The 71,505-nt window shown below is 46.4% G+C and overlaps 1 protein-coding gene across 10 annotated transcripts; it reads right to left on the reverse strand.

Annotated features, from left to right (window-relative positions):
- Nucleotides 1-757: 757 nt before the first annotated feature.
- Nucleotides 758-32,742, reverse strand: SERPINA12 (serpin family A member 12). 10 transcript variants are annotated; one of them, XM_004055636.5, is made up of 6 exons: nt 32,299-32,742; nt 30,725-31,059; nt 12,241-12,891; nt 10,278-10,548; nt 3,851-3,998; nt 758-1,257 (listed from the first exon to the last, which is right to left on the reverse strand). In XM_004055636.5, the coding sequence occupies exons 3-6, from the start codon at nt 12,872-12,874 to the stop codon at nt 1,066-1,068; spliced, it is 1,245 nt and encodes a 414-aa protein (XP_004055684.1). In that variant the 5' UTR covers nt 12,875-12,891; nt 30,725-31,059; nt 32,299-32,742; the 3' UTR covers nt 758-1,065. The 10 variants fall into 10 exon arrangements, with proteins under 10 accessions (XP_004055684.1, XP_055217358.1, XP_055217356.1 ...); XM_055361383.2 differs by lacking the exons at nt 30,725-31,059; nt 32,299-32,742 and adding an exon at nt 23,799-23,945; XM_055361381.2 differs by lacking the exons at nt 30,725-31,059; nt 32,299-32,742 and adding an exon at nt 23,794-23,945.
- Nucleotides 32,743-71,505: the final 38,763 nt, after the last annotated feature.

Consider the following 71,505-nt stretch of genomic DNA (forward strand, 5'->3'; position numbering starts at 1 on the left):
CCATGAGCTGCAAACTGCTAAACACGCCCGGGAAATGATAAGTAGTGCCAGTCGAGGCTCCTCAGTGCCAAGCCAGCCAGTATCCTCTCCTCTCCAAACACCCAAAGCCCTGGGAATTCCCTGGAGGAGAGGAAGGAACCAGATGCCTGAAATGAGCTTGCCCCAGGCCGGGAACCTGTGCGCGGCCCTGCGAGCACCTGGTGCCCTCTAGTGGCCAGAGGCGGCCCTGCAGGGCCACATTTTCTGGGGAGGGCGCAGAGACCCCACTCACTCTTCAATTGAACTTGGTAACAGGTTTAAACTGCAGGATCTGCCTTTGACAACAAGATAGGGAGGGGACAGGGGAGGGAGGGTGCCAGGATGTTCTTTTTGTGCCAGAAATGGACAAAGCTGGAGGCTACTACTAGACTTCGTCCTTCTAATGCTGCCCGAGGGGCTGGACTGGCCCCGTCCGTGTTTCCCCATCCACCTGGATTCCTGGCTGAGCCCACAGCTCCCACGTGGACACTCTGGGGCGGATCATTGGCCAAGGACTCACAGAGTTGGGACCAACTTTGTTAACTGAACTAGCTTCCTTGGAGCCCCAAAGGGAGGGGCAGGACCTTCACTTCAGAAATAAGAAGACAGACTCAGAGAGAGTTTGTGGCTTTCCCAAAGATACCTCATTCCAGGATTTGAACCCCAGTCTCTCACTGCAGACCCCAGGTACTTGCTGTGGCCCATACCTTCCCCAAATTATCCACCAACAGCCAGTCAACCTGGGGCAGGGCTGTGGGGGAGAAACATTTGTTTATTAAATCACAGAGTCCCTCTGCCCGCTGGAGGGGAGAGGAGAATGCCACCAAGTGGGTGGGGGTGGGGCATTGCATCCCAGCATTTGAATGGGCAGGGAGGAAATGGGGCACAGGACTTCTAGAACTTGCAGTTTTGCTCATTCGGGCTGTCTAAGGAGATGGTGACGGGGAGAGACTAAACTGAAATGTGCCTGTGACTTCCATCTCAGGAAGATGGAACATGTTCAACCCCAAGCCATGTTCGGGGTCTGTGGCAAGCAGGAATTCTCCTTTATTTTCCAATAGGGTTAACAATCTTTCCCAGGAAGAGCACGGAAGGTATTTTCTCGCTGTAAATCAGCAGCAGATAGGGTTTGTCTATCTTGACGACGAGCGGTGTCTCCATGGGCAGAGTCTGTGCTCCGGTGCCAGCGGCCCCTTCCGTACCCCTCTCATCCATCTTCAGCTCAGCCTTGTGCACAGCCTACGGAAGCCAAGGGCAAAGTCAGGGCCTGCCAAGCTCCTCGGCGACCATAGTGGGCCAGAGGCCCAGAGAGGATCAGAGAGGAAGACAACTTGGCCCAAGCCGTCCAGCACAGCAGTAACTTGGTTTACTCCAGGGTTCCTGGCTCTTTTGCCATTAATGCTGGAGAATATTCGACAAGCAGATGCCGTGTGAAGGAAAAGATGGTGCAGGGGGAGCATCAGTTACGGGAGTCGGTGGGGGAGAGATGGAGTGGGGTTTGCTTCTCTTTCTCATGGGTTACAGGGAAGCATCAACCATAGCCGTGGCAGAAAAGGTCTACTGGGCTGTAGCTGGGTGAAAGTGAGGTGGTGGTACCCCCACCCTGAAGCCTCCAGCACCTCCTTTCATCCACCTGGTGGACGGTTAAGGGGGAGAAGGATTCTGGATTCGCTCTTTGAGATGACTTGCATCCCAAATCCACTCCAAAGGCATCAACGTCTGTACACAGGTGATCAGTACTGGGAAACTAACGGGCATGTGTGAAATCCTGGCACATTTCTTGCTAGCCTACAAAATTCTCACAATTTTACTTGCAGAAAACAGGACAGTATCCTGTGTTACAATCACAGCTATCAGCAAACGTAACTACAGAAAGAAATGAGCCATTAAACTCAACAAGACCTTCAGAGCTGGTGTTAAATGTTTGTGGGTAGTCTGTGGCAGGAAAGCTCAAAAGTGAGAAAATTCTAGTAACTGTGTTTCTTATGTCAACGTGAAAAATACAGTGGAATCTGTGCCATCTGATTCAGAGCAGCGGGCTCAGCTTGGCAAGCTGGATCCTTCCCAGACTGGCTTGAACCTCCCACTTTGTCTCCACTAAGCACCCAATCCCCACCACCCACTACTCCATGATATCCAAAACCCCCCGGCCTTGGCCACACTGCTGCACCCATCCCCGCACCCATCTCTGCTTGTTGAAATCCTTCCCCTCCTTCAATGCCTTTTTAACCCCAAAGTAGGGTTGCCAGGTGAAATACAGGACATCCACTGAAATTTGAATTCAAGATAAACAATGAATATGTTTTAGTGTAAGTGTGTCCCGTGAAATATTCTGAACATACTGGCACTACAAATATTATTCATCGTTTATCTAAAATTCAAATTTAATTGGGTATCCTGTATGAAATCTGCTAAATCCGGTGACTCTACCTATATGGTGCTCTCTTCTTGCCCCAGACAGTCAGGTGCTCACCTTTGCCAGAGGCCACAGGCCCCTTTGCTTGGTCATCTCTTCCTATGCAGCACATGCTTACGCCAACTCATACGAAACGTGTGGCCTTGGGCGCGGTGGCTCACGCCTGTAATCCCAGCACTTTGGGAGGCCAAGGTGGGTGGATGACCTGAGGTCAGGAGTTTGAGACCAGCCTGGCCAACATGGTGAAACCCTGTCTCTACTAAAAATACAAAAAAATTAGCCGGGCATGGTGGCGGGCACCTGTAATACCAGCTACTCGGGAGGCTGAGGGAGGAGAATTGCTTGAACCTGGGAGGTGGAGGTTGCAGTGAGCCGAGATGCGCCACTGTACTCCAGCCTGGGTGACAGTGCAAGACTCCTTCAAAAACAAAATAAAAGAAAGAAAGGAAGGAAGGAAGAGAGAGAGAGAGAAAGGAAGAAAGAAAGAAAGAAAGAAAAAAGAAAGAGAGAGACAGAGAGAAAGAAAGAAAAAGTAAGAAAGAAAGAAAGGAAGGAAGAGAGAGAGAGAGAAAGGAAGAAAGAAAGAAAGAAAAAAGAGAGACAGAAAGAAAGAAAGAAAAAGTAAGAAAGGGGCCGGGCGCGGTGGCTCACGCCTGTAATCCCAGCACTTTGGGAGGCCGAGGTGGGCGGATCACGAGGTCAGGAGATCGAGACCACGGTGAAACCCCATCTCTACTAAAAAAATACAAAAAATTAGCCGGGCGCAGTGGCGGGCGCCTGTAGTCCCAGCTAATCGGGAGGCTGAGGCAGGAGAATGGCGTGAACCCGGGAGGCGGAGCTTGCAGTGAGCCGAGATTGCACCACTGCACTCCAGCCTGGGCGACAGAGCGAGACTCCATCTCAAAAAAAAAAAAAAAAAAAAAAAAAAAAAAAAAAAAAGAAAAAGTAAGAAAGAAAGAGAAAGAGAGAAAGAGAGAGAGAAAGAGAGAAAGAAAGAGAGAAAGAGAGAAAGAAAGAAAGAGAAAGAAAGAAAAGAAAGAAAGAAAGAAAGAAAGAAAGAAAGAAAGAGAGAAAGAAAGAAAAGAAAGAAAGATGGATGTGGCCTTTGAGAGAGGGTCTGGGTTAGACCTAGACCAGTTCTAGGCCTGATAACTGTACCAGGCCTTGATCAACGTTTGCTAAATTGAATTGATTTCCAAAATAGCAGCAGTTTTAAAGACTGGAAGCATGAGGCTGGGGGAGGTTATGTGGTTTGCCCAGGATCACGGGGTTGGTAAGGGGCACAGCTGCATTCATGGCCGCCCTGACTGGTGGGTGGAGTCCCAGCTCTGACAGCCACTGTGACCCTGGCTCTGGCCCCGGCTGGGGGAAGACCCCTGTGCTGCAGGGAGTGGAGTCCAGGCTAGGCAGGCTTACCTCGCCCACTTTCAGGCTGCGATGAGGGGCGATCTTGGTGAGATCACCATGTTCCTCAAAGATTTTGGAGACACCTATGTAGGAGAGAGTCTTCTTCAGGTCGAAGGTGCCCGTCATGTGGAGTCTGGGTACAGACACGTCTACAACCCTGGCGAATTGACACGACAAGGGTGAGTGGTCAAGTCCTGTTGTGTTGCAGGGCAAGCCTCAGGATACATGACCAATGAAACATGTGTCCTCCCAGCCCCAAAGCTCTCCAATCTCTCTCCATCCACAGAATGAGGAGGGGCTCCTTAACCCTGGGACCCTGGTTTCAAAACACCATAAGCTCTCTGAACCGTGTCCCTGCCTCCCAGCACACCTGCCCCAGAGCCCTCTACAGGGAGTGTTCTCAAGTCTCAAGTTCCCCCATCTCAGAGCCCCTTCAGCCACAGTCACTGATGATGTCCCTACTGTAGTCGCTGCCATGCCTGAGCCCTGAGCCCATCCTGACCCCAGAAGACCTGACACTGGAGGGAACAAGGCACCCAGAATCTGGAGCTAGACAGAACTGAGTTCAAATCCACTCTGCCTCTCATGAGCTCTGTGACCTTCCCTCTCTAAGTCACTTGTGTGAGAAGGAAGATGATCATCGTCTCTCCTGCGGGACACTAGGGGTGCTAAGGCAAATGCAGACAAGGCGCTCAGCAGACAGTTGGTGCTTAGCAGGTGTCCATCCTCCTGCCCTCCAACTAGCAGCTTCACATCCTCTGTGGCTGAACCGCGATCAGCCTCCTGCCCGGAGCCTGGGGCCCAGGGTCTCCTGAGGTACCTGCAGACCCTGGATTCCTGTTCACCTGGCCTTGCACCCTGTTTTCCCACCTACCCAAGGATCTCGTTCCTGCCTATGTGTCCTCTCTCTCCTGCATCATCCTTAAACAGTGCCCTTTTGATCCTCCTCTGGAGGAGGCCTCAAGCTAGAGTGACCCTATCCTCAAAAACTAACGCCAAGAGATCTCTCTTGGCCCCGAATAGCCTCTCCAGCTTCCAGCTCATTTCTTTTCTTCCTTTTATAGCAGCTATCTCCACTCCCTCCCACAATTGCCTCAGTCCACTCCAGTCAGCTCTTTGACCTCAACTTTTTATGGAAGCAACTCTTTCCAGAGTCACCATTGACAACCAGCCCCACGTCCCAGAGCCAGCTCTCAGTGAGCCGCACCTGACGGTAATCCCTTTCTCCAAGGTGAAGCATTCCAAGTCCACCCCTTGAGGCTTCTCCTCCTTCCCCACCACTCCTGCCCCTGTCTGCCTCCACCCCTCCCATCTCTACCGGCTACACTGCTGCTTCGAGGCTCAGACCTTGGTCCCCTTCTCTTTTCCACCTTCACTCCATCCCCATACATGTCATTCAGTCTCACAGCTTTGAATATCATCAACAGGCCCAATGACTCCCAAATTTACCTTTCCACTCATTCATTCACTCAACAAACATTTATTAAATCCCTACTGTATACCAGGTGCTGTTCTAGGTGCTGGAGATGCATCTATGAACAGAGCAGGCAAAGATCCCTGCCCCTGACTGTGTGTTCTAGCAGGGAAGATAGGTGATAGAATCAACATAACAAAAAGTACCACTTAAGCCTACATACATGTACTAGCGGTATGCAGAAGGCAGTAAGTGCTATGGAAAAAAAATAAATAGATCGACTTGCAGGAATCGAGGATTGGTCCAAAGTTTGAGCAAACCTTGAGGCAGGCAAGAGAGTTAGACAAATTGGGTTTTTTTTTCCTGAATAAAATGGGGAGTCACTGTCGGGTTTTGAACAGAGGAGTGACATAGTCTTGCTTAGGATTTAAAAGGATCATTCTGTTGCCTCTGTTAAGAATATACTCTTGGTGGTGGTGGTGTGTGCAGTGGGGATGGGCAAAAATTGATGCTGGGAGACCATTTGGAAGCTAGTGTGGTAGTCACATGTTGGGAGCCACAGAGACGGCGGAAAGATACCAAATTCCAGATGTGGTTTGCTGTAGGCTAAAGGAGTTTCCTGACAGACTGAATGAGGCATTTGAGGGTGGTCAGGGTGACTCCAAGGTTTTTGGCTTGAGCAACTAAAAAGATGGAGTCACCACTGACTGAAATGGGCAGGCTTGGGGAGGTTCTCTGGGGACAGATCAGGAAGCCATTCTGGATGTGTTGACACTAAGCTCCAATTACACATCCAGGGGACATTCTGGGTAAACAGAAAGATCCATGACTCTGGAATTTGGGGGAGAACAGGGGCTGGGGATGGAAGCGTGGCAGTCGTGGTAATAGAGATGGTGTTTAAAGCTCTGAGCCTGTGCGCTCACTCAGGGGTAAGTACAGACAGAAAAGAAGGCTGGGAACTGAGCCCTGAGACACTCACCTCTGAGACCTGGAGGAGGAGAGGGGTCTCCAGCAAAGGAGACTGAGGAGGGGAGAGGTGGGAGGTGACGTGAGAGTGGAGAGCTGGAAGCCAAATGAAGAGCGCCTTAAGGAGGTGGGGACAGAAACCAGCCGAAGAGCGAGGCCTGAGACTGACTGCACTCTCCAACACAGACACCCTTGGGACCCTGGGAAGGGAGCTCTCTGTGAGAAGTGGGTGCAGAAGCTGGACTGGAGTGGATTTAGGGGAGGATGAGAGGAACCAGGGTCTGTGAACAGAGGCAACTGCTTCATGGTATTCACCTGCAAAGGGGAGTGACGAAATGGATGAATAACTGGGAGAAAGCAGAGGTCAAGAGAAGCTTTTATGTCGGGAAAAATAATAGCATTGAGATTTCCTGCAGGCCAGCACAAGCCATACAGGCCTGCCTGCACAGAAGGCAGACACCTGCTTTGTCTTCTTGCATAGAAGCCACTTCTATGAGCTATAAGTTTTCCCTGGCCCCCTGCGAGTTTTCATGATGGGAAAGATAAGGGCATCTTTGTATCTGATGGAAATGATTCAGAAGAGAGAAAAACGTATGCTGATGTAGGAAAGTGAGGAGAGGATTTCTAGGGTGATGTTCCTGAGTAGCGAGGGGCCGTAGGTCCAGTGCGTAAGTGAGGAGATCGGCTTTAGTTTGTGCCAACGTGGGAAGGCACTAAGTGCAGCTGTGCTGACAGGTGAGTGCATATACCAATATGTACGGAAATGTGTGGGGGGCACCCAGGCTGGGAGTGGACCCTCGACACTTCTGAACAGGACAATGGCTATTTCCAAGCCACCAGCAGTTTTCTGCTCCTAAAGGTGGACCCTGGGAAACAGAGCTTTTCCTCTGGGGAAATCAGAGCAGCACCTGGCCTCAAATTATGCAAATCCAAAGCAGGTGTCTGCCTCCTGCACAGAGGCCAGGTGGAAGTCATCCGAAACCTAAATTCTGACATGTTCTACACACATGTAAGTTGGTGTGTGTCTGTTGACTTGGTTACTTCTTTTAGGGAAAAGGTGATTTTTCTGCTCAGTGTCTTCTAGGCCCTCCAGTCTGGAGAGGACTGCAGAAAGAATGCATAGGGATAGCCCGTCCACCTCTGCTCTCCCATAGTGGGCCACTGAGCTGTCTGGACTAGGCTTCCCACCTGTAGATCAAAGCGACTTGACCACTTATCTCCCAGAAATAGTGAGCTCAGAAGGTAGGAATATTTGTTCCTATCATGTTCTAACGAAATGTAATTCCCTGGGGACCGTGAGCAAGCCCCCTGTCCTGCAAGAGGATTTGGAGTTTCTTCTCGGGAAGGTGGACAATACCCTGTCTGTCATTCCAAGGCCAGAAGTGACTGGGTAGGCAAGACATCCCTGGGGTGAGAGGAACCTTCCTTTCCATGGCCCTCCTGGTGGGGAGGCCTGGCCTCAAGTCAAGGAGATGCGGAGAGCAGTCCCAGAGGGATGGGGGAGGCAGACCAGGCACTAGATAAATGGAAGGAGGTGCCCTGGAAGAGATGCTGAGAGCAGCCTACACTTAGACTTCACAAGATGCCACTGAGAGCAGCCTACACTTTACACTTGGACTCCACAAGACACCACTGAGAGCAGCCTACACTCTACACTTGGACTTCACAAGACGCCACTGAGAGCAGCTTACACTTGGACTTCACAAGACGCCGCTTCTATGCGCTGTAAGTTATCCTGGGTCCCTGTGAGGAGCTTTGGTTCTGTTATTCCCAAACCTCCAGGAAGTCTGGCACTAGCCTACAGAAAATCTCAAAGGTTCTATTTCACTCTTGTGTAAAGGGCAAAAGGAGATGAAGCCTGAAGCCAGAGAGATGGTGGCAGTGCCCAGGGAACATCTGTGTGGTTGGTGGTGACCTGATGGTGGTCACAGCACCAGGGGCTGCAGAGGGCCTCAGTGAGGGGAATGTGAAGCCCCCAGTGTAGCACCTGAGCTGTAGCCCCACGGAGAAATTGTCAGACATCGCTTGGAGATAGGGGTGGAGTGCACTCAGGACGGTGAGTTCCAGCAAATCAACTGCAGAGTCTCAAGCCACTGTAATTTGAGTCCTACGGGAAATGTCATATTCTGGAGTCCATGTCTCACAAAGCCAGACTTCTGGATGAAGTGGAGTGGAAGACCTGGCATCCCTCCCATTTCTTACCTTCTCTTCACGTTGTACACCCCCCAGTTCCCTAGGGAGATCTCCCAAGACATCTCTGTGAACTCTAAAAATCTGTAGAGTGCAGGCTGAAACATGTCAGTCCCTTTGGGGATGTCCCCATGTTGAGACAACATGGGGGAACCCGTGGGTGGTAACTGAACTGAACTGATGTGACTCCTTTCACACGGAACATGGCTTGGAGGCATTGCAGAATGCATCTCTGATATGTAGAGTGAGCTGCAGGCTTGAGAAAGGAAAATTCTGGTTCTGAATGCTTTCAATAAAGTCCCATTTATGGAAGGGGGGAGCTAAGTGACAGGGCATTCCAAGGGCGCTGCCATCCCTCGAGATCTGCACAGCCTCACCCGCCCCTCGCACTGGGGACATCTTCTGCAGTGGAAGAGCAGCCACCCTAGGGCTTCAACCTGAGGGTAAGAGGGTCAGATTTGAAGGACACCTGTCATTCAATAAGCCAGAAGTTCAAAAGTTCTGCTGAGAACCTTGGAGCTCTGCCTCTTTAGACAATGGGAAGGAGAGAGGAATTTGCACTTGGGTGTGTTTTCTGTGGGGCAATGCTGTGCTAAGGCAAGTTTAATTCTCTCAAGAGTACTGTGGTGTTGGCAATATTATGGCCACACACCATAGATGAGAAGACCAGGTCTCAGCTAAAGGTTGTAACCTGGACCCCTCCTTTTGTTTCAGTGGCCAGACCCTGCCAACCCTTGCAGCTCCCTGGTTCCCAGTGGGAAGGGCAGGTGAGGCTATGCAGATCTCAAGGGATGGCAACGCTCTTGGGATGCTCTGCTACTTGGCTCCCCCATCCCAGTACCGTGACTTAATTGGAAGCATTCGGAATCAGAATTTCCCTTTCTTAAGTCTGCAGCTCACTCCAGATATAAGACATGCATTCTGGAACGCCTCCAAGACAGTGTTCTGCATGAAAAGAGTTGCATCAGTTCAGTTACCACACATGGGTTACTAAGCTCAGTCCTAGCATCATCTGTACCTCTCTTGGTACCGTCCTTGGTGCCTGACAGGACATTAGGTGTGGCAGAGGTTCTTAGTAAATACCTTTATGGAGATGCATGGGGAATGATGACAGGGACAAGGTGGAAGAGGGAAAGAGAACAGAGAAGAGGACATCTGACACCTGTACAAGTGGAAACTGCCCACTCTGCTACATCCCCTTCACTGCTCTGGCTACTAGAGGCCACTAGCCCAGCCACTTTCAAGGCACTATGTATGTCCACGCTGACACTAAGTCCCCAAGACTTAAACCCAACACCAACTCTTACCTCTTCCCCCAAAATCAGTAAGCAAGTGCCTGGGAGGAATTCTGTAGGCTTAGCATTAATCTAATATCAGTTTATGTTTTAAGAAGAAAAATACTCTCTTTTATTCTTCAACTATTATTTGTATAACTTACTTTGGATACTTCATGGGTTTTGTCGTGACACCACAGTTGACAACATCATTCTACTCACAACTCACCGCTCTCTTTTACAGCCCGTGTTTGTCCTTGCAGTTTCCTTTGCTCCTCCCCCTTTCATACAGACTGCCACTCAGCCTTGAAGACTTGGCTCAAATGCTGTCTCCTCTATGAAGTCCTCCCTGACCACCGCCCTCCAGTAAGACTCCATCTACTGCGCCCTCACAGTCTTGATGAATCTCCCTCAAAGAGCCAAGCACTTCACTCTATTCCTATGATTTGTTCCCCAGTCTAATTCTCACCATGATATAAGTTTATTATAGAGCCCAGAAGAGGACTTGGCCATGAGGTAAGAGCTCAGACAGAAGAAATAAGAGGGAAGACAAGAGAAGGAAAAAGCTGCAAGGGCTAGGCACCCACTTTACCTGCGTGACAGTAATGTTTTCCATCTGGAGAAAGTGTCCACCTGCAACCCCTTCTCCAAGTGCTTCAGCTTGCCCTCATCAGGAAGGATGAAGATGGCTGTGATATTTTTCTGGTAGGGTATTTCCAGGATGGTGCAAGAGAGCTTATCGTCATAGCCAACTTGGTATATGCCACTACGGAACATCATGGGCACCTTGACTGAACTGTTTTTCTCCAGAAAGAAATCTTCCTCTTTAGTTACATTTGGATCAAACTCATGTTTCCACCTGGCTTAGATTGAAGAAAGACAAACAGACATGTTATTCCAAGGGAAAAAAGGTGACTAAATCCAACTAACCAGTAGTCTCTGTCCACACAGATTCAGGTTGAAAGGGGATATTCTGGGATATCAGGGAAGTCCTTGCCCTCGTGCCATGTCCTGGAGATTTCTGATGAGATGGGCTCAGGTGCAATTATTAGTTCCCAAAGAAGCCAGGACTAGACTGCCAAATTAAGAGGGGAAAAGCAGACTACCATAAGCTCAGGTTCCCCTAAGCCTGAGAAAGCCCACTGATTATGTCCTAACAGACGGGACTGCATTACAATTAATGAGGGCTAATTGAGTCTGATGTGAGTAGAAATGCTTTGTTCTAATCTGAGTCAGTCCTGAAGGAGCTGCTCTCATGTGGAACTAAGAAAACTGGTGGAACAGGCTGCCATTGGGAGCTTGCCAAAGAGCAGTGAACACTGAAGACTGGGTGCCTGGACTCTGAAGATACCTTGACCTATTGGGCATAAACTCAGACCTGGGTCTTTCAAACTTGCTACCTCAGAGTCCTAATTATAGGGCCAACTCCCTGAGTTCAAATCCTGGCCTCACTGTTCTATCTACCTGTCCAAAAGGTTATCAAGGGTTAACCTTGGGTAAGTGTCTCAATCTCCCTGGACTTCAGTGTTCTTATTTGTAGAATGAGGATATTGACAGCTACCTCATAGGGATGCCTTGACATGTAGTGGGATAAGGCAGCACAGCTCAGTGCCTGTGTATAGTGAGTGTTGAGTAAGTGCTAGTCGTCATCAGCATCATTATTTTCACTGTTATTCCTATTGTTATCTAAGGGACATAGGGATTTCAGGAAATTCCAGATTCCCCTCTTTCCTTCTCTGGTTTGGGCAGATCGAGGTTTTAGACTGCCATTGGTCACCTTTTTTCTTCTTTAGCCATCCATCTGCCTGTGGATTTTGAGAACCCTCAATTTTTTATATTTAGTACCATGTTCCTGACACTCCAGCAGTGACTTTGTCTGGACTGATGGGTGTTGGCCTCTGATTCTCACCTATTTTGGCCAACCTGTCTGTGTACATGTGTTCTGTGTGGTGTTGGGGGATAAAGTTGAAATTTGGAAACATTCTTCCATCTTTTTTTTCTGTCTCTCTCCATCAGATCTGGGAAATATATAAAGTCTGATAAGGAGAATTTATACAATACATACATAAGGAGACCCACCAAGTGATCATCATCACCATAATCAACACAATCACCATCTCAGGTGTCTGCTTAGAGTGCTGGAAAGCACACAGTGCTAGGGCCAGGAGAAACGTGTTCCAGTCCTGACTGTCAATGATGGGCTCTGTAACTTGGAGTAAGTCAGTTAATCTCTCTCTGATTTTTTTTTCTCATCTAAGAGATGGGAACAAAATGTCATTCCAACCTCTATAACCAATGTTGTGTTAGGATAATCACCAATAATGAAAATGATAGACTTCATAAAGCTCATTTCACATACATTTTCACTTTAAATCTCAATAACTGTATGAGTTATGTATCATGGTACCCATTTTACAGATAGGAAAAGTGAGGTTCTGAGAGATAAATCACATATGAATTCAAGGTCACAGAGCAAACAAGTGGCCAACCCAGGTTTTTAACCCAAGTCTAGTGGTCATCCTATTCTTTCCACACCAACATGCCAAAAGCCTTACCTCGAAAGAAAATATAATTTGCAAGAAGCATCACAGTGCCAGGGTCTATATTCTCGATCAGGTTGTTAATTTTCCCATGGGTTTTTTGACTGATAAAGTCATTGATCTGCTTCTGAGCCATTTCCAAATTCTGAAAGTTGGTAAGGATGGTTTCGGCACTGTAAAATTTCTTGGCATCTTCCAAAAACTTACGCTGTGGCTGCAGCCTCTGGTCAATGAACAGCGTGTTCCCAATGCTCAGTTTGAGGTCCTGGGTCTTCTGGGTCAGCTCGTGGACGATGTAATGGAAGCCCTCATGAAGATCTTTTTCCGGCATCTTTCTGAAGTTGAACCCCTGCTTGATCTCATCCAGGGTGCTGTCCTGGGCACCCAGGCACAGCATGGAGAAAGCTGTAGAGATGCTCAAGGGGGATAGGAAGATGTTCCTGCCAGGGTTGTAAAAGGCCAGCTTCTTGAGCAGCTTAAAGCCAAAGTCCATGTTCTGCCTTGCAAGCTCCTTGGCTGCCATCCTTTGCTTCCACCCTTGGACCTCGCTCAAAGCTTTATAATTCCTTGGTGAGAAGCTCGGCTTTAGAAGACCTTTCACCGTGAGGAGAACAGCCAGAAAAATGGCCAGGCCTAGTGTGGGGTTCATTTTCCTTGAAGAATATCCTGTTGAGTAGTAGACCTGAGGTCAGCAGAAAAAAAGAACATGATAACCCCATTGCCTACATGTTACCCAGAGGAAGACCAGATGAAAGAAGAAATACAGTGACTAGTATGTGTTGTACATAGCAGTTTATGAGTGCTTTGACCCCGTTATAGCATTTAAACTTTATAATCACCTTGGGGACTAGAAATGACTTCTACACTTTGTAAATAGGAGGACTGAATGTAGAAGACATCTCTTGTTTTTGTACCCTCTTTATGGAAACAGTGTCTCAATTCCTTTGAGGAACAGCTCTCCTTCCCTCCATTGGACCACAGTGAGGATACCCCGTAGTGTAGGCATATGGCCCAGATCTACCATCATAATACTTCATTCCTTTGCCACACTGGCTGGTTAAAGATGAGAGTGTGGGCCAAAATCAGACCTCTCAGTGTCTTTCTAAGGGAATGCAAAACCCCCTAAACTTTGGGGCAGCTAGCTTTGTGAAGTAGCCCTGAAGCTGAATGTGGCCATGGTTTCCACATGTGGAAGGAGAGGAGAGCGATAGAGGGAGGTGGAAAGACAGAAATGGACTGACACATCTGATGACATCTTTGGAGACCCTGGACTAAGCTTTAACTCAGTTTGCTACCCACTTCCATGTTTCCAAGTTATGAAAGCCAATACATTTCCCTTTTAGAGTTGGCTGGTTTGAGGTAAATTTTTCCCCTTCAGCCAAAAGAATTATGACTAATTTGCAGAGATCAAGCTCTTCGTTTAAGCTCATATGTTCTCTAGGTGGAGGATACTCATTCCAGGAGGACTTAGGTCTCTAGGAAACCTTCTTCCCTACACCCTTCCCAGGGAGGGAAGAGGATGGCACCATGGGAGAGGAACAGCCAGGTCTGCCTGGCTCTGGACTGCTGCTCCTTTCATCCACCTCTCAGCTTTGACATCTTCCAGCAGCCACTGTGAGCTTCTGGGAGACAAGACTTCTAGCTACGGTTTTCCCTTAATCTCCAGCCCTAATTCTGCAGAGAGATGCCAAAAGCATGTTGGCCTAAAAGGCTTATTGATTTCTCTGGTTGGACATACTACTGTCAGTGATGGTTACACCCATTTATATGTAAAACGAAGGCAGATTTCTTTGCTTGGTCATCCGTTATATCATTTAGTCTGCTTTCTTCCTGTAATTTATATCTTACATGTCTGTAATCTGTGGGTAATAGTCAGCCTGTCCACAGTAAAGGTTTTTCATGGTTGTCTTAGATTGGGTTCCCTAGAAGCAGAACCTGAGATGGGGATTTAGGTGCATGTTATGTATTGAGGCAGTTGTCTTCCCTGTAGGGAGGTGAAGGAAGTGGGATGGAAAAGGGAAGGAGCCAAGGTGGCATCTAGCCTTGGCCTGGTCCACAGTGGGAGGGCTCTCCAGGCTGGCCTTTTGGATAGAATCAGTCAGTTGGTGGCTGTGATCTGTCCTCTGGATGCAGGTCATGGTGCATAACTGGGTCAGTTAGGTCTTATCAACCAAGGACAATTTTCTGGAGAAGGGAGGGCAGCTGTGAGCTGTCAGCAGCCAACGCTCACAGCAGCACCAGCGAAAGGGAACTGGGTCAGCCACCAACAGGGTCTGCACAGCTGAATTCCCATGCCTGGCTCTTTCTGGTTGACTGAATAAGCAGATGAATGAACACCAGGCAGGGCCTGTACCTAGGAGTGTCCCCAGTTCCCAGGTTCTTCATGTCCAAATCCTTCTACGCCAAGCACTGTGGATAGAGCCTTGATCACAACAAAGGTCTTCAAGGAATTTGTAGTATAGTATTGGAAAATTCTAGTGAATACTGCTCTTTGCTCCCTCAGCATCCATTCTCCCAGCTTCCCAATAGATCCTCCTCTTCTTTCTTCTCCTCTTCCCCTCCTCCCCTTCTTCTCCTCTTATCCTCTTCTCCTCATCTTCTCTTTCTTTTTCTTCTTTTCAATAATATACTCTTCTCTCAGGCAGCCCATGTGCCTCAGGGACACAAGCCCCTCCCAGCTCCAAGGGAGGGCCTGATTGGTGCAGGGGCATCTCAACTCTCCTGCTACTGGTTGGTTCAGGAGCCAGACCTAATCCAGTCAGTGCAGGCGGGAATTTCTGCCCTGATCCTTGTTTAGGGAGGGGCATGTGGCTTAAGGGGTGCAATGAGGGAAGATTTCAAGACTGTTTGTTGGAATATTGGGGTGCTGGCCTGTCTCTTTCCTGGGATGTCCTGGGCAGGAAGGCACGGCAGACAGGGACTAACAGCAACTTTGCCCCATGAGGGAAGTGACTCTAAGACAAAGCCATAGCACAAAGAGGATGCATCCAAGGGCGCTTAAGAGAAACTGGGGCTGGGTCCATGGAAAAAGCTGACCCCAGAGCCCACCTTGCCTCTGGACCCCCAGTGACGTTGAGTTACATGGTCACTTCCTTGAAGCCAAAAACATCCTCACAAATACAGGCAGATACATATTTTTAAAAACACTAGGACTACTAAGTAGGCAGGAGTTTTGTGCTCTGCTCTCATGCCTTCGTAGCTGTGTGACATTCCAGAAAGCACTTCCCTCTCTGAACCTAGGTGCTCTCTAAGCACCTTCTACCCCCAAAAACCACTTCTTGGTAAAACTTAATAACAGCTGGTGATGAACAAGGTCTCTATGGGCTGTCTGAAAACAGATTGTAGAAGAGAAATTAGTAAAATTCCCAAGGATGCTTCAGATAAACAAAAGAAAATAGGAAGGAGTCCATTTCAGGGTTTAGGGGGCTGCACTGTTTACAAAGCCTGCCTGGACTAAAAATAGAAGCTTCTGCTATTCAGAGTGGGCGCAAGTTCCCAGTGCCTAGGAGTGGAGAAGTTAAGACATGTCCCTTGAGCTGAGAAAACATTCTCAGCAGCGGTGAAACCAGCAGCCTGGCAGGAGCCTTGGAGGAGGCCGGGCAGGGCAGGGCTGGAGCAGGGAAGGAACCTGCAGAAAGCACCATCCTGGGAACACTTTGTGGCACGCACAGCTTTACAGTGATGTTCAGTCACTGATCCCTAAACATTGTCAAGTTTCAGAAACATGAACGGATTATGGAATTCCAGGTCTGGATAGCGGTCCTCCCCAACTTGTGTGTTTGTTAGGTGTTTTGAGGCAAGTCTCCTCACCCTTCAGGCTTTCAGTATCTTCATCTATTAAATGAGGGGGAGGTGGTGATAATTTGGTTTCTTCCCCCATGAGATGCTGCTGATCAGGTGGCACTGCCACCACCTCCCTCCCCGCCCCAAGGGACACAGCCCACACCCTGGCCTGGCGGGGTCTCAGCACCCTCCCACCTCAGCACTCCTGTGTCACAGCAGTCTCCACCGGGCCTCCTGCCCTGGCTCCCTGAGTGCGAACATCTGGCCTTTCTCCCCCAAACAGCCAACACCAGCCCCATTCCGGGCCTTTCCATCTGTCATCACGGGCTTTAAACTGACCCAAATTTGTCAGTTGGGTTAGATGCCTGAGTAGGCTAATTTTTTAATTCCCTCAATTAAAATAGCTGAGCAACTGGTTATTTCCCAATCAATTGATAGGTTGCTCTCCTGAGTTGAGCAATTGTTTGTTGGCTTTTAGTTTGGAATGTGTGTGTGTGTGTGTGTGTGTGTGTGTGTATCTGTGTGTGTTTGGCTGTGACTCAAAATAAATAAAGAGATAAAACTAAAACAAAACCAAGAAAAAAAAAGAACAAGATAGAAACTGAACCCCATGGGGTACACATGGGATACATGAAGCTATAGTCAGTATTTCAATTCTCTGATCATCCTGCTCCCATGTTCCCTATTAATTTGGAAAAATAATTTCCTCCTCTTATGACTAGATAAAATAGTGCCTCACTGACCCGGAAGTCATTCATCCTAAAGACAGATCCAAACCAGATGGGAAGCATCCACACAGGTAGCACAGGCGGCTTAAGTCTACACGAGAGGGGGTTTCCCTGTGGGAGGGCACTGCTTCCACCTCCCACACCATCCCGATCAGCCAACTGAAGCAACAGTGAGCTGTGACAGCAGACTCAACAATAATAATATTTCTAATTTTACAAAGTGCTTCCCCCGTTATCACCACAGTTTGAAGAAATGATACCTAAACAGGGATAACACACACAAGCTACAGAAGGTCTACTCAGTGCACAGTGGTTTGGAACCACAGTTTTCTTTAGAGAGAACTCCCCCTGCCCTCGGGCAGGTCACTCCTCTCCTGATAGTTGACCACCCTACCTCTCTTCCCTGGGATGAAACTGACTGGCTAGAAAGAGTTGATGTAACATCCTTCCTCAAGCCAATGAGACCAAAAAGTTTAGAATGCTTTGGACAAGTTCCCATGTCTTGAGAACCAACAGAGCGAGCTTCAGGCAACCAGTGTGTTGCCTGCTCATCGGGGAGATGCTTCCTACACTTGGCTGCATGCACCAGACACCCCTTCCTGCCCCAGAAACCCCTTCCTTCCCCAGGAACCCCAGGCCCTCTGAGATGCCACCTTTCCTCAGAACCTTTTCTGAGTGCCTCTTGGAATGTGCAGCACTTGGGTAAACCCGGTGCCCTTCTTTGGGCTGAGAAATCTGAGGAATCCTTGCTAAAGATGTGCCTTGGCCTCCCAACAGAAGATCCTCACCAGAGCCCTGCACTTGAAGAGCCACTCCAGGCCTGCTCTGTGGCTCACCTGTTTTAAAGGACTCATATTGCTTTAAGAAGAAATCACTCTATATACATCAGAAATTAAATTATTATTTTTAAAAGCACATTTAGAACTAAGTGGTGGTAAGACATATCTTCTCTCCCCTGTTAGAAGTAAGAGAAGCCCCATAAACAAACTCTGATGACCACAGCAATATACTTTCTCCTCCTTTGTGGAAAACAAAGAGTGGAGAACATGTCCCCATTCCACTTGTTAATTTGCCCTGTAGATTTCTGCCTTCATTCCTTAAGAAATATGTTTGAGTCCTCGCTCTGTGTCAGGCACTGGGGCACTAGAGCAATGCCCAGGAAATGGTCCATATTGATGTTGCAGACTGACTCTCAGCCCAACAGGCCCCACAGCCTTCTCCAAACCCTCAAGAACCTTCCAGCTGTTTGCCTGACCTGGTCCTCCTCCCCTTCCGTGACTGCATTCTAGGAGGAGGGGTATGTGGGTTGGAAAGGCTGAGAGATCATTGACTTCAGGACTATCTGTGCCATAAAGAGGGAAATGAGGCCCAGAGTGGACAAAGGAAGAGATCGTGGTTGCAGTGTACATCAGTGGTGAAGGCAATTCTGCAGAAATGCATTGAACAGGATGCTTCGCCTCACTTTCTCCATGAACCAGTGAGTTGATGGATCCAGCCTCTATCCTCAGAGAGAGATAAAGATTCACAAACAGCTCACACACAAGGATGACTGTGGCCAGCATCATGCAGCAGGGGTGGACCCAAATTGGAGGCACCACTTATGTCCCAAGACCTCTCCCATCCCCACATTCATGAAGCTTCTCTCTCTAGAAAAGCACTGGGCAGTAGACATCCATAACACTCTGCCAAACATGTTCAACAAATTCCTCAAGAGGGGTTTACCTGGATTTTGGAGATCCTCTAGAATTTTCCTTTCATACACCCACCTGTGGACAGTGCTATATCCTCCCTCGATCTGAAGCAAGCTTCATGTGGAATAGACAAGAAGCACCGGATCTTTTGGAAGGGAAGGTCTCATACTCACAGTACATTCAGAAGTCCACTGAGCCAGCCAAATGCATCTGCCTTTCTTGCTTTATTATTTATACTTCCATGGCCTCTTGGAAGAGTAAGGCCAATAAAATGAGCTGGCGGTGGGCAGGTGATGGAGGCTTTGGAAGCAATGGCCACACCACCTCCCTGGGAGCTCTCCCTGTGGAGGCAGCGGCATGATATTGTACCGGCCACACCCACTGGGCTGTGGCTTCCCTAATGAAGTCCACTAGACACCTTTTGCAACGACTCTATTTCCCAGTTGCTCTCTGGGTATGGAAGCCAGAATAGTCTACAAGTAGATGAGCCTGGAGTCCTAATACTGAATATTCAACCCAAGTATCATGATTGCTGCCCATGGGAACAGGTTGATAACTGGGTTTCTTCGGGTCATTCCCATGTATCCCTCACCATTTTCTTTTGCTATTTTTTCATGTGTTCCAAATTACCTTAGCTCACATGGAGTCCTTCGGGGAAAAAGTTCGAGGACAGACAAATAGACAACTAAATGCGTAGATTCCGTTAGGAAGAACAGGAATTAAAAATTCACCTCAAAGTTCATGATCATGGAAATTACAAATTGTTTTCCTATTGCATATTTGTTGTGCTGGAGTGATGAGACTATGGTTGGGTTCTCTTGTGCTGGGGTGATGAGACTATGGCTGAGCTCTGTTGTCTCTGCCTCCCCCTTACTTTTCTATATTTTCCAAATTGTCTTTAAAAAACAGATATTACTTTAGGATGAATTTTTCAAAGGCTTAAAATAAAATAAAATAAAATTCCTATCTTCAGTTTTACCACTTGGAGAGAGAAGCATTGATGATGTCTGGGAACATTCCAAACCCACTGATCCTGGGATGGAAGAGCAATAAGCTCAACATGCCTATCTTCAATTCTGCTTAGTCTAATGAGCTCCAGTGAGCAGAAAAAACATTCACATATTTCTTCCCCATTGAGTGGTGTTTCACAGTAGGTCGTATCTGACTGAAACACCTCGGAGGCCTCGGAAGAGCCATGGGTGTTGTTTTTCCTTCCTTTGGGTTGCTGCTTTTAGCAAAGACATGACTCTCATTCCCAGAGCTATTCAGAGCTGGTGACCCAGACAAACCTTCTTGGAAAGAGGAGACACTAGTTCATTCCCAGGCCTGGTTCAGCCACAGACTCCATTCACTCAGGGCCTAGATGAACAAGGACATGGGGATATGGGTTCCAGAGCTGCCCAGATTAGAAACCACCCCTGAAGAAGCCCCTGAGCCACCACCTTCCCTCGCCCAGGGAGCAAGGCCTGCCTGCTGGGATGCATGGGTCAGAGACACCATGTGAACGGCGAGATGAGAGACTTCACACTGGCCGGCTCTGGTCACCAAGGGGTTGCAGAGGAGACAGAAGGACAGGCTGAGACTAAGGAGTACAGGTGGTCCTATTGTGACTGTAGAGGCTATAGCAGTGGAAGATCAGAGCCAGTGAGGTGGACACTGACCCAGAATCCAGGTCTGTACGTCTAGTTTGGGAGGGAAAACCTGCCCTCTAATGACAGGGTGAGGCCTGTGTGAGTCCAAGGGCCGTGCCTCCCTGCCTGCCCCAGACACTCTCTGCTCCAGGGTAAATTCCCACGGGAGACATGCAGGAAGAGGCCAGGGTAGGGATGCCCACTGAGCGACACCAGCAGCACTGGGGATGCCTGAGTTCAGACAGTGCCAGAGGCCAGTAGGCCATGGGCAGAGGGTAGCCACAGGTGGGCTGCCGGCCAGCCAGGCGCTACACCTTGTTTGGGAGTTGCCCGTCCTGCCTGGGGAAAAGAGCCCCGGAGGAGGTGCATGTCTGCGGAGAGCAGTGAAGGATATAGGCATGGGAGGGAGCAGCCCCCTTCATGTGCCCATTAAGGGACCTCAGCCTAGACTTGAGGCTGCCCCGACTGCCTGTAGTTAAGATTCAGGTCCCATGGATTTGTGCCTGGTGTTCATCGGTGGCTAGGAGGATGAAGGGGATTGTCCAGCCTGGGAAGATTATTGTTATAAGTTAATGGGCCTAAGGCACTGGCCGGAGGCTGAGGGGTAGCCTGAATATTTTTTACATTATTGCCTTGTGTAGGGGTGAGAGGGGAGCTAGGAATTTCTGGTCCTCATCCTCACTCTTTGGATCTCCCAGATGGAAGAAACATGTTAGTGACCATGCCACACCCTAACTCCAAGAGCTCTGGTCTGATGGGAACACAGAACACAGAGATGCAAGTCACACTAGGTAAGGGCCAAGGTAGAGGTAACTCTGGGAGGTGAGAACACACAAGAGGCACCTGATCCTAGCTGGGGTGCTCTGGACTGCGTCATAGATGGGGCACTCTTAAGCTGGGTTTTGAAGGATAAGTAGGTGTTCTCTAGGAGAAAACTGAGAGCAAGAGAAGTATATCAAGGATTTTGCATCCTGGAGAAAGTGAGTGAACAATCTAATGCCTCCAGAAATTGTGTATGTGACTTTGGGCTTCTGGTTCTTTAATTGCAAAATGGGAATAACCTATTTCTAAAGCAGTTGTTTCCATCCTGGGAGTGCATTAGAATCATCTAGGAGCTTTAAAAATACCTATTTTCAGAACATTCCTCTAGAGATTTTGAGTTAGTTGATGCAGGATAAATCCTGGGTGAGGGTGCCTTTAAGAACTTCTCTCCAGGGGATTTAATGAGTACTCAAGGTTGAGAATCCCACTCCAAAGCAGGTGATTCCCACCTGATGATTCCCAGGTCTTTTAAAGCATTCAGCCACTAGGTATCAAGATGGCTGTAAAGCCACAGTATTAAGGTATTGGAACAGAGACAGACAAGCTGACCAATGGAACAGACTAGAGAATCCAACAGAGCCACACAGGAAGTCACCCGATATGTGACAAGGGCATCGCTACAGTTCAAAGGAAAGGATGATCCTTTCAATGAATGGTGAAAACAACAAAACAACAACAACAACAAAACACCAGTGGATGTCCATACAGGAAAAATATAAACAGTGACCATTTTACTCAACATACAAAAATTAATTTGAGAAGTCACAGACCTAAATGTGAAAGGTATTAGATTGGAGTATATGAAACTATTGGTCTTTAATATTTTTTAACCTCAAAACCCATAAGAATCAAAATGATAAAGCTTCTAGAAGAAAATATATTAATAGTAGACAATCTTCGTGACCATGAGATAGGCAGAAAGTATTAACTATTTTAAAAAATGATAAATGGAACTTCATTAACATTAAGAGCCTTGTTCCTCTAAAATTATCTAGGACAGTACAAAGGCAAGTCACAAGCTGGGAGTGGTATGTGTAATGTCTGTGTCTGATAAAAGGCTCATGCCTGTTTTTAAGCACTTCTACAAATCGACTGAAAAAAGACAACAACTTAAAAACTAAGCAAAGACATGAACAAATACTTCACAAAAGAAGATATCCAAATGGCCAGTAAGCATCTGAAAAGGTGGTCGACATCATTAATCATCAGAAATATGCAAAACAAAACTACAAGAAGAACTCACTACACACCCACTAGAATAGCTCAGATTAAAAGGACCAGCCACACGAGGACGTGGAGCAAGTGGAACTCTCTTATACTGTGGGTGGGTGTGCAAACCGACACCAACGTGTTGGTTGGAAAATTGCTTGGCAGGATCTATAAAAGGTAAACATATGCTTACCCTTTGACCCATTCATTGTACCTCAGGGTATATGCCCAACAGGAAATGAGTGCTTGTGGGTTTACAAAGACATGTACTGCAATGTCCATAGCAGCTTTATGTGATAGATCTAAAGTGGAAACAACCCAGATGTCCATTTATAGTAGAGAAGGGAGAGAGAGAAAGAGATTCCTGGCCACCATCCCAGATCATACTTTGCATTTCCCTGGGTGACCCCACTCTTCTTTGGTTTCCACAGGATCCCCAGTTGATGCTCATGACAGACAGCTATGGGAGCCAATGACCAAGAGTGTGAAACACTGCAAAGCCCAAATCCCACTAGAACAAGTTATACTGTACCTCCGAGCAATAAGGCAAAGACTGAGTAAATGCAATGTATTTTCAGTCATTGAATTCAACTCCAATTGGGGAGCTTAATCAATAAATGATTTAAAATTAATAATAATTGATTTTGAAAGAATATTTTTAAGCAATCTCCAGTAAGATCCTAGGTTACCCTAAAAAGCTTCTAGTACAAAATGTTGAAAATCTTTCCACACAAAAATCTAAACAAGTAAGAAATAAAAGGAGAGAAATAGACTTTTTTTTTTAAAATAGGAAGCATTCTGTAAATAGTAAAAAATTCAAGATGGCATTTCAGAACATTCGAGAAAAGGTGAACAATTCCATAAATGCTATTAGGAAACAAACAGATCATTTCAAAAATAAAATTACAAGTGTTGGAAGAAAACCTTTTCATAATGTTAGAGTGAAAAAGAACTTCCTAAGCATGATACACAAGCCAGAAACCATGTAAGAAAAGATGGCATATATGGATATACCATCTTTATGCAACGTGTTAAAACTCTACAGAATATGTAAAATTTGGAACCACAAATCGGAACATGTGTACAAGATAGACAGCTAATATTCTTAACAATTAAGAGTTCTTATATATATCAATAAGTAACCACATGTGTTTCTCAATCAGCAAAAAGGTAAAAAGTTTGGGTAAATATGCATTGAAACATTGTGGGTGGGGGCCAGCTTTGATTTTCCTCATCTTATTTTCTTCTTTGTCTTTGTCTCTGCAGAACAGGGTACTTCCATGCACGTATTAGTAGATACGGTTATTCATAGACATTATGTATTTTTCATACCAACTTTGCAAGTTTGGGTGCTGCTAGACCCATTTTTACACATGAGAAATATGAGTTTCCTATAGCTGCACAGTTAGCAGATTCAGGACTCAAAAATCAGGTCTTCTGGTTCTGAATCCCTTGTTCCATGGACAGCTTTCTGGTAGACCATAAATGAAAGCATGGCCACAGCATCTTGGCAGCCAGCACAGACCCATGGAACTCTTGGCCAGACTAGTGATCCAGCCCTAGGGCTAGGCATGAGAAGGACGCAGAATGTCTGTCTATTTGAGTGATCACCTTGGCCCTTGGTTCTCTTCTCTAAGACAGAGAAACAGACAACACACACACACACACACACACACACACACACACACTGCCCCTTGGACTAACCTCACCTCCCCAGTTTCTCCTTTCCCTTCAGGTCAGTCTTCCTTGGCCTTCCCCAGGTGTTGCTGATCCCAGCCCCTAGTCCTTTTTCAGTCCTGGTCCTGCAGCCTCCAGGTTCCAAGTATGTTCCTCTAGGCTCCCCAGCCCCACAAGCCTTATCTACAAACTGGGTGGACTTCTGCCCAACGACCTACTAAGCCTGCCTCTGCCACCTCCACCCCTTTCCCAGGATCAGCCTGGCCAACTGGCCCTGCCAAGTGTCTCACTCAGAGAGCAACGCGTCTGGGAGTTCCCTTCCTCACCCCTTGGGAAAGCTCAGGCCTACTTTTTCTCTCCCATCCCAAATAGCAAGGGGCACTGTGCTAGGTACACCCAAGGTGCTCTGTAGATTCACTGATGAGGGCCTGGCTTGCTAGGACCTGAGTGTTTGGCACCCAGTAAACCTCATAAAAGTGAGTGCACCAGAAACCAGAGTGACACACGCCATCCCCTCCCAGCTCCACAGCCCTGATCCCTGTGATCATCTTTGAGCAGAATCTTCCACCCCAGATTCCTTCCCTGGGGCAGGACAGGAATGGGTGTGGGCACCCTCGCACTGCTATAGAATACCAGCCGCCTGGCACAGATGTTCACATGGCCCTCTCTCACCTCCCAGGTGCAGCCTGGGAGCAGGCAGCCCATCCATCCAACCCCACCCCACTCCCGAGCTCTGGGATGTCTCAGGGCCTGGGCCTGTGGTCTGGGTACCAGACATAGGTGACTCATAATGCACCTGGTGGCTGGAGAAGCCATCCTTTCCTCTGGTTCTCAGTGTACTCACCTGTGCAATGGGCAATAGGAGACTGCATTGGATCTGTGGTTGCCTGAGAGAGCCAAACTAATTGGAAGTCATGCTGTCAATCAATTTCACTTAAAATAATATAGACCCAAGTCCTTGCTAAATGTCATTCAAGCCAGATCTAGATGCTGGTAGAAGAGCAGAACAACAGAGGATATAAAAAAAAAAAAGAGCATTTGCTCAACATTACTAACCATCAGGGAAATGTAAATGAAAACCACAATGAGATACCACCTTACTCTTACAAGATGGCCATAATTAAAAAGTTAAAAAAAAAAAAAAGATGTCGGCATGAATGTGGTGAAAAGGGAACACTTTTACACTGCTGGTGGGAGTGTGAATTACTACAACCCCTGTGGTAAACAGTATGGAGATTCCTTAAAGAACTAAAAGGAGAGCTACCTTTTGATCCAGCAATCCCACTACTGGGTATTTACCCAGAGGAAAAGAAATCATTGTATGAAAAAGACATATGCACGCACATGTTGCATAATTCCAAAGATATGGAACCAACCTAACTGCCCATCAAACAATGAATCAATAAAGAAAATGTGGTATATACACACCATGGAATACCACTCAGCCATAAAAAGGAATGAAATAATGTCCTTTACAGCAATTTGGATGGAGGTGGAGGCCATTATTCTAACTAAAGTAACTCGGGAATGGAAAAACCAAATATTGCATGTTCTTGCCCATAAGTGGGAGCTAAGCTGTGAGCACAGGTATAAGAATGATATAATGGACTTTGGGGACTCAGGGAAGAAGGTTGGGAGGGGGTGGTGAGGGATGAAAAACTACATATCGGGTACGGTGTACACTGTTCAGGTGATGGGTACACTAAAACTCAGAAATCACCATTAAATAACTTAATCCAAGTAACCAAAAACCACCTGTACCCCAAAAACTGTGGAAATTTAAAAAGAGCATTTCAGAAAAATATTTGTGGAAGGAAAATCGCAAACTGCAAAAAAGCCCATAATTTAATGTTTTTCTGCATTTTCAGGTAGCCCACCAATTTGATTTCAGCAGCATGTGTACTTCTGTGCACACCTCATGTACACACACACACACACACACACACATATATATATACACACACACACATTTAATTCTTACAAGTCTGTGAGGGACCATTGTCCCACTATACAGATGAGAAAGCTGAGGTTTGGGATAGTGAGTCATCTGTCAAATGTCACATGGTTATTTAATAGATGTGCAGCTTCATAATATAAAAGCAGAAAAAAAATATGTGGATACAACTAGTGCAGAAACTTTGGGAGAAATCAAGGAAATTCTGGAACTGTCTGCATGCCCCACATAAGGCTGCGGCTGTTAAATGCTGGCTCCTGGGATGGCTCACTCTAGTATTTGTCGGGTTGGTTCTTGCAGCCCAGAACAGGAACCGACACCACCTTCAGTTTTCCATCTCTGAGCCATTCGACTTCTCCTTTGGAAGGTGTCCCACCCACCTCTCTCACCTGCCTTTCCCTCATCCTCCTTTCCTGCTTCCTTCCAAAGAGGCAGAACTTGAGTTGAAAAGTAGATTGAATGTCTATAATGTACCAGGCAGCAAGCCAGGTGTGGGGGAGAGAGAAATAACACAAGTCCTCGTAAGCTCACAGGCCAGGGAAGGGACAGACACTGGGGGGTCACGCCTGTACTCCTAGCACTTTGGGAGGCCAAGGCAGGTGGATTGCTTGAGGTCAGGAGTTTGAGACCAGCCTGGCCAATATGGTAAAACCCCATCTCTATTAAAAATACAAAAATTAGCTGGAAGTGGTGTCTCGCACCTGTGGTCCCAGCTACTCGGGAGGCTGAGGCATGAGAATTGCTTGAGCCCAGGAGGCAGAGGTTGCAGTGAGCTGAGATTGCACCACTGCACTTCAGCCTGGGTGACAGTGATACTCCATCTCAAAAACAAAACAAAACAAGAGTTCTGTGGAGGGGTGAGTTCAACACCACTTGCACCCACGAGAGGCAGATATTGAATCAAATCAAGGCCTCCAAACAAAAAAAGCCGCAGCTCCATCCCCCACCCACTCACGGGTCCCCTCTCAGGGGGGCATTGTGACACTGAGGTGGAGCACAGGTCCTACAGCCACAGCAAGCTGGGCCACCTCACCCAGGTCACCTCACTTCTCTGTGCCTCAGTATTTCCATCTGCCCAATGGGACTACTGAAGTACCTGCTTTGTTCATTTCATCAGATTGTTAGCAGTGCTATCAAATGCATTGGCCCATGTGGAGAGGATCAGTTAAAACTAATTAGTAGTAATCATAGCATTAGTTATAATAGTTGTTAATAAAATAGTAATTAATTACTATTAATGGGCATTACTAATGATAAACATGATGACAGGGAGCTGATTCTGTTCATCCAAGTCACACTCTGCTCACCATTCTCATCCTCCAGCATCAAGAGTGAGGGTGTTGGGTGCCTAACACTGCTGGAGCCCAGGAGGACAATTCTTGCCCCTCAAATGAAACATGTGTTATCAAGAATGGATCAGACAGCAAAAATCAAATGTTAAGGATGGCTGAGATCCTTGAAATTCAGGAGGAATTTGGATGGATAGTCAGTAGTTTCCCAAATAGGGTTATCTGTTCACATCTAACTACTGACTATTTTGTGTGCTATTATATAGTTAAGGATGGGAAAAGCTCATTTCTGAGCTTTCAGAAATTTGGGAAAACAGAGTGGTTGTCTACTTAAGACCAAGGAAAGGGCCAAGTCACAGAGAAGATGTAGTGAAGAAATACACAAGCCCACACATCTATTCTCCAAGAATGTTCCACACATTCCCCAGTGGGTTCCATTACCAGCTCAAGCCACTAGCATAAGAATGAGGAGTGATACCGAGGGTAGCTCTGGAAGCAGCCATCCCATGGCTCACCATGCAGGTGGAAGAAGGGAAGTTTCCCTTCAGTCATCCAGGTTTTCAGTTTTCCTTCCAGGATAAGCGAAAGCAGGCTGATAGAAACCAAGTGTGGGCTGGTAAGCAGGTCACCCTTATCTGCAAGGGCATACTCTGAGCTGCCATGGCTTGTTTGCTGATACCAGACAGTCCTCTTACAGAGAACTGCCTTTATAATCCAAGACAAAATGAAGGACAATTACTTTCAGAGAGAGAATACAAAGATGCAAACGGCTGATATCAGATATCTCTAAGCAGTACAAACCAAGAAACAGTAGAGACTCAAGAATCTGAAGCAGAAGGGGAGGACCTGAGAGCGGGAAAAGACTATAGAGAATTCTATGTAGAGAGAGAAAATCTGGATTCAGGCTCCATGGCTGCTGTTTCCCAGCCGTGCAACCCTCCTCAAGTTACTTCATCTTTCAGGATCTTGATTTCCTCACCCATAAAACTGAGGAAATGTTTGAGAAATCCATTGGGAGGATAAATTAAAGTAGTGACTGTAAAAGGTGTGGTGTAAACCATAACTGCCCATGCACAGGCTGCTCTGTGACTTCGGAATTTTGCAGGGGTCCTCAAGGGCTGGACCAACGGCTTTCATTTTCCTCCACTCTGGGATGAATTTTTAAAAAATTACTGGGTGCTCAGCTTGAAATCTGCGGTGTTGGGATGAAAACCTAAACACCATACAACCGCTATTGTCTTCCAGTGGTGTTTCCAAATGCCAGAATAACCTGACCAGTGGGACTTCAGCCAATCAGCCCCTCTGCATCACTTCCCAAGACCAAAAATGCTTTCCCTCCTTGGATGAACAGCCTGGAGGTTGCTCCAGTGGCTCCCTGGGGAACTCACAGTCCGAGAAGGGGTATGGGTTTGAGAAGGGCAGCATGGTGCGGGCCTAGACTCCCAAGGCCACCCCACATCTCAGCACATCTATGCCTTAACCTACTCACCTGTGAAATTAGGGCAATCATACTCTCCTCCCCACTGTTGAGAGGCTGAGATAATTCGTGCAAAGCCCTGGGACAGTGCCTGGACTGTGCCGCTTAGGTACTCCATGGCGGCAGACTTGTTGTTTTATTATTATCAATCACTATTATTCTTATCCTCATATAACTTTAATTATTATTTTGTGATGGCACTGATGACAGAGACGGTTGTTTTTGGCAGCAACCCCAAAGGGCCACCAGTGTGTCCACACCCACCCGCTCCTAGCCACAGCTGTCTCCCACCTGACACACGCTGACAGCCTTGGGCATGCCAGGCCAGATGGGACTCGTGTTCTGCAGGCACGTGACAGAGCTGGACGCCACAGCTACTGGTGGGCACTCTCTGCCAGCCCCTGGTGGCTGTGACTCACCTAGTTATGGCTGGCGGAGGTGGGAGAACAACCTTAGAACTCAATGCAAGAAGTGGGCAAACTGAGCAGGGCTGGGGTCGGGTGGGGACCTGGGTGGGCCCTTCGAGGTGGCTCTAAAGGGCTTGCTTTGGGCATTGGGGGTGGGGTGCAATTGGGTCCATGTAGGTGTCCGGCAGTTGGGGCCAGATGCTCTCTGAGCCAGGGGGTCTATTCCAGGGACTTGGTCTGGGCCATGTCCCAGATCTAAGGACTCAGAGGAAGTGCAGGGCCAGGGAATTCTGAGGTGGTGGCAGTTGGTGGCCAGAGGTAGGCAGGTGGTGGGGCTTTGAGTCTGTAGTTACTTGACTCAGGGCTTCTGCAGCCACTGGTCGGAGTGCAGTTCAGCAGGGGAGAGTGTGGAGGTGGGCAAGGATTAGGCTGGATGTCAAGACAGGATTGCAGCCCAGTGGGAGAACAGGCAATGAATCAGGGCCCTGAGGCAGAAGCCAGCTTCCACGGACTGAGGAAACCCACGGTGGCCGGAGAAATGGTGCTCTCTGGCCAGAAAAGAAGGCCAAAGCCACCAGCCACACACCTGCTGCTGGGCCTGACTCAGTGGCTGAGTTGGACAGCTGGGTCAGGGTCTGCTAAGCCTGGAGTGATGGTCCCCAAGGGCCAGCACGGCCAAGGTTACCAATGTTGGCCTGAAGGTGACATGCCTGGGGGATCCTGAAACTATGCGACATGTTTCTGTGGGAGAGGCAGATGATTGGGAGTGACAAGCCATAGACTGAAAGAGAAGCAGAATCACAAGGGGTTGCTGCTTGGTGAGAATTTAAGAGTCAGAGTGTCAGGAAGACCTAGGGCTGTCTGGGTGGTCCGGGAAGGCTTCCTGGAGAAGGTGGCCATAAAACGGGAGGAACCCGGAGTTTCTACATCACCCTCCCCTGCAAGAGGCAATCAAATTCACCTGTGTCATCCCCTCTCCCCACCCCCATGTCTAGAGGCAGTGAAGGAGCAGGGAGCCACCCACTCAGCAACGCCGTGGACGGGGAGGCCTGTCCTACAGAGCCTCGCTCATGTTCCCATATCCCAGGGTCTGCGCCTGCACAGACAGCAAATGCTGCTCCCCTTGGGCCCTGCTCCAGGAGCTGGGGACGCAGGGACAGCCAGGTTCTGTGCTCAAGGAGCTGATACTCAAACGGCCAAAATCCAGCAGTGCAGATGCAGGCAAGCAGTGCAGATGCGGGCAAACAGTGCGGATGCGGGCAAACAGTGCAGATGCGGGCAAGCAGTGCAGATGCGGGCAAACAGTGCAGATGCGGGCAAGCAGTGCAGATGCGGGCAAACAGTGCAGATGCGGGCAAACAGTGCGGATGCGGGCAAACAGTGCAGATGCGGGCAAGCAGTGCGGATGCGGGCAAACAGTGCAGATGCGGGCAAGCAGTGCAGATGCGGGCAAACAGTGCAGATGCGGGCAAACAGGGCGGATGCGGGCAAACAGTGCAGATGCCGACAAGCAGTGCAGATGCGGGCAAACAGTGCAGATGCGGGCAAACAGTGCGGATGCGGGCAAGCAGTGCGGATGCGGGCGAACAGTGCGGATGCGGGCAAACAGTGCAGATGCCGGCAAACAGTGCAGATGCGGGCAAGCAGTGCAGATGCCGGCAAGCAGTGCGGATGCGGGCAAACAGTGCGGATGCGGGCAAACAGTGCGGATGCGGGCAAGCAGTGCAGATGCGGGCAAGCAGTGCGGATGTGGGTCATTTCAGGGCAGGGAAATGCTGTGGATTTTGAGTTGAGCAGACCGGGTTTGAACACCAGCTCTGCTCCCAGTTACCTCATTCCTGGAAAGCTATTGCACCTCCCGAAGACTCTTCTTACTCGTCTGCTGAATTTGGATAAAACCATCCACTTCCTGGGATATTTGGAAAGAAAAGAGAGGAACCCAGCCCCACAGAGTTTTGCAAGTGGGGAATGTACCAGCCCGCAGCATCCAAGGTGGTGCCGAGAGAGTGGGGTTCAGGGAGGCCTCGGATGGCAGCCTTGGCATGATGCCGCCCGAACTTTCCATCTGCCCTTGCCTTTGCTCTAATGTGTGTGCTGGCTCTGTTCTTGCTCTCTCTGCAAGCTGGCTTCCTCCACATGAGCTGGGCTTCCACCAGGGCAGCAACACTGCAGAGTGATATGAGATAGAGGTTACTGCAGGGATTAGGTCCCCCAGTGGTGGGAGCTGGGGAGAAGTCTGTGGAAGGCTGTTATCCTGGGTCTGGTGGTCAGCCCAGAACCTCTGCAGGTCAGCCAGGTGGGGAGGGAGAAGAAAACCTGGGTATGAGATGGGGCAGAATGAGGCCTGGTCAAAGCTTAAAGGACAGACCAGAACCCACATCTGTCACTCCAGCCTGGCTGACACAGTGACCCGAGGAAGGGGCCGGTGCTCCTCACCTGACCTGAGACCTGGAGAACTGAAGGAGGAGGCCTGGTGAGGGCTGGAAGAGCCCTTGGCACAGATGCTGTTCACAACCACCAGGTGCACCAGCAGGTGAAGGGGGGCAGCGCCTATCACCCCACACCAACCTCAGAGTGTTCCTGCTTAACTTCTGCCTTCCAAACCAGAAGTACCTTTCTCTCATAGCCAACTCTTACCTGGAACCACAGAGGGTGAGAATTCCCTACACTGACACACCTGGCTGGAACTATCACCCCCAACATCTTCCAAAGCTTATACCTTACAGTTTCTGTCCCCAAGACCTATTGCCTTTGCACTCTCTGACCCCAGGTCCTAATTCCAAAGCTCAGACCATCCCAACCTGGTTCAGGTGCCCCTGTTTGGGTCAAACACTTCTGGACACAGGGGTCAGGGCAGAACAGGTGATAAAATGACAGCTCCCACAGGCAGGCACCTAGGGAGGGGCAGTTTCTATAGGAAGGGCAGGAAGGAAAAACTGCATGTGTCACCGCAGCTATTGCACACACACACATTAAAATAGTAAAATAAGGATAACACAGGGGAGGAAAAAGCCTCGGGGGAAAAGCAGTGAACTTGCTGACCATAAACGTGAATGAAACTGCCCTTTGGGGGCACAGCACATGGCTCTCTGCGTCCCAGCAGCCAAGGACCACACGTAGTTCCACAGCTCTCAGCATAAATGTGTGTGAGTGTCACTTCCTCACTCTATCAGAGGCATCAGACAGTGGGACCATGTGTAGCACAGCCTTGCACCCAGGCAGTGCCTGTCGCAGCAGGAAGCACAGTGGAGAGTTTCAAATGTGTGTTTTGGAGGCTTTTTGCCAGCAGCATCTTCTCGCTACTCACCTCTGTCTCCCAAAGCAAGCATGGCAGCTTTCCTGGGTTCTTCCCTACAAGAGGTACCTCCTAGATTTCTGGTTAGCTCCCTCTATAACTTCACTCACCTTATTCATTTACAAACGCGGGTTTGGCACCGACTGTGCACCAGCGTGGTGTCTTCCCTGTAGGGCTGATGAGTCGGAGGGAGTGATACTGATCACCATCGTCCCAGTGTGTCTACGGATCTGGACGCTTGACACCTGGGGATGCCTGCATCCCATATTTTCCCATATATTGGGCTGATATTTTTTAAAAACTTCTCCCCACATCCCCAGTACTGGAAGCTTTTGCTCTTTTTTCCTCCTGGGGATGAGTGATTTCCCAACCTAAGAAGAAGGCCCAGCGCCTGGGACTGTGGGTTCTGTTCTGGAGTGGAGACTGCTCGGTTTCAGATGAAGAAACTGGTTTCTTGTGCTGCTGTTTTGCTTCTTGCCATGTTCAGTCCCCTCAGATGCCAGCCAGACATCTGGCAGGGGGCTGGTGAGGACTCTCTGCCAGGCATCTGGGAGTCTCCCTAATTATCCAGTGATCCTCCCAGCTTGTGACACCTCCAGTCTCCCAGAGATAGTTCAGGCTGAAAGGCTGCATTGGAATGTGTGGGGAAGAAATGGCCCTTTGAATGTGTTCAAAGCCTCCGTGGCCCCTGGCTGGGGAAAGCCAAGGGCAGTTGTGCTCAGCAAACTTCCTGGGGAGCCTGTGATGTTCTCACAGGGAAATGGGAAAATACTGGCAAGAGAGAACTTTGTCATTGTTCCCTGCATTTAAGCAGGAGGGAAAAGAAAAGAACATGAAAGCATGTCCCTGGCAAGCACATCAAATTAAGTGTCAAAAATATCCCAATGCTCATAACTCACCAGCGGCCGATGTCTGAAGTTACAGCTTCAGGCATTTATCACAGACAGCACTTTGAAAGGGAAAAGTCACAAGTTTTGATGTCAGAGCAGCTTGGCTTTGAATCCTGGCTATATTCCTGATTAGCTGGATGTGTCTGGATAGTATGTTTAACCTCTTCACGCTTCAGTTTTTTCTGTGAAATGGACTTCGCACACCCCGCAGGAGACCACCATGAAGAATGTGAACATCGAGTTAGGGCTTAGAAGCCTTATTTGCTAACAATACCAAAATGGATGTTCTAGGTTTATCGTGAGGGTTAATGAGATTATTTAAACAGATTTTTGTGGTTTTGTTCTTAACTATGTCCCTTGAACCTTGAACCTTGCACATAAAAGGCACTCAATAAATACCTGTTGAATAAATTAACAAATAAACATATGAATGAAGAGGTGCTATTTCCCTCTCTAAACTCCTTTGCCTGTGACAGAAAATTCAAGTTTGTTAAATAGCAACAGTGAAAAAATGTTGGGATTGTAATGGAATGCCTACCACTCACCTGTTCAGCCTCTCTTACCTTTGCATTAGGGAAGGGCTCATTCTTAGCCTTTCCCACCCCAAACAAGCCCTTCTTGTCTTTACACACTGTGGACCTTGGGTTTGTAATACCTGCTTCTTGTCCATCTGGGAAATTCTGACCCAGCTTCAAAGTTTAGTTTACAAGTCACTTTCTCCATGAGGAGAGGGTGATGGTGCCGGCAGTGGTGGTAGTATTAGTTCTGGTGGTGATGGTGGTGGTGGTTGTAATGGTGATAATAGTTCTGGTGGTGGTGTTGTTGCTGGTGTTGGTGGTGGTAATGAAGGTGGTGGTGATGGTGCTGCTCGTGGTGGTGATGGTGGAGATAATAGTTGTGATGGTGATGGTGGTGGTGAGAGTGGTGGTGGTTGTAATGGTGATATTAGTTGTGGTGGTGATGGTGGCGGTGGTAGTGGTGAGAGTGGTGAAAGTTTCAATGATGATAATAGTTCTGGTGGTGATGGTGGTGCTGGTGTTGGTGGTGGTAATGAAGGTGGTGGTGATGGTGCTGCTTGTGGTGGTGATGGTGGAAATAATAGTTGTGATGGTGATGGTGGTGGTGAGAGTGGTGGTGGAGGTGGTGATGATGGTGATGATGGCGCTGTGGTGGTGGTGAAGGTGGTGGTGGTGATGGAAGTAATAGTTGTGATGGTGATGTTGATGGAGGTGGTGGTGATGGTGGTGGTGGAGGTGGTGGTGCTGGTAATAATGGAGGTGGTGGTGGTTATGGTGATGATGGAGCTGGAGGTGGTGATGCAGGTGATGGTGAGGCTGGTGGTGATAGTTGCCATAGTGATGGTGGTGTTGATGGAGGTGGTGGTGATGGTAGTGGTTGTGGTGATGGTGGTAATAATAATTGGGGAGGTGATGGTGGTGGTAGTGGTGGTGATGGTCGTGATTATAGTTATGGTGGTTACAGTGGGTGATGGAGAGGATGGTGATGGTGGTGATGGAGGTAGTGGTGGTGACAGTGGTGATAATATTTGTGGTGGTGATGGAGGTGGTGGTGACGATGGTGGTGCTGGTGATGGTGTTGATGGAGCTGGAGGTGGCGATGATGGAGATGATGGTGGTGATGGAAGTGGTGGTGGTGATGGAGGTGGTAATGATGGAGATGATGGTGGTGATGGAGGTGGTGGTGGTGATGGTGATGATAATAGTTGTGGTGATGGAGGTGATGATGGAGGTGGTGGTGATGGAGATGGTGGTAGTGATGGTGATGATAATAGCAGTGATGGAGGTGGTGATGGTGGTGATGGAGGTGGTGGTGATGGTGGTGGTGGTGATGGTATTGATAATAACTGGGGCAGTGGTAGTCATGGTGGTGATTATAGTTATGGTGATGACAGTGGTGGCAATGGAGAGGCTGGTGATGGTGATGACAGAGCTGGTGGTGGTGACAGTGGTGATAATAGTTTGGTGGTGATGGAGGTAGTGGTGATGGAGGTGGTGGTGATGGTGTTAATAATAACTGGGGCGGTGGTAGTGATGGTGGTAATTATAGTTATGGTGATGACAGTGGTGGTGATGGAGAGGCTGGTGATGGTGGTGCTGGTGATGGTGATGATGGAGGCAGTGGTGGTGACAGTGGTGATAATAGTTGTGGTGGTGATGGAGTTGATGGTGGTGGTGGTTGTGATGATGGTGCAGTCACTGAACAAATCTTTACCCTAATAATATTAAATAATTATTAATAATTAATAATTAAGTAATTATTAAATTATTTCTGTTTTGAACCATAGTTTTCATGTGGCCCCAAAGAGAAAGTTCTTTATTGTACTCTCTTTCATCTTCTTAAAATTCAAACACATTTTAACCTTCAGGACTTCAAGTTTTGAACTCTTCTTGGTCGTCTATTCTATTCCTGAGTGAGAAAAAAGGCTTTGAAGGTCGCCTTTGTTAGAGAAAAATACAGCAGGAGGAGATAACAGGTCATTCCGACAGTGAGACAGGGAATAGAAAATTGCTCTAGATGGCTGCTCTAGATGGAATCTCCTCTCTTGGCCTGCCACTGCCATTCATTAATTCATTCCTCCATGTACAGGTTCTTACTGACTGCCCTCTCTGCACCTGGCACTGTGGCAGGCGCTGAGGACACAAGGCTAACCCAAGTTCCCCCAAGCTGCCACACATGCAGGCCTCTCCTGGGGGAAGTGCAATGGCCTCACCTTGTACCTGGAATCCAGTGGGAGAAATGTCTGTAATTCATCTATGGCTTCACTGTGCCGGTTGGCTGATCTATATAATTAGGTCCCTGCTATGGTTTAAATGTTCATTCCCTCTGAAACTTATGTTGAAACAATCCCTAATGTAACAGTATTAAGAGTTGGGCCTTTAAGAGGTGATTGGGTTATGAGGGCTCTGCCCTCATGAGTGGATTAGTCCATTCATGGATTAATGAATTCATGAGTTATTACAGGAGTGGGCTTTTTTATAGAAGCAGTTTGGTTTTCAGTGCAACCCTCTCGCCCTGTGATGTCTTCTGCCAAGTTGTGACGCAGCATGAGGCTGATCGGATGCGGCTACCTGATCTTGGACTTCCCAGCCTCAGGCTGTAAGAAAGAAACCTTTTTTATTTTTAAATTACATCTCAGGTATCCTGAATAGCAGCAGAAAATGGACTAAGTCCCCAAACCCAGAAATTTAATAAAAGAAAAAAATCAAACCATGCACATAATTCCTCAATGGAACTCTTAATCTAGTAAAAGATTAAGTGACAGTCCAGAGGGCCCACAGTCTCCAGTATCTTTGATGTGTCAGGCTTAGGCATGGGAGGAGGTGAGACAGTAGGGAGAAGTAGGCAGGTGTAGCTGGGGGGAGTACGAGCAGGCAGAAGCCCCTCTGGGACCTGAAATGCCACCAGGGGGAGATCCAACCCCACTTCTCCCTCCCAGGAAGACCGACTGGGGACAGGTGGCATTGAGCCTGGCCACATCATCTCCAGGTTGGTGGTGCCACCTCCGATGGCCTTCCTCATTGTTCCATCTCTAATCAGAAGGAAAAAATGTGCCAGCAGCTCTATCTCCCACCCTGGAGGGTGACAGCAATGACCATCAGGGGTTTTCTTAGAAGATGAAAGCTCTGGTTTGTCTCTGGGCAGCTGTGGTAGAAGACAGATTTTTCTGTCACCTTGTGGGTGACTTGTGATCTTGTTTCCTTAATGTCCTTCCCAATGGTTTCTAAAGAGATGCCCTATGCCAACATTCTCTTCAACTCTGCTTCTTTTCTTTAAATGGGACTTTGATTCTAGAACAGTTGCATAACATGATGTTCTGCAGAAGCCCAGCCTCCTACCTGCATGCCCTGCCTTGGGCTGCCCCGTTCCAGTTTCCTAAGCAGACCCTGTATTACTCTGCTTCCCTGCTGTGTCTTAAAAGAGAATGCAATGGCCTTGCTGGGAAAGAGCTTGTTTTCTCACGGAGCCTGTCCTCAGATAGGCTATCTGTGGCCCATCATCCAGGACCCATTCTCTGTGGATCTGTGGGCCTCCACCTACCTTTCCAGGAATGTCCACACTGTAGCTAAGCTTTGCATATCCCTTCTCATAAATATGAAGAGGCGGCTCCCCACCCCAGGGCTGCCTCCATTCCAGCTTCCTATGTCTACACAAAACAAACTCTTCAACTCAAACTCCACCACCCCACAAAAGCATCCTTGGATTTTTTTCAGAGTTAGAAGAGGCCACACCCTTCTCTCTTCCCCACAGTGCCTGACCTGTGCCCTTCCTGAGATAAGGACCACAGGCTGTTTGTGGACTCAATATTTGTTCTCTGTCCTGGTTTCATCCCATGACCCTGTGAATCTGCATGTCCAGCTTGGGTTTGGAAGGCGTGGAGATGGACCGCCTTCAGCCATGGCGAGTGTGGTCGGGGCTGCCTGCTCCTTCAGGGTCTGCCCGCTCCTTCAGGGTCTGCCCTTCTTGGGGCAGGCGTCACCCAGGGGCTGAGCAAGATGAGATTCAAAGTCCAGCCATTTGAGCCCAACAGGGAACTCAACTGAGCAGCACTCTCTCTCATGCTGAGGAGTGAGTAGGCCAAAGCTTTGCAGGCTGGCCTTGCAGCTCAGCTTCTCCATCTGCTCCACCCTTAGGTGGGGATCCCTGACAAGCATCTTGTACCCCAAACGCCATCCCAGCCTCTGCTTCCAGAGAACCCAGCTGGCTATTTGGGCTTTCTCTATTTATTCTTCCATTCAGCGAATACCAATTAAGCACTGACTGTGTGCTGCATTGCACTGGGCAGTGGAGACCCAGCAGCAAACAATGTGGGATGGACAGACTAGAATGGTGAGACAGGCTAGAAGAAGTAATACTCACAGACTAGAAGCGAGTAATGAATGATGATGGCAAATGTTACGGGAACAGACAGGGTGATGGGACAGAGAGTAACTTGGAGGCAACTTCCTGTGTTGCAGAAAAGCTTCTCTGAGGAGGAGATGTTTGTTCTGAGTCCTGAAGGTTGAGGAGCCAGACATGGGAAGAACTCTTCTCCTGGCCCTGTATGCCCAACTGCCACCTGGACACCTCCCCAAATGCCCTCAGCCCCGAGTAGCCCCAGGTAGGCTCCCCTCTCCCCAGTCCTTACTACCACTCCTCTGCCTGTGTTTATGATCTTAGTGGATGCCACCCAGATCCTTGGTCATCACCCTAACCCCTCCATCTCCCTCAGCACCAGGTCCTGATGCCACCTGTCCTTGAGGTGGCCACACCTCCCAAGCTGATTGTGAGGGCTTGGTTTGGGCAGGCCCTCAGCACTGTCACCAGCTGTTGCAATACTTGCCTGACAGGTGGCCCTTCTTCAGTAGGTCCAGTGTCCTGTGCCATACTCCACCCTCACCTACTCACAGAACTAAGCACTCTGAGCTCTGGGATTGTGTGTCACCTGCAGCATCAGTGTGCTGCGAGTAGCACAGGCTGGTAGGCTAACACGACGGATACTTGTCTCTCAGTTCTGGTGGGTGGAAGTCAGAGAGCAAGGTGTGGGCAGGACCACGCTCCTTCTGAGACTCTGGGTAGAACCCTTCCTTGCCTCTTTCCAGCCTATGGTGGTGGCAACAATGCTTGGTGCTCCTTCAGCGGCAGCTGCATCCATCCAGTCTCTGCCTCTGTTGTCATGTGGCCGTATTCATGTCATCTCCCTCTGTGCACCTCTGTCTGTGTGTTCAAATTTCCCCTCTTTGGAAAGACAGTAGTCTTAATGACTTCATTTTAACTTTACCTCTGTAAAGAATCTGTTTCCAAATATGGTCACATTCTGAGATGCTGGGGGTTAGGAACTCAAGCCACTTTTATCTGGAGCAGACATAACTCAGTTCCTAACACCTGTTATGCCTTCATCCTAGCCTCACTCACATGTTAGCATAATATTTTCTAATAAGGCCACCTCCCCTTTCTTACCCCCATCCCAAAACCCAGTTCTGTTCTTTTCAGTGTTTGGTTTTGTAGCACAACCATTTTTTCAAAAATAATTTTACATGGAGCCCCAATAATACAAGCACAAACAAACTACAGGCGCTCTCTGATTGCAGGGCAGGCTGTGAAGGGTTGGAGGGAACACGCCACTCATCCTGCCACGGCACCTGATTGGCTGGCCTCTGAGGAAGCTGTGGGTCACAGTGTAGAAGCCCTGGCTGGAGTGTGAGTCCCCTGGAGCTGCTCCTGGGCGTGGAACCTTGGGATTCCAGACCACCCCCTCATTTTCTCGGGCCTCTGCCTCAATGCTAGCTTCAGAGATGTCTCCCTTGATGACCTATTGTATGTAACAAACAGTACATAATCCTCTGCCTCTACCCCCTGTTCCTGCCTTATTTTTCCCTCTAGCACTTATCACTGTATTTGTTTATTTGCTTATTGTCTGTCTCCTCCGTGTACTAGAATGTAACCTCAGCAGGGAAAGATGCTTCCTTGCTGTTCTACCAGGGCTTAGAACAGTGCTTGGCTTGAGGTGGATGATCAAGAAATATTTGTTGGGAGGATGGTTATACAGACTTTTTCTTCAACAGCTTTATTGAGGAATAATTCACATTCTAAACCACGAAAGGACACGATTCTGTGTATCTGTAGATACACAATTTAGCATATTCATAAAGGTTTATGAAACACAACAAATCATTGTCCTGGTCTCTTTCTCTAGATGACACCAGGCAAAAGAATATTGTTGTTGCCAGCAGAACAGTTTATTACACATATTCATGGAAAAGAGAAAATCAGGGGTTTAAATGAGGAGACACACATGGACATGGAGTTTCTGTAGGTATTATTTTTCTGCTTTTATTTTATGAGAAAATATAGGTATTACACTAAGAAGCTTAGGAATGTATATCTACTGCCCCTTATGAGTAGATATTAAAAGTTGTTATGTCATAAAATACTGCAAGTTCATTAAAGTTTAAAAATTAAACAGTGATAGTTGATACCTGTTGTTTTTGTTGGCTGATGACCCCCTTAACTGAAAACTTTCAATTTTCCATCTATTGGATCTTTACTATGGCAGCTGCTATCATGATACAATGTGTCCCCAACCTCTGCACATGATTGGTCTAGGTGATTGACCTGAGATGGGTCAGTTAGCCTCCTTCTTGAGGAATTTGGATTCCAAGCTAAGGGATGCTTAGTGTGACTGCTCTCTGAAATGAAAGAGATAAAAATTTGGAGCTCTCGGTGGCTTCGTCCTGCCAAGCGGACTAAGGAGGGGATAAAAATCAGTTGGCAGTAATAGAGAAAAACAAAACAATGAAAAAAGCATAAAAGGTTGTGAAAAGGAGAAGAGGAAGGAAGGGGCTGGATTGCATCACTACCCATTTGTTCTAGGAGACAGTCCTTGGGCCACAGTTGGCTTCTTATCATCCAAAGAAACTTACTTAAGGAAAGCATCAAACAAATGAAATATACGTGATTAAATTTGACAATAGCGAAGAGGATCGTTTGCATCATGAAGTTTCCTGGAAGCTTTTTTCTCCCCTCTAAATTATTCCCTGTTTCCTGTGATCTCTCCAAGTCTCCATCTTGGTTGCAAAGGGAAGGGCCTTTGGGAAAGGTCTTCTTTACCCAGACACTGCCACTCCAAGCCACTATGGCCCACAAGGCAAGACTTAGCTTAGCCAAAGCCACTCTGTTTCTGCTGCATCTCTCCATCCTGAGTTTCTACCTCCAGCTGAAACATAAATCCTCCAGGGAAATATTGTTTCAGGCTGCCTGGTGGTAGCAGAGCCCCAGGGTCTCTGAGCCCTGACCTGGACATGACCAAACTTAGGCCATGACACTCTCCCTCCCTTCACCTTACTAGAATCTCTCTTTTCAGAATAGTCTCTGCTGCCTTGAGGTGGGTCCTCTCTTTTCCTTATGGGAGCTCCCCTGGGAAGTATGAGGACTTTGTGAAAACTTAGAAAAGAACATCATACTGAACTGACAAAAGCTGGAAGCATTCCCCTTGAAAACCAGCACAAGACAAGGATGTCCTCTTTCACCACTCCTATTCAACAGAGTATTGGAAGTCCTTGCCAGAGCAATCAGGCAAGAGAAAGAAATAGGAATAGACATTCAAATAGGAAGACAGGAAGTCAAACTATCCCTGTTTTGATGATTCTGTATCTAAAAAACCTCATAGTCTCTGCCCAAAAGCTCCTTGATCTAAATAAATTACTTAAGCAAAGTTTCAGGATACAAAATCAACATACAAAAATCAGTAGCATTCCTATAAACCAACAACATCCAAGCTGAGAGCCAAATCAGTAATTCAGTCCTATTCACAATTGCCACAAAAAGAGTAAAATACCTAGGAATACAGCTAACTAGGCAGGTAAAAGATCTCTACAACAAGAATTACAAAAACTGCTCAAAGCAATCAGAGATGTCTCAAACAAATGAGAAAACATTTCATGCTCATGGATAGGAAGAATTGATATCATTAAAATGGTCATACTGCCCAAAGCAATTTACAGATTCAATGTTATTCCTATCAAGTTACAAATGAAATTCTTCACAAAATTAGAAAAAAAAATTTTAAATTCATATGGAACCAAAAGGGGCTCAAATAGCCAAAGCAATTCTAAGCAAAAAGAACAAAGCTGGAGGTATCACGTTATCCAACTTTAAACTATGCTACAGTGCTACAGTAACCAAAACAGCATGGTATTTGACATGGTTTGGCTGTTTCCTCACTTAAATCTTACCTTGAATTATAGCTCTGATAATTCCCACATGTTGTGGGAGTGACCTGGTGGGAGATAATTGAATCACGGGGGTGGTTTCCCCCATATTGTTCTCGTGGTAGTCAATAAGTCTCATGAGATCTGATGGTTTTATAAGTGGTTTTCCTCTTTCACTTGGCTCTGACTCTGTCATTCTCCCCCTGGCCATGTAAGACATAGCTTTTGCCTTCCACCATGATTGTGAGGCCTCCCCAGGCACATGGAACTGTGAGTCCATTAAACCTCTTTTCCTTTATAACTTACCAAGTCTCAGGTGTGTTTTTATCAGCAGCATGAAAATGGACTAATACAGTAGTGGCACCAAAACAGCATGATGCTGGTACAAAAACAGACACATAGACCAACGGAACAAAGTATAGAGCCCAGAAATAATGCCACACACCTACAACTATCTGATCTTTGACAAAGCTGAAAAAACAAGCAACAGGGAAAGGACTTGCCATTCAATAAATGGTGCTGGGATAATTGACTAGCTATAAGCAGAAGATTGAAACTGGACCCCTACGTTACACCACATATAAAAATCAATGTAAGATGGATTAAAGACTTAAATGTAAAATGTAAAACTATAAAAAGATTGGAAGACAATCTAGGAAATACAATTCATTCTGGACATGGGACTTGGCAAAGATTTCATAAGAAAGACTCCAAAAGCAATTGCAACAAAAACAAACCTGGACAAATAGGATCAAATTAAACTAAAGAGCTTCTACACAGCAAAATAAATTATCAACAAAGTAAACAGACAACTTACAGGATGGGAAAAACTATTTGCAAACTATGCATCCTACAATGGTCTAATACCCAGCATCTATAAGGAACTTAAACAAATTTACAAGCAAAAAACAAACAACCCCATTAAAAAGTGGGCAAATGATGTGAACAGACACTTTTCAAAAGAAGACATACACATACATGTGGCCAAAAAGCATATGAAAAAATACTGAATATCACTGATCATTAGAAAAATGCAACTCAAAATCATAATGAGATACCATACCACGTAAGTCAGAATGGCCATTATTGAAAAGTCAAAAAATAATAGATGCTGGTGAAATTGTGGAGAAAAGGGAATGCTTGTACACTGCTGGTGGGAGTGTAAATTAGTTCAGTTACTGTGGAAAGCAGTGTGGTGATTCCTCAAAGAACATAAAACAAAATTACCATTTGACCCAGCAATCCCATTATTGAATATATACCCAAAGGAATATAAATCGTTCTACCATAAAGACACATGCATGTGAATGTTCACTGCAACACTATTCACAATAGCAAAGACATGGAATCAACCTAAATGCCCATCAGTGGTAGATTGGATAAATAAAATGTGGTACACATACACCATGGAATACTTGAATACTATGCAACTATAAAAAGAACAACATCATGTCTTTTGCAGCAACTTGGAGCTGGAGGCCATTATCTTAAGCAAACTAAGTCAGGAACAGAAAACCAAACACTGCTTGTTCTCACTTATAAGTGGGAGCTAAAAAATGAGAACACAGGGATGCTAGGAAAGGAACAACAGACCCTGGGGCCAACTTGAGGATGAAGGGTGGAAGGAGGGAGAAGATCAGAAAGAATACCTATCAGGTACTATGCTTATTACCTGGGTGATGAAATCATCTGTACAACAAACCTCTGTGACACACAACTTACATATATAACAAACCTTCACGTGTACCCCTGAACCTAAAATAAAAATTAAAAATATTTTAAAAAGAAAAATGCTAGTGATTCTTAACCGTAATAAAACTTAGAAAATTTAGTGATGAAGAGAATCTAATTCAGCATCAACCAGTGACTATCTTTGCATCTAAATCTACCCTCCCTGACTATAGTTAACAATATGATATCGTTCACTTAAACATTTGTAAAGAGTATAGATGTCATATTAAGTGTTCTTTTAAAAAATCATAAAGGGACACAAATAAACTTTTGGACATAATGGACATGTTTATTACCTTGACTGTGGTGACAGTGTCACAAGATGCATATGTCCAACTCATCAAATTATATATATCAAACAAGTGCAGCAGTGTTTTGTAAAGCAATTACACCACAATAAAGCTATTTTAAAAAAGAAGAAACTTTCCCACCCCCACTGAGGCACCTCAGGGAGAAGGTCTTTCCAAGATCCACCTAAACCTAGGTAAGACTGACAGTATCAAGACTAGGGTATGATGTGAACCTCTGCCATAAAACTTCTTGACTTCATGAGGATAATAGTATTAGCCAAGTTGTTGAGAGCTATCTTTGTCTTTCCTCTCCTATTCTCCTATCCCAGGGTCTCAGGGACCCACAGCTGCCAGGAAAGGTGTGTCAGGCTGTTCTTGCATTACTATAAAGAAATACCTGAGACTGGGTAATTTATAAAGAGAAGATATTTAATTGTCTCACAGTTCTGAAGGCTGTACAAGCATGGCACCAGCATCTTCTGGACTTCTGGGGAGGCCTCAGGGAACTTACAGTCATGGTGGAAGGCAAATGGGGAGCTGGCATATCATATGGTGAGAGTGGGAGTGAGAGAGAGAGAGTGGGAAGTTCTCACACTTTTAAACAACCAGATCTCATGAGAACTCGCTCATCACAAAGGGGATGGTGCTAAGCCATTCATGAGGGATCTGCCCCCATGATCCAAACACCTCCCACCAGGCCTTCCCTCCAACACCAGGGATTACATTTCAACATAAATTTGGCAGGGACACAGATTCAAACCATATCAAAAGAGATCCTAGATGTAACATCCTCAATCAATCAAAGCTCAGACTTCTCACTGGAAATTCAGCAAATACAGACAGTTCCCCTTTTGCACAGTTCCAATGTGCATGAATTTCACTTACATGATTTTGCTAAGTAACATCAGTCTTCCAACACCACGATTCAGATTTCAATTGCCACAATGTACTACCTGTTAATAACTTCCCAAAGTACAAACTTCTCCACTAGCTATTCAGTAAACAATAGAAGTGCATCACGATCAGTGGTCAGTCACGTCACTTCTTTCAATGTCTGTCAACCACTGGTTCATTTGCATCTGTTGTTCAGGTCAGGCACAGACAGCAAATTGTGTAGGTATGTTGCCTCCCTGTCTCCCAATTACAAACCCATGTGAGATTTCACAAAAATGGACAGTTGAAGGAAGGAATTGGCCAGCAAAGACAGAAATGCAGCAAAGCAGAAAAATGTGATAATACTAAACTGAAATCTGAATAGAACAAAAATGGAGTTATGAAAAAGAGAGCTGGTGATGAAAATGTTGACATCCACCATTAGAAAGGCTTTACAGATAATGCAGCCAGAGGAACTTGGTGAAGACCAGACTCTCAGAGATATTTCATGACATCGAAAGAACAAAAGATAAAATCTTAGAAGCCCATCTAAATTTAGAAAGGAGTAAGTTAAAGATCCTTGCTCTGCATCATGAAGAATACAATAAGAAGACAAGCATTGCTCTAACTGTTGTTGATAAGGTATTTTTTAAGAAATAAATAAAACACTTTAATGCTCTATGTTTCTATGTTTTAAATTACAGTGTATTAAATAAATACTAGTTTTACTATTTTTTTTCATTTTCTATCCATTTATAGCCAACAGTAAGAGAATGTTGGCATTTGACAAAATTAAAGAACAATTGTGATTTTTTTCCCATCAATTGTTAAGATCATGGTGCAGGATGTCAGCTTGCATGGTCATGTTTACTGTCAGGTATTATCCACCTGCAAGATGAGATAACCTTATTATAACCCTTAGTCCATTGCTTGCCTCAGAATAATCCTGCTGAGGATATTAGCTGCTCTCATTCTTATCTTCACAATGGTAGATTGAAAAACGTGGGGTTATCTTCCTGGGGTATATAGGAAGTCACAAAGTCCTCTGATAATGTTGTCTAATTCAATCCCCCTCAATAACCCTGTGAGATGAACATTCGCCCATTTCACAGTTGAGGAGAATAAGATAGGTTAGACCATGCATTTAAAATCACATAGCCACAGTGAATAAATGCTGTAGCCAGCTATTAATCCAGATTCCCTGACTCTACCTACCCACACCCATTTGCCCACCACTTCCTGGTATGAAGGCTTTGCAAATACCAGATATGATAAACTGAGTTATGAAGAATGAAGACAGCTGATCTAAGATGAAGTAGGCTCTACACATATGCATTTACTCAGCAAACATTTAATTTAGTAAGTACTTGTGCCATATCTGGGGTAAACTCTGGAACTGCAAAGATTAAAGAGACATCTCTATGCCTTCAAGGATCTCCCAGGCTAGTACGACAGGCAGACTAGGAAACAACTGCCAATAATAAGATAAGAGACCCACTGACTAGGCAAAGGATTTTGTTGTTAATTTGTAGATTCTATTTTTTAAGCTTTTTGGATCTTAATCAGCTTGCATTTATCAACAAATTGGCAACTGGTGTATTTTTATATTTTTAACCAACAAGTCATGTGTCAGTCAGGACAGATAAGACTATGCTGCAATAACAAAAGGCCCCAACATTTCAGGGTCTTAAAGCAACAACAGTTGATTCTTGCTCATGCCACAGGTCATGCCACAGATTGGCTGCTGGTCCACATAATCTTCCCTCTGGGAGCCAAAATCTTTCCCAAATATCACCAGCTGTAGTGGCTAGTGGCAGTGGTGAGAAAAGCATGGTGAGCCATGCATGGCTTGTGAAGGCTACTTCCAGAAGTGATCACATCACTTCTGCACTTATTTGACTGTGCAAGGTCAACTTATAGTCTTTTCCCAAGGAGGAGCAGCAAACACAACAGTCTACCCCAGGTTCAAATTCACTGAAACACTTTGTTTGCAAAATTTTTTAATAGATTAAAAATTTTTAAATCTTTTTTTGCTTTTAAAAGATTCTCCCAAACCCGAGGCTGGTTTTTTTGTTTGTTTGTTTTTGTACATCTTTTGAAAAATTTTACTTTATCATTCATAATAAAAGCCTATCTTTTATATCGAGGGATAGGCAACTTTTGGGGGGGGGAATAAATCCACTTTGAAATGGGGTCCATTTCAAATTGAAAAAAAATTTAACAAATTTAAAATATTTGTTATGTGAAAGAAAAAATATGCAACTCATTTTTAAGGATCACACTTGCGAGTATCTTGCACAAGATAAGCAGAAAATTTCTGTGTGGTATCAGGGCTTTCCACATAATTCCTCATCTTGTAAGGATTCCATTTTATGATATTCTTTTCATAAAATCAGGACTTTTAAAATGACTCTTCATCTTTTTATAAAGAATTCTAAAGATTTAATTTTAAAGACCTCTTTTTATAAAACTTAACACATTGATAATATCTTGTAGCTTGCTTACAGGAAATATAAAGAAGGAGTTTCATATATGGTTTTATTTCTAGAAACACATCCCAGAATTCTTTGTATATTCTAGTCTAAACAAATACTGTGTCTGTACCTGCACATTTTTCCAAAAAAATATTGTTTTGACTTTAGAAATAATACAGTGTTGAAAAAATACATACTCTCCAGTACAACTTTCTTTTAGTGTTTCATAGAAAAATACCAGTTAAATATAATTCAAAGCTGGAACAGAATCTAAGCCTCTAGCAAGCATCCTAATTGAGACATATTAGATTCATCAGTGCTGCTACCCAACTATACAGCAAACAGCCCACATGAGAAATTCGTTCCAGCAATATTTGCTGTGATTCTTTAACAATGTTTTCTCTGCCTCATTAAACAGTTATTTGCTGACAAATGAGTTTATTTTAGCATGCTATTATTTTTCACAGACTATTTAAGTCATTTTTCTATGACCAACAGGATGTGGCTTTTTTTTCACAATGAAGAATCAAATCTCAAAAGAGGTTTCTCCCAGGAAGCTGGTCACATTCTCTTTCTTGATCTGGGTCTTGTCTGCTTGGATGCATTTGGTTTATGAATAATTAAGGAGGTGTATACTTATGTGCTTGTTTCCATATGTGTATTACACTTTAATAAAAATGCTTAAAGAGATATTTAATGTGTTATTAAAAGTGATACTATTTTCTAACATACCAAATTGAATAACACATGATTTTAGACATTACTGAAAAAAACTTACAGATGTTGAGCTTAGTTCTAATTTTTTTTTGTTTTTTTGAGACAGAGTCTAGCTCTGTTGCCCAGTCTAGAGTGCCGTGATATGATCTCAGCTCACCGCAACCTCCGCCTCTCAGGTTCAAGCAATTCTTCTGCCTCAGCCTCCCAAGTAGCTGGGCTTACAGGTGCCCGCCACCATGCCCAGCTAATTTTTGTATGTTTAGTAGAGACAGGGTTTTACCATATTGGCCAGGCTGGTCTCGAACACCTGACCTCCAGTGATCTGCCTGCCTCGGCCTCCCAATGTGCTGTGATTACAGGCTTGAGCCACCATGCCCAGCCAAGCTTAGTTCTTAAATAACTGGCTAATTGTGATAGTTCCACACTACTATAACTAATATTTCATACAACAACATTTGCTAAAGAGGAGTGAATCTTTTAGAATTGTGTTCAGCTGCATGTGACACAAAACCTGATCAAACAATTGCTTAAACAAATTAGAGGGTTGTACTTTTTCACATAACAGAAAGACGACAGTTCCAGTATTGTTCCAGCAGCTTGAAGATGTCACAGATGAGTCTTTATCACTGTCTTGTCCTTTCTCTCAGGAGCACAAGACAGCTGCCACACCTCCAGTCATCACATCTACATTCCAGAAGGGGAGAAGGAGGAAGCCATGAGGAGGAAGGGTATTGCCTATGTTAAGAAAAAAAAAAAAAGAAGAACCTTTTTCAAAAATCCTTAAGAGATGTCCTATTATTTCTCTTTAGCCATATTTGTTACATGATCACCCTTAGTAGTAAGGGAAACTGGGAAATGTAGCTTTTTTGCTGGGCACATGGCTACCTCACATAAAACCAGAGTTCTGTTAAAAAAAAAAAAAAAAGGCGGGGTTGGCCATTGGAGAGGCAGCAAGCAGTGCCTCCCAGTCAAAACATGGCAGAGTTGCTGATCATAGCTATAAATCTGATTTCTCAGTGGTCTTTGTGGCCTCTAGTGTGCTTTAGCTGACTCCTTGTCAGATGTGGCTTGGCCATCAGAACTGATGTGGCTGGTGAGGGGCCAGAACTAGGGGTGGGAGCCCACACAGGAAGTGCATGCTAGCCTTTGTACAAACAGCAGAAGACATCCACCCAGGTGATGGAGGAATCTCTTTGCATGGGTTGTCCATTGTGAGGGTTAGTTTAGTTAACCCCTGGTAATAGATTCTATGTATTTGGTAAATGCACTTACCCAGGCACATAGAAACTGCAATGAGGGACAATAGTTGGAACTTGAACTAAGGACTGAGGACAACACTGCTTCCCACCCTCACTGCCAACCACAAGGCTCTCACTCTCCCATCAGCATACCTCAGATCCTGCATATGGCAGGTGCCTGAGTGACCTGTGAACCAAGGGACGGACCCAGACTCAACCCATTTATTACATATTAGTAAAGATTAATGTCTTTCTTTTTTATTAGAATAGTAAAAGTTAAGTATCAGTAAAAGTTCTGATATTTTCTTCCTACCCTGCAAGGGATCATCTTGCATGCTTTGCTTTAGAGACCCTGAGACTCCTGCATAGGCAGGTCCCTGCCCTCATGAAGGTTACATGCTAGTGGGGAAGACAGCAAAGGGAGTAACAGGAGGTCGCCAAAGAGAGCCAGAGAGTGGCTGCCCAGAGAGGGGAGCAGAGCATGGCAGGTCCCCTCTGGGAAAGAGGCAGGGGCACAGACCAGACAGGGGAGCACAGAGGAAAACTCCAAAAACCCACATCAACTCTTGTTGCAATATTGTTTCCAGAAAAGTCAACCCAACCAAGGCCATCATTACCTAGTAAAAATATGAAACAATAAAATGAGAGAAATGTGAAGATCATTGCTTTGAGGGAACTAAATGGGACAATGTGATATGGGGTGACTCTGGGCAGAGAATGGGCAAAGCTCCTTCCATAGGTGTCATGGAGGGTCCCTGAGGAGGTCACACTTAAGCAGAGACTTGTGTGACAAGGAGGACCAGCCTGGAAGAGTTCCCCTTGAAGGAGAAATAGGATGTGCAAAGGCCATGGGGTAGACTGAGTTTTGCATGCTGGAACAGAAAGAAAGTGGGGTTTCTGGGGTGGGGGCTGGAATGGAGCAAGTGAAGGGGAGGGTGGTAGAAAGTGAAGCAGGAAAGTATTTAGAGGCTGGCCAATGGCTCCTGGACAATATTAAGAGCTCTGGACATCACCTTAATTGGAACAGGAGGCCATTAGACATTGGAGTGGATAGAGTGGCAGAGCCTACTCCTTCCCAAATGTTGGCCAGAAAGTCTGTGAGTTCCTTTGGAGTGAGGACTATATCTGGCATGGTGTTCCCAGAGCACTGCATGCAGCTGGCACACAGAAGCACTTAACGAGGGCTGGGTGGATGCATGGCTGACCAGCCTTCAGGTATCTCACAAAGCACCTAAGCTTGTCCCTGTACTATCTTTTGTCTATGTATCTGCCACCTTTTCCTTAGCTGGGTTTCAGGACACAATCCCAGAGAGCCCTTATCATCCCTGTCTGTATTCTCCAGCCACATTCCCATTGTCTCTGCCTGCAGGAGGGGGTACCTATTTTGGGACTCTGCTTCAGGCAGGGTCAGAAACAGGTAGAGGATAGAGAACTTCCATCACCCTTATTCTAGATTCTGTTTGCTTTCAATGCAACTTATAGGTACGACACAAGCAGATTAGCATCAATTGAGTGCCTACTATTGGCCAGGCAGATTATTGTGTATTATGTAGATTATTGCAGAATATGTAGATTATTGCATTCACCACAGCCCTGTGGGGTAGGTGTTTCCACATATAAGTGAGAAATCTGAGGCTCAGAGATCTGAGTGACTTGAACCGTCACTTGCTGTTTGGAAACAGAGCTGAGATTCTGACCTTGTTCTGTAGCCTCTGAAGATCACACCCTTTCTAGAGATACTGGTTGGCTTCAGAGGTCTCTGTTCAAATGCCTCCTTCCCAGAGGGTACCTGCCATGCTCTGCTCCCCTCTCTGGGCAGCCACTCTCTGGCTCTCTTTGGCGACCTCCTGCTTCTGTTTTCCCACCTGCCATTACCCCAGCAAATGGCAGCAACCTGGCCCCATGACGTGTAGGTGGAGAGAGCAGGGGGCAGTAAGCCATCTCAGCCTCACTCAACTGTGATCCCATCCTGCCTTACTTAGTGTTGCACCTCTGCAGAACTTGCTGGTCCTCAGTTCCCCCGAAGATTTGGAATTGGCCAGTTATTCTCCATTTTGGGGTGAGCAACCCCTTGGGGAAGGTAGTGAGAGCTAAGGGTCCTCTCTTCAGATCAAGACACAATGAAAGGAATCCCAGGTGGGGCAGCTGCTGTTGGAGCTTCCTCTGGCTCCAGGAGCAGGAGGCAGGGGCACAGACCAGACAGGGGAGCACAGAGGAAAACTCCAAAAACCCACATCAACTCTTGTTGCAATATCGTTTCTAGAAAAGTCAACCCAACCAAGGCCATCATTACCTAGTAAAAATGTGCGACAATAAAATGAGAGAAACGTGGGGCTACAGCTAAAAGTTCCAAAGGTTTATCAACCTCACAGTCTCTGAGGGTTGAAGAAACAAAGACAAAAACAAACCAACAACAAAACACTCACAATTATGCTTCTCATAGGGAGATGTGATTGATGCAGGGCAGGCAGCCCCGAAATTAGGGCTTAGCCCAGGAAGGTTCTTGACTGCACCCAGGAAAGAATTCAAGGGTGAGCCAGTGGTGTTAGCAATAGTTTATTGAGTGGGACTCCTCCTTGTGAGCAGGGCTAACTCATTGCAGTGTGCCCAGAGTCAGCAACCCATAGGCTGTTGGCAACTCTATTTATAGTCAGGTATACCAACTTCAATTACATGCAAATAAAGAGGCAGTTTAGTGCAAATTGAGGGGTGGGTTATTTTGAACTTTCTAGCAAAGAGGCAGTAATTTCCAGGTTGTTGCCACGGAAAGGGGTGGTAACTTCCGGGTTATTGCCATGTCATTTGTAACCCGTCATGGCACTGGTGGGTGTATCTTATGCTGATGAGCAGTGAGGGCAACTAGAGGTTGCCTTCAGCACCATCTGCTGGTTCCTGCTGATTTTTTCACTTCATCCATTGGAGACTGGGAAATATTATCAGGTTGGTGCAAAAGTAGTTGCAGTTTTAATAATAAGTCCTGCAGGGCTCCGACCTCATAATGACATCATCCAGTTGCTGCCCAGTTCATAAATGGGTCTTGACAGGTATGTGGCTCTTTGAAGCTCATGAAACATGTCTCCTTCCTTACCTCAGAAAATCTGGCCAACAGTGCTGCAAGTAGAGAATTATTACTCCCATTTCACAGATGAGCAACCTGAGGCTAGGCTGGGACTTCATCAAGCTGAGCAGTAGCAGAGATTGAAGTCAGAATATAAGGGGGTGTGAGGCTTCCAATGCCACAGATTGAGTGGTAAGCAACAGTGTAACTGGATGCACTAAACTAAGCAACTATCAGCACCTCCTCAAAGGCAGAGTTCATTGGAAAAGTAATTCTAGCCCTCCAAGGGGCCTCAGTCTTTTTACAACGTAAGCATCCCTTTCATGCTTCTATGAATAAATACCCAAGACTGGGTAATTTATCAAGGAAGGAAGCTTAATTGACTTACAGATCCACATGGCTGGGGAGGCCTCAGGAAACTTACAATCATGGCGAAGGGCACCTCTTCACAGGGCAGCAGGAGAGAGAAGTGTTGAGTGAAGCAGGGAAAAACCCCTTAGAAAACCATCAGATCTCATGAGAACTCACTCACTATCATGAGGACAGCATGGGGGGACCGCCACCACGATCTAATCACCTCCCATGAATTCCCTTCCCCAGCACATGGGGATTACAATTTGAATTGCAATTCAAGATGAGACTTGGGTGGGGTCACATAGCCAGACCATATCACTGCCCCGAAAGATTAAACCCTGAAACATCTCTATAACAATCTTCATGACTCATTTTCCACTGTTTCTTATGACCCTCTACATGCATCTTTATGTTTAGTTGTTTTACAGTGAATCAGTTCAGAGGACTTATGATTTATAAGGAAAATCCTCTCTAACCCAATCTTTTTCTCCCAGTATTCTGATCCTCTATTCTAGGACCAGCAAACAGGCTGAATTTCCCATCCTCTTATTCTGCACCAGTGGCAGACATTACTAGTCAATCCTAGAATTCTGTGCTACTGAGCTCAGTGCTCCAGGCAACCATTAGAAGAGCTTTTCAGGAGGTGGTGCTGAGACGCACCTGCAGCCATCATCCACCTGCAGTGTGGAGGAGTCAATTGAGCTGACTTCCTGAGCACTACTGGGGAATGCACTGGGGAGAGACACTGAAACCAGGCCCTCTGCTGTCAAGCAGCCTGAAGCCCAGAGCCAGTGAGAGTCTGGAAGGCAAGAAATGTGTCAGTAAGCTATGAAAGTGAACCTGCAGAGGAGGGTCAGCCTGGGGTAGGACCATGAGGGCAGAGGCAAAGTGAAGAGGAAAGGAACCAGAAATATCCCAGCGGAAGGTGGCAGGCCTGGGCAAATGCATTTCTTTCAGTTCATTTGTTTATTTTTTTTCCCAAAGCAGTACAGGAGACACCACCCCTGGGAAATAAAAGGGAGCATGAGTCGCCAATGGTGGAGCTGGTGGTAGTGGGGAAGAGTTGTGGAGAAGAGAGTGATACTGTCATGCACTGGGCTTTATTTCATTCAATCGCTGCTATAGTCACTTCCCTTTCCTTCCCTTGGGAAGTGGGCGCTAGGACCCAGAGGACTTGGAAGGAGTGGAAACCAGCTCAGATTCCACTCCCATGTCACCTGTCAGCTGTGTGTCCTGGGCCACCTTACCTCACTCAAGTCTCAGTTTTTTCACCTACAAAATGAATCCCCTGCTTTAACCTTTGAAGGCAATTTTGTAGCTTGACAGGAAAAGGTATGGACAATGCCCAGTAGAATACTAGGCACTGTGTTTGAGATCCCCCATTTGTTGAAATTAGAGATGCCCAAAATGTTGTTTTAAAAGATACAATGTGCTTAGGTCACTGTAGTGTGATCAGTTCTAAGACAGCCTGGTTAAATACATCTAGATATTTCAGGTGTATGAGAACCTCCAAGGACATAAAGCCAAACCCACAGACTTTGTGTGTTGATGGAACTTCCAAGACTTTTCCAGAACTCTCAGTTTTGTGGAGTGAGAGGTGTGTGCATGGGATGGAGAGAGAAGCTGAGGTCCTGGGGAACAAGCTCCCGGGAATCTGCCCTGCTTTGCCCCACCTCTCGATCTGTACCTTTGCTTCTCTTCGAAACCCAGCCCCATTCTCCTGCCCTCCTCTTTTCAGAGTCTGTGGCTTCCACACAGTAGGGCGATAAAGGGCAGTGTGTCGTGGGAGAGGAGCCCAGGTCAGGGCAGAGCCAATAATCAGGAAAGTTTTTCCAGAAGGACGACGTCTGAGCAGGGTCTTCAAGGAGATGCATGGGTCGAGTGAAGTAAGCAGAGCGGGGATTGTGCTGCAGGGTGAACAGACTGTGCAAAGCACAGAGGTGCAGGGCGCCCTGAACATTCAGGGAGGGACCGGAAGTTCTGTTGATTAACCAGTTAATTTCATGATGTCCAAATGGCCTTGCCTCCCCCAGCTCTGACCATCACAAAGGTGAGTGCAAGACAGTGTGTGATGGGATGCAACTCCTTAACAATCACACTATTTAGAATATGGTGCACAGAGCTTCAAACCTCAGCCACTAAGCGGTTTCTTCCCATCCTATAACCACATCATGAAACCATGGTGGGAAGCCAACACATTGCTAAGCTACCCCTCTGTGTCCTCAGTTCATCCATCTGTAAACTGGAGTTTTCCAGGCTCAGCATGATTGACAATTTGGACTGGATAATCCGTTGTCATGGAGGGCCATCCTGTACATACTAGGATGTGCAGGCAGCATTCCTGGCATCTCCTAAACGCCACTAGCACCCCCCTCCAGTTGTGAAAACCAGAAGTGTCCCCAAAGGGAGCAAAAATTACCCCCTGCTGAGAACCATGGCTCTAAGGTCCCTCTCAGCATTATCCCAGCATTATCCAGTTCTGAGAGTAAATCAGGAAACACAGGGAAGTCAGCGTCTGCAGAAGCCTTAGAAGAATTTCTGTGCCATCTGCTGGCAATCCAAAGCCTTGTCCTCCCTCAGCTCAACCCCCTGCCTGTCATTCAGCCTGGAGGAAGTCCAGAGGCTCTGACCTTCGGAAACAGCTGGAAAAGAAAACCAAGAATGCAAGACTCGTGTGTGGGTTTTGTAGACGTTAGAGCAGACATTGGGTCATTTGGGCTAATATGGTCCTGGTCAGAAGAGCTGCAGGCTTCTTTACACTAGCAGTTCCTAACTGGGGGCAACCCCCTCCAGGGACACAGCAATGTTGGGGGTGTTCGGTTTCACAACGTGTGTCAGGGGTGTTCAAACTGCACCAGTCTGTAAGCCCTCCCGCCATTTCGCAGAGCTTGGTCAAAATGAAACATTCCACGGGATTCAAGCCGTGAGAAACACCTCACCACAAGGCACAGGAACGTCCTTATCACACCCTGCTGGGCAAAGGCCCCACTGAAGGAACATCCCTGCCATACCCTGCTGGGCAAGGGTCCGAGGAACATCCTATCACATTCTGTGGGGAAAAGGGCCAAACTGTCTCATCATGGGAACATGTTATCAACATTTTCCCAGGTGGCAGGCCTGGCCCCACCCCTAGACTCCTCCCACCCAGGCCTACAATTGCCCCAGCCTGTAAGCAGAGACGGGCACTGCCATTAAGCTGGTCCTCCACCTCTGCAGGTTTTATGCTGGACATAAATGCCAGCAGTTGCTATAGAGCTTCTCTCTCTCTCTCTCTCTCTCTCTCTCTCTCTCTCTCTCTCTGTCCCTGTGTGTGTCTTTCCTCAACTCTCACTTTCCCCTTAAAAAACCTAACATCTAGCCAGTAGAGGCCAGGGATGCTGCTAAACGTGCTACCAGGCACAGGACAGTCTCCTCCATCCTTAACATAGAATCATTCAGCCCAGAGTGTCAACAGCACCAGGCTGAGAAGCCCCACTCTAAGCTAAGTGCTGAGCTTCCCAGAGAGCTCCGAGCCTCTTGAGGGCAGTCCCTGGGTCTTGATGCATGTACATACACTTGAACACACACCAAAGGAACAGAAATGCCCCAAACCTTAGGAGAAATGATTCTGGAACAGTTTGTAGTCACAGGATCAGATGAGAGTGAAGATTATAAGCCTGCCAGAAGGGTGCTCAGCTGCCCTTCTTGTGAAATAGGCAATCTGACAGAAGCTTGCATTTCCCTCATGATTTCTGTAGACCCAGCCCTGTGCTGAGTGCAAAAGACAGTTGGTCACTCAGGCCAGAGTTGTTGAGAGTCACACAGAGTCCTGAATTTGAGGTTAGAAAGACCACATTGGCTTCCAGAACTCTCAGTTTCCTCATCTATAAAACGGGCTTAATACTAGTTGCCCTAAGCTTATAGGGCTGTTGGACTGATTCAGCCGAGCAATTTTATGTTTGCATGTGGAAAGTGCTCAGTAGATATCCACTATTGGCATTGCCTGTGCCCTGTGTTTGTCTTGCAGGAAGCCCTTCTCCTTTATCACCTCACTTGATTATCACTACGTTGCTATAAAGTGGGGGTTCTGGGGCTGGCATTCTGTGATTCTCATCGTATGTGACTGGCAAGGAATAAAGAAAGACACTCAGGATGCTACAGATACAGAAGCTGACTGCACAGGGACCTGAGAAAGGAAGGGACTGGAAGGGGCTCAGCAGGAGCACCACCAGCTCACACGCAGAGCCAGAACTGCCCTGAAAGAATTGGGTCAGCTGCTGCCGAATCCATGGAGGGAACTCGGGACATACAGGAGGCTTCCCCTTGGTGGGGTTGAGGGCATGGCAAGGACCCAATGATGCAGTCAGTGAAAGCAGACCTGGTGAATGGCAGAGTAGCAGCTCCCAGAAAAGAAGGAAGGTACCCTGGGACCATGGGCACGGACTTTCACTGTCTTTCAACCACAGTGCTTTGGGTGACAACTGTCGGAGATAAAGCACCCACAGGCCCTACATTTGGGCAAAACTTGAAGATTCACAACGCTCTTTTAGGTTACTTCTTCCAGCAAACCCTCAGAGCAACCCTCTGTGGTAGGAAGGGTGGTTCCCATTTTCCAGATGTGAAAACTGCATCCCAGCTGGAGAAATCATTTGCCCCTGGGCATGCAAACAGCAGTGGCAGGGCCTGACCTGATGGGAGTTCTGTCCAACTGCAAGTTTTGCACAGCACAGCTGCCTGGAGCCAGAGGGTGCATGGGAGGAGAGACAGAGGTGTCCCCCACGAGGCCTGGAATTGATCCTGTACTGGTAAATAGGCAGAGAGCGTGTGCCATGACTCACTGAGACAAGCATTTCCAACCAGAAGGAAGAAGCAGAGTTTTGACTGCAGCCTAGGAATCAGGAGCTGACGTGTCACCCTCTCCCAGTGGCCTCTGCATTGAGAGCACCGGCGTGGTGGTGCGACACGGAGGGAAGCACTTCTTGCCACAAGCTTCTGGGGACGTGGACAGGGAAACCCCCAAATCAGATTAAACACCAGAGCCTGTGAAAGTCCTGCTTCCTCCCCATGTCTGCTCTTCCACCAACAGAGGATGTGAGGACCCCAGGTTCAGGGCTGTCTGCTGAGAGCCCTGAAGGTCAGGGCCTACCAAGAGAGAAAGAGCATCAGCTTCCAGAAAGTGCTTCCTGAAGAAGGTGGCCTGCGCATGGCCCTGTCCCCCCGTGGAGGACCTCCAGCCCGTCTACAAGGACAGGACTCATGTCTAAGAAGACTCCTGTGTGATGGTGTGATGCCACCTGCAGAACATGTGTGCCTTGAATGCCAGGGGCACCCCAAGCCTCTATCTGCCATCACTGCCTGTGCCTCTGTATCTGTGGGTGCCGGTGACCAGCTGTGTGCACCTGTGTGCACTTGGGAAGCTCTCCAAACGCGACACGACCACGACACCAGCAGGCCTTCATCAAATGCCTCCTACAGAGATCTGACTGCCACTTCCTGAGGCCCATTCACCAGCTGGCCTCCTGCGGGAAGAAAACCCAGCAATGTTAGCACGTGGGGGCCCTGTTTTTATGAAGTCATAAGTTACTATCTCCTATCTCCTCCTCTGAGTGTGTGCGTTCACAGGTGTCATATAGTACTCTATGCAAGCATGGCTCTCTGTGTAACATAAGTCACCCATGTCCATAGAAAGAGACAGAGATAACTGCAGATAGAAGTGTGTGCGGGCCTGTCATAACCAGCTACACATGGGTGTGAACACCTACAGAGACATGGGGTGGAGACAGAAAAGCAGAGCTGTCCAGGTCAAAATCTTAAATCCAAGGCATTCTTGGCAACCACAGCATTGGGCTTCTCTTTGCCATGTCTGCCACTTTGATTGCTGGTGGTGAGGTTGATGAGAGACCTGAGGGGTGTCCTGGCATCCCCGAGACATGCACTCAACTCCCCGATGGCGCAGCTGGACTGGCCTGCTCTCGGCTGCTCCAGAGATCCCCAAACCTTGTGGGCATCCCGTCACCCTGGAGACCAAGTCAAACATCCCTGGGCCCGTCCTGGCCTGCCGAGTCAGCTCCCGCGGGGTGGGGTCTGCAATCTACGGGTAATCCTGGCAGGGCCAGGTGGGGCTGTCTGGGTGATCCTGAATGGTGAGGCCAGCCTGGCATGGATTGGAAGGAGCCCTCGCTTCTCATTTAATGGCAGAGCTGCCAAGAATAAGTCCCAGGTCCCCGGCTCTGCCCTTCCCAGGCATGTCCAGCCCTGAAGCAGGAGAAGGTGGGTGTGTGGCCAGCAGGAGCCACAGACATTCTGAAGTCAGAATTTTCCTTCCAAGTTAGGGGCTGGGACACGAAGAACCAGTATCCCTTTCTCATCATAACAGCAAGAACGACGCTTTTGACCTTGGTCTCTTGGAAACTTGGAGGCAAATAGCTGCATGACGCCTTCGAGCTGTAAACATGCACTCTCTACACACTGAGTCCACACAGCCTCCTGGCTGCCACATTCTGTTTTGATTCCTTGACCGGGCCTTTGTAGTCAGTCCTGCAGTCAGGTAGGGTAAGTCCTCTACTTTTGTTCTCTTTTTTATAATTGCTTTGATCAGCATTCTGTTTTGATTTATATCTCTCCTGATTGTTTAGGTGTGCCTTTTTAATTTCAATTTTTTTTTGAGATGGAGTGCAGTGGCACGATCTCAGCTCACTGCAACCTCCGCCTCCTGGGTTCAAGCAATTCTCCTGCCTCAGCCTTCCAGGTAGCTGGGATTACAGGTGTGTGCCACCACGTCTGGCTAATTATTGTATTTTTTTTAGTAGAGACAGAGTTTTGCTATGTTGGCTAGGCTGGTCTGGAACTTCTGACCTCAGGTGACCCACCTGCCTCGGCCTCCCAAAATGCTGGGATTACAGGCATGAGCCACCATGCCCTGCTTAATTTTAAATTTTTTTAATTTAAATTGGGGAGGTCTTCAAAGCTGCCTCAAATCCTTTATGGGATCAAGTGTGACATAAACATTTTCATCCCCCTAAGAATGCAGAGCTGGAAAAGTCCTTGAAGATCTTTAAGCTGAACGTACACAAACCTGTACTGTTTGGTATGTACAAATGTCTCTAACTTACTGAAATTAGAGGCCCACAGTTAAAAATTGGGATAGTTTACAATTTAAAATGTCCAAATTTCCAACTTCTTTGGAGTAATCAGGAGATCTGTTGATATGGTCGTTAGACTGGACACACAGTTTCATCTATACCTCCAACAAGGATTCAAGGAGCATCTGCGCCACGTGGACACAGCCCCAGGCACTGATGATATACATGGCAGTGGCACGGTCAGGGATCCCCCTCCTCCTGGAGCTGACAGCAGGCTCTCCTCTGAGCTCCCGTGACCTGTCTCCTTGTCATGTTAATGACCTAGCCCCAGATGGTCCAGTTTACAACCCTTTCCTGGTCCAGCCACCTTGATTTACAGATGAGGAAACTGAGGCCCAGAGAGAGAATGTGACTTGCTGAAGACCACTTAGTGACCAATGGCAGATGTAGAACTAGAACCCAGGCCTCCTGAATCCAGTTCCCAGGACATTCGTCTGAGCTGGGCTGGCTGGCTTCAGGCAGCTACTCCCCTGCCCCCATGATCCGGTTCAGCTTTCCCTCCAGGTCCCTCCATCAGGGACCGCCCCTAGGGAGGGGCTCCCTCAGTGCTGCCAGGACCCCGGTGTTTTAGTAAGTATGTGTCCTGTGCTGGGCTGATCTGACCCCTGTGGGGAGGGGGCCTCTCCAGCCTCCAGCTGAGGGCAGGCAATGACTTCCATCAGGAATACACGTCATTGGCAGGTCCATCCCCTTCCCGCTGTCCAGCCAGCCTGGCGTCTGACTAATCAGAGCCCACAAGCCCACCATGTGAGTAGCCTTGCTGTTCCTTAGGTTGTTTGCCTTTGGTTTTTTAATTTTTTTTTTAACTTACTATGATCAAGCTCTCGGCAGGCTCATCCAACCCAGTCATCCCTGCAGTGAAACCCGTCATTTCAGCTGTGCGTGATGCTCAGCTAGTTGTCTCCGAAGCCTTTCGTCTTCCCACCCACACACCTTTTGGAGGTTGGCAACTGCCCAGTTCTCCTCCCCCTGCACGCACCCCCTCACCGTCTCCGTCCTTGCAGTTTCTATGGTGCTGCTGAGCCAGGGACCATCACTTTCTTTGCAAGATGGTTTCCATGGCAACGGGTGCTGTGGCATCCGAGTGAAGCAGAGGCTACCTCTTCTCCAGAGACTTTCTGGTGTGGCCTAGGTGCCCTGGCTGCCTCCTTCTGCTCTTGACTTCTTGTGTGGCCTGGGCAACTTGTGCTCTTCCCTCAGCCGGAAATGCTCAGCCATACTTGTTCATATGGTTTGTCCTCTCCCTCCATGCAGCACTTGGTTCAGATGCCACTTCCTCAAAGTGGACGTCACTGACCTTTTGCCCCTAATTACTCTTTATCCCCTGCTCCTCGCTGGACTTCTTCTGGCACTTAGTACACGCTGAAATTCTATTATTTGTTTATTTGTTTACTGCCCACCACTCTGTCTAGAATATACATTCCACAAGGGTAGAAACTTTGTCCTGCTCAATGCTCAATTTCCAGAACCTTGCACAGTGACTGCCACATAGTAGGTACTCAATGAATAACCAATGATTAAGTAACTGGCCCCATGTCTCCTTTCCAGATCTCAGCCTTCTAGTCCATGGAACATCAATTATCCAGGTGTGATGTTGGGCTACGTCGTGTCTACAAGCTATGCGTTGGAGTTCTTCAAAAAGAAAAAGGAAAAGGAACAGTGACTTGAAAGCCTTTTAAATCTGGGACTGTTTGGAGAATCCGTTGCAATGTAACAGATGACCCCAAACCTCAGTGGCTGAAAACAACAATGGCTTTATTTGCTTAAGATTCGGTGGGTCAGGAATTCAGGACTTAGCCAAGTGGTTCTTTGGCTCCATGTGGTGCCAGCCAGAGTCATTCACTCAGCTGCATTCAGACCATGACTGGCTGGGCTGGTCTGGAAGGCCACAGAGGCTTTGCTCACATGTCTGGTGCCTGATTGTTCCTCCATGAGACCTCTTTCTCTCTCTCTATTTGGTTAGCTTGGGCTTCCTCATAGCATGGCAGTCCCAGATCACTCGGACTTCATATATGGCAGCTGGCTTCTCAAAAGGAGCATTCCAGCATGTAAAAGCAGAAGCTGCAGAACTTAAGGCTTAGCCTCACATTGCATCACTTCTGTCCCATATTATTAAGACAAGCCACAACTGATGTCTAAACTCAGAGGAAGGGGAAATAGACTCCACCTTTTATGGGAAGAGCAGCAAAGGCCTTGAAGCCATATTTCATCTACCACAGGGACAAATCCCTTACCAGATCCCACCAAAAAGACTTGGATAAATATATACTCCATAGGATCAGGCCTCACTCAGTGCCACTAATCGGAGGATTATAATTATCCACAAAAAGGCTAAGCACAATGATGGACTAAGATAAAGGATGAGTTTGCTGCAGAAAGTAATACTAAGGACAAAATTGAGGGAGAGTGTCAGCCCAACTTGTGAAATATGGCTAATATCTGTGCTAGTTATATTTCTTTTGGTTACAAAAACATAATCTTAGAGACCCTTTGGATTGCTTAAACAAATAAACAAACAAAATATTGGAAGGACTGCCAGGTTGTGGGAGAGTCTCACGGAGCATGGAACAACTGGATCACAGAGAAACCAGCTCTGGGGACTCAGCCGCAGGGGGCTATGGGTTGTCTTTTGAGGCTCTGCTGCTACCGCAACTCAGCATTCAAGACTCTTGCTCACTGTTTTCCTCACTTCCAAATCTCACTTTCCAGGACAGGGACTCAGTGGCCCATCATTCAGGTGTGCTGCTAGTTCCAGCCTGGGGGACTGATATGGTCTGGCTGTGTCTCTACCCAAATCTCATCTTGAATTGTAGCACCCGTAATCCACACGTGTCATGGGAGGGACCCGGTGGGAGGTAACTGAATCATGGGGATGGGTTTTTCCTGTGCTGTTCTCGTGATAGTGAGTAAGTCTCAGGGAGATCTGATGGTTTTATAAAGAGCACTTCCTCTGCACATGCTCTCTTGCCTGCTGCCATGTAAGACGTGACTTTGCTCTTCCTTCACCTTCTGCCATGATGGTGAGGCCTCCCCAGCCATGTGAAAGTGTGAGTCCATTAAACCTCTTTCCTTTATAAATTACCCAGTCTCAGGTATGTCTTTGTTAGCAGCATGAGAATGGACTAATACATGGAAAGACGCCCAGGCCCGGCCACGGCCTTAGGGACCGTGCAAAAGTAGCGGGGGCAGATCCTGAAGAGGGGAGGTGATTGCAACCCAGGGGCAGGATGGACACCTCCCACTCAAATTTGATCTGGATGTTGAGACCAACAACAACACACATGCACCCGAGGATATAGCAAGATCTGATGCTCACACTATGAGGCTTCTCAGGACAGCAGGGCAGGTTGCCTAAGGTGCTCTGAACATGGCTTGAGAAATCAAGGAAAGAAGACTGACTGTCTTGGTGTTTTATGGTGGTTAGTGGATGGTGCTGGGGTGAGAATTCCCAAGCACAGTTTGAGAGGCACTGGGCTATCCCATCAGTGGGCCCAGATATGGGGTAGAAAGGGGAGAGGGAGGAACCAAGCCTAAAAGCTGTCAGCAGCCAAGCATCAAGAAACGGAGTCAGACTGCATTCCAAGGGCCTGCTGCCAAGTCCTTCATAGCCGCACAACAGTTTAGAAAACCTGCTCCTCCCTTTACCCTACAATCCACAACAGCTCCAAAGCACTGAGACCTAGGAGACCCTGAGCTGAGGGTTAGAGAAGGACAGGGCAGAAGGTCAGGTGTTTGCTCTGAACCTGGACTTCGGTCAGCACTGCACAGAGACGGCAGCGTAGGCAGGAAGCCTGGGGTGGGAAGGGCGGCAAGGCTGGGCTGGAGCCATGGTGGGCAGAGGGACAGGGTTTGGAGGATGAAGCAGGCCCTCGAAGAACAGAAATCCCCATCCCCTCCCTCTCTCCTCAGTTCAGAAATATCTTCACCTTCTGAAATCATCAGCTCAGCATCAGTTAGAAAATCCTCATGGCTATGGTGATACCCGCTCTGCATGTCCAGAATCAATGTCCTCAAATCAAACCAAACCGGGATCAACCTAACGCCCCCTTCTCCATGACGCTTGCCCCTATCTCCCCTTCCCTCCTCTTGCTCTGCGGCCTGTGGCCTCACCTGGGGCTGCCTCATCATGTCTTTGCTGCTCTCTAAGGTCAAGGTTGCTCACGTCTGTGTCCTGGATGTACCCTGGCCCCCGGGCACATCCATCATCATTCCATGCTCCATACTTCTACAGGACATTTGCCCATGCTGTTCCCCTACCTGGAACACTGTTCCACGCTTGGTACCTCCTTGTCATTCTACTCAGCTCAGATGCTCCTTCCCCAGGAAACCCTTCCTGAAGGCCCCCTCCCCCAGCCAGCGAATCCCCGTTGCAGTCAATCCCAGCTCCTGCTCTACGCTTCAGAGCCCACCCACACTGTGTAGCTGCAGGAGCTGCTCCCGCCAACCAAAATAGGGTGATTTTGCTCACTGCAGCAGGAGTTCAGTAAGCAGCTGAGAACGAGTGCATGAAGCAATGAAGGAATGAACTCAGGGTCCTGCTGAAGTCTTCTCTCCACTGGGCCAGTGGCTGTTTCTCTTTCTCGTCCAACCTTCAACAAGTCTGAGCTGAGGAGAGGAAGGGGCCTGTGTGATGTGAACCCAGCTGCTGCGAATCTTTCTGAGCCCAGCTCCTCCATTAACTTGCCTTAGTCAAGTTCTATCCCTCACGTAAGAGGGGGTGTTTGGCTAGATGAGCTAGCATTAACACTTTCAGAATAGTAGAGGACTAAGCCTGTGTTTCCAAACGCAAAAGCCACCTTTTCCCACCCAAAGCCCCAGGGCACGGGTTTTAGGAGCGCCTGAAGGCAGAGGATGTGCCAGTGCAGTTAAGAAATGGAGGCGCGCCCTCTGGTGGTGAAAATTCAAACTGCAGAGACCAGACCCCGCCAAGCGCTTGCCCTGAGGCCGTGGGTGATTCTTAAGACCCCCTAGGGGACGACAGCATTAAAGTGCAGGACCCCCAGACCCGCCCTGCACGCCCACACCCGTGATTCTGATTCAAGAGACTTGGGGGAAAGCCTGTGATTCTTTGCTTTTAATAACTACTTCTAGGCCAGGCACAGTGGCTCCTAGCATTTTGGGAGGCCAAGGTGGGTGTATGACTTGAGCCCAGGAGTTCCAGACCAGCCTGGGTGATACGGTGAAACACCCGTCTCTACAAAAAATACAAAAATTAGCCGGGCGTGGTGGTGCATGCCTGTAGTCCCAGTTACTCTGGAGGCTGTGGTGGGAGGATCATCTGAGCCCAGGAGGCTGAGGCTGCAGTGAGCCAAGATCGTGTCACTGACTTCCAGTCTGAGTGACAGAGCAAGACTCTGTCTCAAAAATAAAATTAATGAGTACCTCTCTTATGGAGGACTCCACGGCCACATTTTGAGGAATGTTGGTCTTAGGCCAAAAGCAGCTGAATTCCTTGGTATCCTAGTGCCTCGGTGGTGTTATGGGGCGGTGGCCTCTGTGACTGTGGGTGTGGCCTCAGGGTAGCAGAATTTCGCTGGGAGACGCACAGCTTCCTGCAGGGTCGCAGGCCCACAGGGGGCTCAGTCTACCCACATAACCCAAGAAGAAAGCCTAATGCTCTTTGAGGGGAAAGTGTGGGTTGGGACTGCCCCCGGCTGGCTGCACAATTGGTTGAGGTTAAATCTCCTTTCTAATAGTACTAGTCAAAGGCGGAGGTGAAGAGCTTGGACTTTGGGACCAGAAATTTCTGAGTTCAAATCTCAGTTTTCCCATATAGGAGCTGTGTGACCTCAAGGAAGATATTTAGCGCCCCTGGGCCTCCATCACCTCCTCTCTTTAATGAAGATAAAGCATGTCTCTTAGGATTCCTAGGATTATTTAATGTCATTACACTATCAAAGACAAGACCCAGCACATTGCAAAATCTCCACAAACAGGATCTGGTTTTGTTGTAGTTATTATTGTAGTTATTTTTATTATTTTTTTCCATAGGTTATTGGAGTACAGGTGGTATTTGGTTACACGAGTAAGTTCTTCAGTGGTGATTTGTGAGCTTTTGGTACACACATCACCTGAGCAGTATACACTGCACCATATTTGTAGTCTTTTATCCCTCACCTCCCTCCCACCTTTCCCTCAAGTTCCCAAAGTCCACTGTATCATTCTTATGCCTTTATATCCCCATAACTTAGCTCCCACCTCTCAGTGAAAACATTCGATGTTTGGTTTTCCATTCCTGAATTACCTCACTTAGAATAATAGTGTCCAGTCTCATCCAGGTCGCTGCAAATGCTGTTAATTCATTCCTTTTTATGGCTGAGTACTATTCCATTGTGTATACATACTGCAGTTTCTTTATCCACTCATTGATTGATGGGCATTTGGGTTGGTGCCATGATTTTGCAATTGCAAATTGTGCTACTATAAACATGCTTGTGCAAGTATATTTTTCGTATAATGACTTCTTTTCCTCTGGGTAGACATCCAGTAGAGGGATTGCTGGATCAAATGGTAGTTCTACTTTTAGTTCTTTAAGGAATTTCCACACTGTTTTCCATAGTGGTTATACTCATTTACATTCCCACCAGCTGTGTAGAAGTGTTCCCTGTTCACCACATCCATGCCAACATCTACTGTTTTTTGATTTTATGATTATGGCCATTCTTGCAGGAGTAAGGTGATATCATATTGTGGTTTTGATTTGCATTTCCCTGATCATTAGTGACATGGAGGATTTTTTCATATGTTTGTTGGCCATTTATATATCTTCTTTTGAGAATTGTCTATTCATATCCTTAGCCCACTTTTTGATGGGATTGTTTGTTTTGTTCTCAGATTTGTTTGAGTTCACTGTAGATTCTGGATATTAGTTCTTTGTCAGATTTATAGATTGTGAAAATTTTCTCCCACTTTGTGGGCTGTCTGTTTACTCTGCTGACAGTTCCTTTTGCCGTGCAAAAGCTCTTTAGTTTAATTAGGTCCCAACTATTTATCTTTGTTTTTATTGCATTTGCTTTTGGGTTCTTGGTCATGAAATTCTTGCCTAAGCCAATGTCTAAAAGGGTTTTTTCAATGTTATCTTCTAGAATTTGTATAGTTTTAGGTCTTAGATTCAAGTCCTTAATCCATCTTGAGTTGATTTTTGTGTTAAGGTGAGGGACGAGGATCCAGTTTCATTCTTCTACATGTGGCTAACTAATTATCCCAGCACCATTTGTTGAAAAGGGTGTCTTTCCCCCACTTTATGTTTTTTTTGCTTTGTCAAAGATCGGTTGGCTGTAAGTATTTGGGTTTATTTCGAGGCTCTCTATTCTGTTCCATCGGTCTATGTGCCTATTTTTAAACCAGTACCATGCTGTTTTGGTGACTATGGTCTCACAGAATAGTTTGAAATCAGGTAGTGTGATACCCCCAGATTTCTTTTTGTTTAGTCTTGCTTTGGCTATGCAGGCACTTTTTTTGGTTCCATATGAATTTTAGAAGTGTTTTTCCTAATTCTGTGAAAAATGATGGGGGTATTTTGATGGAGATTGCATTGAATTTGTAGAATGCTTTTGGTAGTATGGTCATTTTTACAATATTGATACTACCCATCCATAAGCATGAGATGTGTTCCCATTTGTTTTTGTCAACTATGATTTCTTTCAGGAGTGTTTTGTAGTTTTCCTAGTAGAGGTCTTTTGCCTCCTTGGTTAGGTACGTTCCAAAGTATTTTACCTTTTTTGTAGCTATTGTAAGAGGAGTTGAGTTCTTATTTGATTCTCTGCTTGGCCGCTCTTGGTGTATAGAAGAGCAACTGATTTGTGTACATTAAGCTTGTATCTGGAAACTTTGCTAAATTCTTTTATCCGTTATAGGAGCTTTCTGGAGGAGTTTTTAGGGCTTTCAAGGTAAACGATCATATCGTCAGCAGTGAGAGTTTGACTTCCATTTTACCAGTTTGGATGCCTTTTATTTCTTTCTCTTGTCTGACTACTCTGGCTAGGACCTCCAGGACTATGTTGAAGAGGAGTGGTAAGAGTGGGCCTCCTTGTCTTGTTCCAGTTCTCAGAGGGAATGCTTTCAACTTTTCCCCATTCAGTATTATGTTGGCTATGGGTTTGTCATAGATGACTTTTATTACATTGAGGTATGTCCCTTGTATGCCGATTTTGCTGAGAGTTTTAATCATAAATAGATGCTGGATTTTTTCGAATGCTTTTTCTACAGCTATTGAGATAATCATGTGATTTTTGTTTTTAATTCTGTTTATGTGGTGTATCACATTTATTGACTTGTGTATGTTAAACCATCCCTGCATCTCTGGTATGAAACCCACTTGATCATGGTGGATTATCTTTTAGATATGTTGTTGGATTTGGTTAGCTAGTATTTTGTTAAAGATTTTAGCGTCTATGTTCATCAGGGATATTGGTCTGTAGTTTTCTTTTTTGGTTATGTCCTTTCCTGGTTTTGGTATTAGGGTGATACTGGCTTCATAGAATGAAAGAGAGGGTTGCCTCTTTCTCTGTCTTGTGGAATAGTGTCAAAAAGATTGGTACCAATTCTTCTTTGAATGTGGTAGAATTCTGCTGTGAATCCATCTGGTCTTGGGCTTTTTTTGTTGGTTATTTTTTATTTACTATTTCAATCTTACTGCTTATTATTGGTCTGTTCAGAGTATCTAATTCTTCCTGATTTAAGCTAAGATGGTTGTATTTTTCCAGGAAGTTATCCATCTCTTCTAGGTTTTCTAGTTGATGTGCATAAAAGTGTTCATAGTAGCCTCAAATAATCTTTTGTATTTCAGTGGTGTCAGTTGTAATATGTCCTGTTTCATTTTTTAATGAGGTTATTTGGATTTTCTCTCTTTTTTCTTGGTTAATCTTGCTAATGGTCTGTCAATTTTATTTATCTTTTCAAAGAACAAGCTTTTGTTTCATGTATTTTCTGTGTTTTTTTTGTTTGTTTGTTTCAATTTCATTTAGTTCTGCTTTGATCCTGATTATTTCTTTTCTTCTGCTTGGTTTGGGTTTGGTTTATTCTTGTTTCTCTACTTCCTTGAGATTTGACCTTGGAATGTCAGTTTGTGCTCTTTCAGTCTTTTTGATGTAGACATTTAGGGCTATGAACTTTCCTCTTAGCACAGCCTTCGCTTTATCCCAGAGGTTTTGATAGGTTGTGTCATTATTGTCATTCAGTTTGAAGAATTTTTTAATTTCAGTCTTGATTTCATTTTTGACCCAATGCTCATTTGGGAGCAGGTTACTTAATGTCTATATATTTGCGTGGCTTCAAAGCTTCCTTTTGGAGTTGACTTCCAGTTTCATTCCACTGTGATCTCAGAGAGTACTTGATATAATTTCAATTTTCTTAGATTTATTGAGGCTCATTTTATGGCCTATCATGTGGTCTATCTTGGAGAAAATTCCATGCACTGTTGAATAGAGGGTGGATTCTGCAGTTGTTGGATGAAATGTTCTGTATATATCTGTTAAGTCCATTTATTCCAAGGTATAGTTTAAATCCATTGTTCTTTTGTTGACTTTCTGTCTTGATGACCTGTCTAGTACTGTCAGAGGAGTATTAAAGTCCCCCACTATTATTGTGTTGCTGTCTATCTTATTTCTTAGATATATTAGTAATTGTTTTACAAATTTGGGAGCTCCAGTGTTAGGTAGATATATGTTTAGGATTGTGATATTTTCTTGTTAAACAAGGCCTTTTACCATTATATAATGTCTCTCTTTGTCTCTTTTAACTGCTGTTGCTTTAAAGTTTGCTTTGTCTGATATAAGAATAGGTACCCCTGCCTGCTTTTGGTGTCCATTTGCATTAAAGGTCTTTTTCCACCCCTTTAAGGTTATGTGAATCCTTACATGTTAGGTGAGTCTCTTGAAGGCAGAAGATTGTTGGTTGCTGAGTTCTTATCCATTCTGCAACTCTATATCTTTTAAGTGGGGTATTTAGGCCATTTACATTTAATGTTAGTATTGAGATGTGGGGTACCATTGCATTCATTGTGCTATTTGTTGCCTGTGTACTTTGGTTTTTTTGTTTTTGTTTTTGGTTTTTAAAATGTATTTTTGTATTACAGGTCCTGTGTGATCTATGTTTTAAATAGGTTCTGTTTTGATGTGTTTTCAGGATTTGTTTCAAGATTTAGAGCTCCTTTTAGCAGTTCTTATAGTGCTGCCTTGGTAGTGGTGAATTCTCTCAGCATTTGTTTATCTGAAAAAGACTGTATCTTTCCTTCATATATGATGCTTAATATCACTACATATAAAATTCTTGGCTGAAAATTGTTTTGTTTGAGAAGGCTGAAGATAGGGCCCCAATCCATTCTGGCTGGTAGATTTCTCTGCTGAGAAATCTGCTGTTAATCTAATAAGTTTGCCTTTATAGGTTACCTGGTGGTTTTGTGTCACAGCTCTTAAAATTCTTTTCTTTGTCTTAACTTTAGATAACCTGATGACAATGTGCCTAGGTCATTATCTTTTTGCAATGAATTTCCCAGGTGTTCTTTGTGCTTCTTGTATTTGGATGTCTAGGTCTCTAGCAAGACTGGGGAAGATTTCCTTGATTATTCCCGCAAGTTTGGAAATGTTACCTGGTGTTTTCCAAACTTTCAGATTTCTCTTCTTCCTCGGGAGCACCAATTATCCTTAGGTTTGGTCGTTTAACATAATGCCAAACTTCTTGGAGGCTTTGTTCATATTTTCTTATTCTTTTTTCTTTGTTTTTGTTGGATTGGGTTAATTTGAAGATCTTGTCTTCAAACTCTAAATTTCTTTCTTCTACTTGTTCAATTCTATTGTAAGACTTTCCAGAGCATTTTGTATTTCTGTCAGTATTTCTATCAGTGTGTTCAATGTTTCCTGAAGTTTTGATTTTTTTAATGCTATCTATTCCCTTGAATATTTCTCCCTTCACTTCTTGTATTGTTTTTTGGATTTCCTTGCATTGGGCTTCACCTTTCTCTGGTGCCTCCCTGATTAGCTTAATAACTAACCTCCTGAATTCTTTTTCAGATAAATCAGGGATTTCTTCTTGGTTTGGATACACTATTGGTGAGCTAGTGTGATTTTGGTGGTGGGGGGGGGGCGGGGGGGTGGTGTTAAAGAGCCTTGTTTTGTCATATTACCAGCGTTGGTTTTCTGGTTCCTTCTCATTTGGGTAGGCTCTGTCTGAGGGAAGGTCTAGGGCTAAAGGCTGTTGTTCAGATTCTTTTGTCCCACACTGTGCTCCCTTGATGTAGTACTCTCCCCCTTTTCCTATGGATATGGCTTCCTGTGAGCCACGTTGCAGTGATTGTTATTTTTCTTCTGAGTCTAGCCACCCAGCAAGTCTGCCCGGCTCCAGGCTGGTATGGGGGTTTGTCTGCACAGAGTCCTGTGATGTGAACCCTCTGTGGGTCTCTCAGCCATGGATACCAGCACCCATTTTGGTGAAGGCGGCAGGGGAGTGAAATGAACTCTGTGAGGGTTTTTAGCTTTGGTGGTTTAACGTTCTATTTTTGTATTGGTTGGCCTCCTGCCAGGAGGTGGCGCTTCCCAGAGAGCATCAGCTGTGGTAGTATGGAAAGGAACTGGTGGTGGTGGGGTTTCAGAACTCCCAAGAGTATATGTTATTAGTTTTCAGCTATCAGGGTGGATAGGAAAGGCCCATCGAGGGGTAGGGCTGGGGTTGTCTGAGCTCTGACTTTCTTTGGGTGGGCCTTGCTATGGCTGCTGTGGGGGATGGGAGTGAGGTTCCCATGTCAATGGAGTTATGTACCTAGGAGGATTATGGCTGCCTCTACTGAATCATGCAGGTTGTCAGGAAAGTAGGGGAAAGCCAGCAGTCACAGGCCTCACCCAGCTCCCAAACAATCTGAAGGGCCATT

The sequence above is a fragment of the Gorilla gorilla genome, chromosome 15 (assembly GCF_029281585.2).
Source record: "Gorilla gorilla gorilla isolate KB3781 chromosome 15, NHGRI_mGorGor1-v2.1_pri, whole genome shotgun sequence".
Lineage (NCBI taxonomy): Eukaryota > Metazoa > Chordata > Mammalia > Primates > Hominidae > Gorilla > Gorilla gorilla.

Excerpts from the sequence above, each read along its gene's own strand:
- SERPINA12 (XM_004055636.5), bottom strand. The coding sequence starts at position 12,874 with ATGAACCCCACACTAGGCCTGGCCATTTTTCTGGCTGTTCTCCTCACG. Across the intron at positions 10,549-12,240 it reads AAATTATATTTTCTTTCGAG|CCAGGTGGAAACATGAGTTT; the intron begins GTAAGGCTTTTG and ends CTTCAATCTAAG. Across the intron at positions 1,258-3,850 it reads GCAGCCTGAAAGTGGGCGAG|GCTGTGCACAAGGCTGAGCT; the intron begins GTAAGCCTGCCT and ends TGGCTTCCGTAG.